The following is a 55,544-nucleotide window of genomic DNA, read 5'->3' as shown; positions in this document are numbered from 1 at the left end:
AAAATGGCTGGATGAGGAAGGTACTGATCAGCTGTTTGGCCACTTCTGAGCCAGCCTGTTTGGGTTTATTCCAGAAACCGGGGTGCTGTGGAGTTTGTGGTCAGACATCAGCTCCACGGCTGGGCCTGAGGGCCAGCGGCCAGCGGCGGCCATGGCCTGCAGGGTGGGCGGGGCCACCACCTGTCAGTCAGAAAAGGGCGGGAAAAGCCCTCAGGCGTCCAAAGCCGCAGGAGCGGCCCTTGGCCAGCCTGGAGAGGAGGGAAAAGGCCTTGGCAGGTCAGGGAGGGTGGGAAAAACCACTGGTAGGTTAAGGAGAGTGGGAAAATCTCTCAGTTGGTCATTCAGGATGGGAAAATCTCTCAGTTGGTCAGTCAGGATGGGAAAAATCTCTCAGTTGATCAATCAGGATCGGAAAAGCCCTCAGCTGGTCAGGAAGGGCGGGAAAAGCCTCAGCTGGTCAGAAAGGCCAGAAACGGCCCTTGGTCATTCTGGAATGGCAGGAAAAGTCCTTGGTCAATTGAGAAGAGTGGGAGAATCCCTTGGTTGGTCAGGAAGAGCAGGAAAAGCACTTGGTTGGTCTAGAAGAGTGGGAGAAGCTCCAAGTTGGTCAGGAAAAGGCCTCAGTCAGACATGGTGGGTGTAAAAAGCCCTCAGATGGCCAGGATGGGGTGTGCTAGCTCCTGCTCTTTATAAAGGGAGGCAGGAGCCCTGAGCTGGTCAGTCAGGAGGGGTGGGAAAACCTTGACTTTGGTTTCTACAGCAAATTTCTGCCTTTTCTCTGTCATCCTGTGGTTTGAGCTCTGGTCATGTGTTTTACGTCCAGCAAGCAGAAGAGCCATTTGCAATTTCTGTGATAACCTCTTTTTGTCTCTTTTTAACAGGGCTTCTTCCCTATCCAGAGAAGCTGAACTGACCTGCACTAGCCTTAATGGAGGAGCACAGTCTGTGTCCCACTGAAACTCCAGCTGGGAACAAGGCCAGGAAAACAAGTCTGGCTGCTCAGGAGAGCCACGTCCCCAGGTAAAAAAATGTAAAAAATAGCACCTCCACTCTCTTTCTGTGGAATGGCTTAAGTAGGTAGGACACTATTGCGCCAAACAGGCTCATGCTGAAGGAGAAACATAATCCAATACAAAAACAAATGGGGGCTTGGATTGCAAATAGCATCTTCATTCCTTCAGATCTCTCCAAAAAGTTCTGTGGCTACAGAAATACAGAAAACTGTGACAAAATGAGCTTACTGAATTACACCAACAAAAAACCCTTGTCAATTTTTAAAGAGCCTTTCTGCACACAGTACATCAGCCTCAGCAGCTAGAACAGTCTGGGAGTACCATGAAGGTATTTTAAGAAGAAAAGGATAATATTAACATTATTATTTGGAGATTTCTTGGTCTCTGGCTCATGACTTCAGCGATACACAGGTCTGAGTTTAGGAGTGTGTTAGTTTCTTACACTGCAGATTTTCATTTGTAACTGTTTCTTTTGTGTATCTTGTTAGCTTGCTAAAGGTGCTAATATTAATATTTTGTGCCATTTATGTCGAAGATCTGTCCTCCTTCTGTATAGAAACAAATATCCACTCTGCTGCAATGTATTAGAGATGATCAGGCAAACCCTGTGAGCTGTGCAGCACCTTCCTTTTCTCTGCTCAGATGTCATTGTTAACTAAACCACAGTGAATTTTAAGTAGGCATACTTGGCCAGTATCATGTGTTTGCTTATTAAAATTCAGATAATCTCTGCAAAAAGAGAGAATATCAGCAGGGGGTACATGGAGACTTCCTGTCCTTTTCCTCCTATTTTGCATTTTAGATATTACATTTCCAATTTCTGTTGGCTAGCATAAGAGAACTTGGGATTGGAACACAAACCTGGACTTGCAAATTCTGCAGCAAAGTCTGAAATACATCTGGAATATTAAGATAGTTACAGTGGACAGAATAAAATGAATAAGTAAAGTATTTATGAGTATCAAAGTAATGACATGATTTAGAATTCCTACCTATCTGTTCTTTCATCTGTCTGCCCATCCAGATTTTTATTGTCTTCAACACTAACTTTTGTTCTTCTGGAAATTTAAATTACTCTAAAAAATTATAATCTAGTTTCAGCAATGTGGAGAGAGTGTGGAAGCTGAGCTATAAAATGGAAGAAACATATTCAGCTGACAGAAGGGAGCTTTAAAGACAGCTCATTATTGTTTAAGGAGACTCTGCTTAATTTTAAAAATCATTCTTGCTGATTTGAGATAATTAATTTTGTGTGGCATTCACTGGTATTGACTCATCTTTTCTCTGTGTGTTACTTAATGACAGAATTAGACTTTGCTGATAAAACTTTGAGCTAAAATAAGTTCCATGAATTCTTTAATTCCTACCTAGACTTAGGATAGTGCAGAGTACACTTGTAATTTTAAGGACAGCTGAAACGCTGGAGTCAGATTGCTTATGAAAATAAAAAGCATCTGTCATAACACTCAAACCAGCCTGGAGTTTTACTGTAAGGGATCTGCTGCAAGGCTGCTTTGTCTTTTTAGGTGAAAGATACAGATTTGATTCTTTCCATGGTGTGTCTGTTGAGACTGAGCCTTCATGTAATTAAAACCCTTAGCAGTTAGTTCAGGGCAGCAGATCAAAAGGTTAATGTGCAATGGTACAACAGGAAGTATTTGTAGTCTTGAACACTTTTAAAATTTATAGCATTTAAAAACAACTTTGCCAAAATCATGGCCAAAGCCAATATTACCTCATTTATAGTAAAACATTAATCATTAGTCACAAACCAGCCAGTTGGTCTAGAAGTTCAGCTGGTGAAAAATTTGATGGTTACAGGATTGAACAGAAATATACTTTAAATTGTGCCCTCTATTCATGCATTTGCAATGGAAAGGCAAAGGTTTAGGGAAACTGAGCAAAACAAAATTAAAAAATTAAAGTGCTCCTCCACATTTTTGAACCTAAAGTATGCTGTAAGCAAATTTGGTTCACATGATTTTTGTAAGAGTGGTGATGGTTGATAAAACTCAAAGTAGAACGAGATTTTATCAAATGATCTGTGTTGTTAATTCTCTTTCTTTCAGTTCTGAGGTTCTTGAAGCAATAGAAAATGTTATCCAAGGTGTACTTCAAAGCCTGGCCCAAAAAAAAGCACCTGTTCTCACAGTGGCCAACAGAGCAGACTGGAGGAACATAGAGTAAGTAGGAAACATTTAAAAATCCTGCCTTATATTAATACAAATGCCATGAATATGAATTTGATTATGTAACTTCCAGAAAAGTTAACCATACATAATCATTCTATAAGCATTAGAACCAAGAAATAATTTGAAAAGGTAATGGACAAATAAAAAGTAACCACTCTGAACAGGCATCATCATGTATTAAGTAATAGCAGACCACAGCACAAAGGGAAATGTAAAACTACTGTAACAGGGGTTGGGAAGGAAAGGGAGGTCCTATAAACAATCCTTTTCTGGAAGCACTAGAAGTCAGAAATGATAGGTTGTGTTAGAGTGAAAAAACCTGGTTTAGGCTGGAAGAAATTACTGGCAATTCTGTTCTTCAAACCCTTTGAGTGCTTCCTACTTTCTTTTCCTCTGCTTTTCCTCATGGTATCATATTTCTTAAAATGATAGTGATAAACTTATCCTTTTATTCTTCAAAGAAGATGGATCTCACCTCTCCCTGCTGTGTTTCTTACCTGTGTGTTGGGCTAAGTTCACTACCAGCAAAATAAAGCAAACCAAGCTTCCAGTACATTATCTAAATTTCAGATCTTCTGCCAGATGACCTAGACAGGATCAGAGAAAAAGAAACCTGTCCTCCTTTATAGCACAGTCTGTGATTTGTAGGAGTTGCTTGTGCAACAGTATTCTTCCATCCAAGGAGTTAATTTAAACTGAAAATCATTAAACCTAAGAGATTAGCTGATTTCTACATTACATTAGCAAAAGAATAAAGGAAACACAAATCTGTCTCTGGCCTTGTAAGAGCTTTGGACATCAGTGGGTTAAAGGATATTCAGATTGATAAGATTGCAGAGGTGCTTGTAAATGGACACATTACAAACACTTAAGGTTGAGGAAGCACAGCAAACTTGGTGGAATACTCATTTCATGAGAACAATAAACTTCTGCCAATCAAAGAACCTGAGGGGCCTGAAGGTAATCAGTTAACTGAAAAGCTTGTAGGTTCCAGGGAATTTAATGGTTTGTGTCTTGATAGTTTGACAAAAATGTTTCACTCAGATGTCTGTAAAATTAAAATACTCTTACAAAGTTTTGCAATTTTTGGCAGTCTTTGGGGAAATGGCATTCCATGCTAGAAAAACAAATGTGAGCTGTTAGTTACCATCTGAACACATATGGGGGAAAATGTTCAAATTAAAACGAGTTAAGATCACAGTATGTTAAAAATAAGAGTCATCAATCACATCAAAAAGAGCAGAACCATTCTTTCTGGTGGAGAAGTGTAATCTCAGATGTGCCTTACAGAAACTACCCTGCTGGAGTAAGCACCGTCCTGGGAAGAACGGGAGAGATCCAGGTTTAACCTGAGAGTAATTCAGGGGACTCTTGATTACAGTGTTCCTCCTTTTCAGTTACAATGTCGGGAGCAGGCACGCGAAAAGCACAAATAACTTTAAAATGTTGCAACACAAAGGCAATAAAGTTACTTTCAAGCTGTCGGGCAGATGCCACACGGGCTGTCCCCGTAGGGTTGTGCAGCGTGCGCGCTCTGCCACCCAAAGGACGCACAGAGCAAAACCTCGCACAAACGAACTTGGAAACACGATGTGGTTTGGGATAAAATTATAGCCATTAAACCAGCAGCACTTTTAAATGTACCTACGAAACCCTGAAATGAAAAAAAAAATGCTTTAAAGGAAGAATCATAAGGCACTAAATTACTTTCAAGTAAAATAATGAAGTGTCCTTAAGGAAATAACTGAGTCTTTTGGTGAAATGTGCACCTTCAGATGTGGAATGGTGAAACATGAAATACTGGAGCTCATTTAGGTTAAACAACTGTTTAGAGAGCAGGATACACTCCCTTTTTGTTTCCAACACTTAGAATACAATTAAGTTATCCTGATAATAATGTAAGGGCATAATTTAGATAATATTATTGTATTTTGAAATAGTGACAGTTTTTCATACAGTCTACATCAGGAAGTCACTTGTGTCAGATGATTTTTATTTTAATTATGATTCAGATTTTTTCTTCTCATTTCTTCTTTGTTTTCATACTAAGTAATTACTGATGGTGATATATTAACAGTTCTAAACATGTATAAAATCCTTTTCTTCTGTTTTCTGTCCGGAAACTTCTCTACTTTATACTTTAATTCAGTCTTGGAGCATCTTCCTGAGAAAGTTTTTCCTGCCTTTTTCCTTTGGCTACCCCAAGCCCACCCAAGCTGATGATTTCTGTGCTGACTCTGAAAATAGCCCTGCTGCATTTGATCATAGGAAAGGGGTTTCTGAGTCTGGGTTACCTTGCAGAGGACAATTCACCTGTGCTCAGGGAGTTTGCAGTTTATTGTGTTTGTTTGCATTATGTCAGATTTAAAGATTCTGTAGGTCTACAGATGATACCACGTTGTACTACAAAACTAATAAGAAGTGACTGCCCTCAATCAGCAAGAAGATTTGGTAAGTGGGGTTCTTGGGTTTTTCTTCTTTTCCCCCTTTAGTTCTCAAGTTCTTAAATAACATAAAAAAAATAAAAAAATTATGCACTACAATTTGAAGTGTGTGGCTGATATAAGCTGATACTATGACCAGCCTTTCAGCTTTTCTCTTTTTTTCTCTATTAAATTATAATGAGTGACAGTGAAATTAATACAATATTCTTAGAGTTTCTCTCTTCCCTGAATGGATATCAACTAAAGGCAGATTTAATAAGTCTTAATGTAAAAACATCAAAAAACTTCACCCTTCTTCAAAAAGCTGGCCAGGAAAGGAATCTTGGAATACAGACAATAAGCTCATTTCTTTTTCTAACTCAGTCATTTCATTTCTTGGCCTGGACATTGGTGTGCATACATTCCCTCACTTAACCCCCTCATATTTTTTCTCATTATGCTAGAAGTTAATGAGTCTATTGAATAGTACAATCTCTCTGTATTTTCACAGTACATTTCAAACTTTTATTTATGGGACACAAATATGATCTTATATAAAGACTAATTATTGTATTCACATTTCTGAAAATAGAATATTTTGTAAAATGTATTTTTTTCAGCTCTGATGCTCAAAATATTATCAATGATCTATAAGATGGTGCAGAGCAACACTTATGCAACTAAAAGGTAATGGAGTCTATTTCTGCAATTTCAAATAAAGCTGTGTTTTAAGTATGTTTTTGTGAAAATCAACCTGCAGGATACAAACCTGCAGGATTCTTGTACACAGAATGCTTTAGGTTTATCTGATTAACCATGTTCTTTATAAAATTCTCATGGGCCTGCAGCTGTTTCAGTATTATAATTACAAACATGATATTTTGTCTTGATAGAGATATATATTATTCAGATACTCTCCTGTTTGGCAGCCAAAGTGTTGTGGACCAAATAATCAATGACATTTCTTGCATGCTTAAGATACCTCGGAGAAGTCTACACGTGGTAAGTGGCTTCTTTTCAATATTTTTGTCATTATTTCCAAATCTCATTAAACTGATTAAACTACAAGGGGAAATACCACAAAGAGTTGTCAGCTAGAATTAAAGAATTAAAATAAAAAGCCTCATTGGTGCTAATGAAACCTAGTTATGGTTTATTGCGGCATTCAAAAGGTTTTTTCTTCACAGAAAATTCAGAGTTTGCTTTTTCCAAATGGTTTGGGACAAACTGCCAGCTAAAATCACAGGGGCTTTTGTTATCATCTAGTGAAGGCAGTGCTTAAACTTCAGAGGGCAAGTCACCTGTTTACAAGCTTCTGCACAAATGAACTGATAATTTGGGGGTTAAATGAAAACTTTTAGTGCATCAGAACTGTAACTACCTGCAAATTGACTCATATCTCATATCTCACAAGGGTTCCTTCATACCTAAAATTATTTTTTGTAAGTCCTTATGTTTATGAGGGCAAAACATTGCTTAGTTAATTTGATGGCAGTGAATCATTGCTTAGTACCAGTGGGAATTCTTTTCAGAGATTTCTTGCTTTGTCTGTGCAATATAGTAACTTCCCATTTACTCTGTACAACTTTTATTTTTCCCAGCTGTCTACAACTAAAGGTTTTGTTGCTGGTAATTTAAGTTACACTGAGGAAGATGGTACAAAAGTGAATTGTACCTGCAGTGCAACAGTATGTATTATAAACCAGAAACACAATCCATAGCATCTGCCTGTACCAGATAACCTGCACTCCTTGTAGCTCAGGTTACAGTGTACATTTATTACACAAACCTCTGCTTGTGACAAATTGAGGCATTACAACCTGAGTGAATAAAAGAGATGAAAATATTGCTGAACTGGATTGTAATTCTGAAGCTCAGACTCTGGATTGTAATTCTGAGCCCACCAGGAATAAATCTTTGAATATGGTTTTCAGCACTACCTTCTGCCATGGGATCCTTGCAGAGGAAGGTGCATATATTACATATCTTAGGCTTTATATTACAGTGTTCTGTCAAATAAGTGCTCTTGAAGCAAAGAATGCTGGGCACTCTGAACATACAGCATTTACAGCATTTCTGTCACAGCAGATTGAATTCTGGCAGAGAGAGAAAACAAGTCAAAATTGGTTTAAGGGGATGAGATTCAACTGACCTAGTCCTGAAAGATTTTCTACAGCAGTGCAGAGAATGAAAGCAGGAATAAACCTCAGACTTGGTGACTACTGTCACAATTTTCTGAAAAATGTCTTCATTGTAAGCCTTACTTGGTCATTTCAAATTGGAAGGGTAACCTTAACTGCCCATTACACTTTGTTTGTAAGCATTCAATCCCCTGTTACTGTTCTCCATATTTTTATGTGCTGAGTTGCTCCACCCTGGCACTGGGTGATTTACAGTCAGGAGTTTAAACAGACCACACACTTCCATATATACATTCTCTTTGACCAAGTTCTTCCCCCAGTTCCTGTTTTCTCATCCATATGCTTGCCAGATTCAGCCAATCCTAACTGAAGATGTAAAGTAAACATCACCATGTCTTCAAGTTGTTGCCCCAAAATACTCATAAAATCAGGTTAGAGGCCAGCAAAAGTATTAATTTAATGGTCTTACAAAAAGAATGTTTAAATGTTTTAAGTCTGTATTAAATTTGCAATCTTCACACCAAGCAGACTTTTTTTCTGGCTAAGACAGATAAAACATTAATCAAGGTATTATCATCTCCATCATGCCCATAGGATGAACAATTTTCTGCAACAGTGGCACAAATACTTTTGAAAAGCATCTTGTTAAGACAGGGGGACTCCCAGACCACTACACAATAGTGCATATAAACAGTTGAACACACTTGTAAAGAGGTGAAAATGTCAGAACTGATCTTGCTTATAGAGGAGGAATGGTGGTTTCAGGATGAAATTGTGTCCTTCATTACCTAATGTTGTTATTTTAAAATATATAATTTTCTCAATTTAAAATGATTAATCTCATTTTTGTTGTTTTAGGCAGTCACCGTGCCATCTAATGTTCAAGGAATTAAAAGTATCCTTTGAGCAAGAACTCTAATCATAGACAAAAAAAGAAAGTAAAAACAAGAAATATTCCAAGTTAAACAACATTCTGGTAATTTTTGCTTTCCTTGTTGGCTCTGAAATTGAGTCATGATCACTGCTCTTGGCTCCAGAACAGGTATTTTAGAGCAGTTAATTTTAATTGATTAGTGTGATGGATCATTTTACACACAGCTGGCCTTAACACAAAAGATTTATCCTCACATGCCAAATTTATATTAATTGTAGAAAAAGATGCAACTTTCCAGAGACTCCTGGATGATGACTTCTTCAGTAAAGTGTCCCCATGTATCATGATCACGGTATGCACCTTGTGTTTCATATCCTCCACCTACACCTAATTTAAGGAGTACTTTAGCATTGTAGAGCTGCTCAAACTTGGGCAGAAGGCCATTATAAATTTAATATGAAACATATTTAACAATAATTGTTAAAATTGAATTATCCTCATAGAAATATGAAATACATGCTCCAAAGGCTTATTTCCTCCAAACATCTCCTTAGAGCTTGGTAGCTTATCAGCTTCCTGTGCTGCTGCAAAGCTGCTGCTCAGTCTCAGAAAGGCTCAGCTGTTGAGTGACCCTTTGTCCTTCAGGACCTGAGGTTTTGCAAACCCAAATGAAACAGAATTGGTTGATTTTGGACTGTACTGAAAGAGCTGTGGAGCCAGGGGAATTAACATGAATGTGCAAATGAAATATGCATACAAGAGGAAAAAACATTTCACCATTCCTAAGAGAGATAAGCACTTCCATTCTGCTATGCCACAAATGGCCCAGATTCAGTCAGCCATAGCAAGAACTTGTTTTATATTGTTCCATTAGTGCCATAAATATTAGTTTAAGATAAAAAAGTTGCCTTCTTACACCAGCCTATGCAGACACCAGGGTACATCTATGTATGAAGTCCCAGACTTTACAAATCAACTCCTTGAACAGAGGAATGTCTGGTGCTCCTGCAGTGCCCATAATCCAGAACACCTGCCCAGCTGCTCCCAGCCTGGCCCTCCCTCTGCACAAAGCCAAAATAGGAGCATAGAACTTTCCCTGCAAAACAGCAGCTGGAGAAATATTTCTGCCAGCATTTTGTTTGTTTGCTTGCTTTCAAATGGCAAATATAAACATATATGTAGCCAGATGTTGTTTCAGTTAATATAAAACCTTCTGCTTTTCTTTATTTCTTTAGGGAAGAGGCATACCAGATCTTAATACACGCCTTTTGGTCAGGAAGCTGTGGGATTCTTTTCAAATTCCTATTTTCACCCTTATGGATGCAGATCCACATGGTAAATCTGTAGAGGCTCAAAGGCATAAAAGGAAAGCAAAATTTGTTTAGAATGTCCTTTCTCAACTCTTAGGGGAAGGTTCTGAGGGTTCAGAAATCCAACACAATCAGAAGGTGATGTATCTACATTGATCCCACCTGAAATTAGGGAGATTACTGCAAAGTGAGAGGCAGCTGCTCAAAGAAATGGTATTAGGAGACATGAATTACACAGGATAAAGACACTTTTAATAAGAGATGCTGGACAATGTGTAAAAGAGCTGATTATTCTTGGGTTTGAGTTGACTGCACACAGATAGTGTGAAACATTTAACTACATGAAGGTGTCATGCTGAGATTCTGATTGTTTTGACATAATCTAAAAATATATGTAAACCATAAGAACCTCACTAATCATAAAGTCATAACTGTTGTGCCATAAAACTGATTTTTTAAACAGTATCTTTAAGCATGCCCACTGTGCAGACAGACAGACACTTGACTTTTGCTATTCTACAACCCAGGTGTAGAAATAATGTGCATCTACAAATATGGATCTGTGGTGAGTATATTTTCCCCCTTCAAATACCTTGTTTTATAGCCCAGCCTGGAAGCTGGAATGCATGAAATGCTACAGCTTTGTCAGAATGTCTGCTGCCTTTTACCATTTTGATTCAACACAAAGAGGTGATTTTTAGGCCTTGTGTGTCTGCAGAAACAGCTTCTTCCTGCAACAAAAAGAAACTGGATAATAAAGCCAGGTGTTTGATTTAACCACATTTCACAGTTTTTCTCTGCTGCACAGGCAGTTTTCAGACAGTCCCAATAGAAAAGTGTTCACCATTTAGATTTGTTTCTGCCTTAGAAGAGCAACAAAGGCTGGAGGGACCTTGGGAGCAGGAGAACCCAAATGTGAGATGGGTGATTTCCACAAAATAATGTTATATTGGTAGAGATTTGGTAAAGATTGTTAAATATAAAGATAAAGATTTGGTAAAGATTGTTAAATAATGTTATATTGGTAAAGATAATGTTATATTGGTAAAGATTTTATTCTGGCCTGAGAATTTGCTTAGGGATACTTGTGTAATGTGGAACATCATGGAAGAGGTAAAGAGGAACAAGGAAATATTATCCTGTGAGATGAGTGCAGACAAGGTATGGACACACTGCATGGATGGGAGGCAGATATAGGTGAAGGCAGAGGGCAGGATGGGTGAACTGTTCAGCAGAGAAATGGAAAAAGAGCATCCCAAGTTACACTGCAGATCACTGAATGTTACAGCGACCTTTCTTCTTTTAGTCAATGTCCTTTGAGGCCCACCATCTCACCGTTCCCTCTGTCAAGTGGCTTGGTCTCCTTCCATCTGATCTTGAGAGGTGAGTTATTTCCTCAGAAGAAACAGAACATCCTTCTGCTTCACAGACAGGAAATGCAGTTTTACTACACAAAAATCCATTTAAATCCATTACTCTTTCCATGCATTAGTTTGGCTTAATATAAGGAAATAAGATGGACAAATATATTTTTAAGTGTGTGAGAAAATGTAATAGTTTTATTTTCTTTGTAGATTAAACATATGCAAAGATGCCTTGATTCCATTTACAAAGCAAGATGAAAATAAATTAGCAAGTATTAAGAAGAGACCTTACATTGCTTGTCAGCCACTGTGGAAAAAAGAGGTTTGTATAAAGCTACTGTTTTCTATTTCTTACTCCCCACAGGACAGGTCCTATATCTGACAAGCTCTTAGGATAGCAGAACCAGCCAGGCTTTGTAGCCCTAAAAGAAGGCAAGACTGAGAAAACCTGGGATGTTTCTCTGAGCCACTTTACAGCTCTACATGTACATACAATGAGTGGATGGAATTTTCTTACTTAACTTCCTACACACATTAATTTTTCCTCTTTTTTTTTTTCCCCCTTTTAGCTGGAAATTATGGCAGCATCTAAACTGAAGGCTGAAATTCAAGTTTTAACTACTGTCTCAGCAGATTACCTGTCCAGAGTCTATTTACCAAACAAACTGCAGTTTGGTGGATGGCTGTGAATGCTGCTCTGCAAATGAAATGTTTTTCTAGATATTGATTTAATTTGACTGCACTTAAGGAAAAAAGAAGTGCAGAGACAAAGGAGTATCTGCCAGTTTCTCATTTAGTTTCTTTATCTCTGTACCTAGAGTATAATCTTTTCTCTTCCTCTGTTCAAACTATGAGTAATTATGATTTTTGCAGACTATTGCTACTTCCATTCTGTGGTTTCTGCTGTGAAAAATGCCATATGCAATAGTACACATAGAAAAGATAATGAAATATGTTCTTTCTGGCTAGAAAAATGTGAAGGTCAAAAACGTATCCAGGTATTGGTTTGCCTTCTGTTTTAAAGCACTGTATAATGTTGTACCAAGCTTTCTGTATTTGAAAGGAGTGAAAGACTTGCTTAAGAATTTATTATATGTTCCACTTTTTGGGAATTATTTTAGGTTTTGTGTTTACTGTAAATTCGGACTTAAAAGCCAGAAATAATTCCTGATCACTGCGTATCTCAAGCAGCTATAAAACTTCCAGCAAATTACTATTTGTTTTCAATGAACAAATAAGAGTGGATGTAACTGATTAAGAATTTAATAAACAATCCTGTGAATAATGCACATCATAACAGAATCCATTGTTCATTTAATTTATTTCATTGGCTGTAAAACAGTAAAGAGAAGCAGAAAACTGTGGTGATTAAAGTGTACATTCATTTTTATGTGAGACAGTCAAGCTGACTGCATAGAAAATGCCTCCAAAACTGATCTCACAGCCATCAGCATGGATCTTACAGACGATATTTTCAGTAGATTTATTTAGTTGGATTTTTTACAGCTGCCCCACCCGTGTTAAACTTGAATGAAACGCCCGGCCGGCCCCGCCCCCGGCTCTGCCCCGCCCCGCCCCCGGCTCGGCCCGGCCCCGCCCCCGGCTCTGCCCCGCCCCGCCCCCGGCTCGGCCCCGCCCCGCCCGCTCAGGGCGCAGCCGCGGCCCCGCCCCGCGGCGCCTGCGCAGGAGGCGCGGCCCGTCCCGCGCTCGCCGCCGCTCGCGTCGCAGGTCCCGGCCCGGAGCGGGCCCGCAGCGGTGCGTGAGGGGAGCCCCGGCCCGAGCCCCTGCCCGGCCCCGCGGCAGCGGCCGGGGCCGTACCGGGTGCCGCCGCACGGGCGGAGGGAGCCCCGCGGAGCGGCGGCCTGGGGGTGGGCGGAGAGCCCCGCTGGGGTGTGCGCCAGAGCGGCAGAACCCCCGGCCGGGCTCGGCTTTGGGCTCCCCGGGTGCAGCGAGGGGCACGGCGGGGTTGGCTCTGCCAGGGCCGGCCCGAGAGGGATCCGCGGCAGGGTGGGCAGCGGAGCTGTGGGGGTCCAACAGCAACGAGAAGTGTCTTGTTATTTATTGATTATATTTTACTGTATTTAGTCTGGTATATTTGTATATCCCTGGGTGCCTCGCAGGGCTGTGCTGCTGTGGTGGCTGCGCTGAGACGCCCCGGGCACGCCCGAGGGCTTTGCAGGGCTCAACCTTTAACTCGTTCGCAGGGCAAGGATGAGTCTGTTCGGATCCACGTCGGGGTTCGGTACCGGCGGTACCAGCATGTTCGGCAGCACGACAGCCGATAACCACAACCCCATGAAGGTGCGTGTGCCAGCCCCCTGTGCTGCTGCTGCGTGTGTTACTTTGTCACAGCAGGACCTCCTGACTCATTCTGTAGAAGTTATAAGGGCTCGGTTCACAGTTCTCAAAAGTTGTTCTGTCTCCTGTTCTTCGTAGGATATTGAAGTAACATCTCCACCTGATGACAGCATATCTTGTTTAGCGTTTAGTCCACCAACTCTGCCGGGTAATTTCCTCATTGCAGGATCATGGGCAAATGATGTAAGTATTCTCTGTTCAAAATGGGATCCTAAAAGCTTGTACAGGGCACCTGAAAACCTAACTTGCTGAAGAATTGCAAAATTTATGTCTGGTATCAAACGCACTAAGTTTAACATAGTTGATAAATCATCACAAACCCAAAAAGATTAAATTATTAAGTTATCATAACACATTCTTTTTTGTTTAAAAGATGAGATCCCAGCTAGCTCAGGCAGGGAGGGAAGACAAATGTGGGCATGTTTGTTGTGTTCTGCCCAGCTGAGGGTTCAGGGTTTGCAAAGCACTCTTGAGGTGGAATTGGAGTTGTGGGGCTGCGTTTTGGCTCTACAGGTGAAAAGAATATAAGCAAAAAACCTAAGGTTTCATTAGTTCTGAAAAAACCCCAGACTTTGTTATTTATAACCATACTTTTTGTTGGATAAACTAGGGCTGGAGCATCCAGGACGAGTCTTTTCAAGCTCCTGTTAATTTGGTTTATCTATATTTGCTTCTCCTGTTGCAGGTTCGCTGCTGGGAGGTTCAGGATAACGGACAGACAATTCCAAAGGCTCAGCAGATGCACACAGGGCCTGTACTTGATGCCTGCTGGAGTGATGTAAGTTGTTATTTAAAAAGAAATGCACATTTTTTACCTAAAGTCCACATAAATTGGTGTGTGGTTTGCAGGCAGATGAGTGCCACAGGTAGCTGCAGCCCATGGGTGTTGCACAGACTGAAATTGCTGTAAATGTGTGCTGAGTGTGTCCTAGTGGGATGGGCTGGCATGGGTGTAAGAAGGCTAAAAGTCAGTTTTAAAGTTAGGAGTGTGTTAAAAGCTGGATAAAAATAGCACTGTTTGTTCTTTTATGACGTAGTAATACATAAATTTGAATTTATGTTTCTTCTTTGTCTTGCAATCCCTGTACATGTTACATTGATGTTACACTGTTTCTAGAAGAGAATAACACTTGACAGTTTTCCCATTCACTAATCCCTTGATTTTATTCTTATTTTTTAGGATGGGAGTAAAGTATTTACTGCTTCATGTGATAAAACTGCCAAGATGTGGGATCTCAACAGTAATCAAGCAATTCAGATTGCACAAGTAAGTAAAGCCCAAAGTACTAAATGTTTTTTTTTGTTTCTGTTTTTATTAAAAAATACCTTTCTAATTTTTATACTTTTGTGATAGTGAAGTGCACCTGAACAGGTGATCAAAGTGATTTAAAAACCCTGTGCATCTGTTTCCTGTGTTTTACTTAAGGGAGCTCTTTCCACTGCTGCAGTGATCTCACTAAGTCACCCTGATGCATTAAATTCACTTCAGAAATATCAGCTTTTTACTGCAAGAATAACAGAATTACAACTTACATTTTCACATGAGAAGTTCATGTCTGTTTGTAGAATATGTAATTATGGTGACTAAAATTGGTTACCAGTTGTAATTTAAGCAGAGTTGTTCTCTTCAATGATTGCTTCTTGCACACCTGTTTGTCCTTTCTTCAGCATGATGCTCCTGTGAAGACCATCCATTGGATTAAAGCCCCAAATTACAGCTGTGTGATGACAGGAAGCTGGGATAAAACTTTGAAGGTATGATTTTTACCTGAACAAATGGACACAAAGCGTGCTAATAATTTGTGTATAAAAATATTTACATGAAGTGAAAATATTTTATTAAGCTCCAATCATTATTGGAATAACTTCACAGAGAGTTGCACTATTCTGACTGTAACAAGAATGAAACAGTTACACTTAAAATGACTACAGGGGATGTATCCTGAGCTCCAGGTGTAAGTTTGTTTGTTTGTTTCTCTGCTCCCATCAGTTCTGGGATACCCGTTCACCAACCCCTATGATGACTCTGCAGCTCCCTGAAAGGTGTTACTGTGCAGATGTGGTAAGTCAGGAGATGTGGCAAATGGATGCTGCCAGAGGATAACTGGGAGGAGGAAGCAGTTTTGGAGGCTTCTGTAGGACAGGATTTGAATCCTGTTAGTGTTGGATGTCTGTGTGATTGTAGTGCTGGAACATAATCTGATCTTCTTGGTCAGGCCCTGGAAAACAGGGATTTTCATCATACAAAACACACTTGGTGTCCTTTTAACAATACAAAAATCAGCATGAGGACTCACCTACCTTTAGTTCTGGCCAAGTTTGTAAACCACCATTGCACTTTGCACTGGAGCAATCAGCACAGAATTAGAAGATTTTTGGTGTTTTAAATTTCTCAGTGGCAGGGAAAAAAGTGACTGGTTGTGTTTGAAGAGATGTGAATACATGAACTTTCTTCTTTATCTGCTTCCTATTTCCCTCCCTGTCATTCCTTTGAGTTGTTCAGAGTGTTCTGCCATGCAATTAACACAAGTGTCTGTGTTCCAACCTGTTTTACAACCTTATCCAGGTTCATCCTATGGCAGCTGTGGCCACTGCAGAAAGGGGTTTGATAGTTTATCAGTTAGAGAACCAACCTTCTGAATTTAGAAGAATAGAATCTCCTCTGAAACACCAGGTAAATAATAATATTTGTATTTATACAGATCATTGACATTGTGGCCTTGACATTTTTTGTAAAAACATGCAGTGTTCCAAAACCAAGTTCTCTTAGCATGGTAATGACCTGGTTTGCCAGTGACCTGTTGCTGATCTTCACAAGGATTTAGAAATTTAAACTGTTGCCCAAATTCCTGACAAAATTTGAGCTATCTCTTGACCTTGCTAGTGGTTTTGCTTTACCTTGCATGGATGACTTTGAAGTTTTGTGTCCATGTGGAAAAGATGTCTCAGTCTAAAACTCCTTTGCCTCTTTCTCAAATTCAGCATCGCTGTGTTGCTATTTTCAAAGACAAAGTGAACAAACCAACTGGATTTGCCCTTGGGAGCATTGAAGGCAGAGTAGCCATTCATTATATCAACCCCCCAAACCCGTAAGTATTCACTAAAACATCCTCTCTCTATTGCTCAGGTCACAGTGATGAAAAGAAAAAGCTTTTTTTTAAAATATTTTAAACTTTTTAATTTCCTTTCCAGTGCAAAAGATAATTTCACTTTTAAATGCCATCGCTCCAATGGAACAAACACATCAGCACCTCAGGACATCTATGCTGTGAGTATCCAACATGTATCATGTATCATATATACATATATCATATGTGTCATATATACACTGTATACTCCTAACATGAAGTTGGCTCTGAATTGTTTTCCTTCACCTTTTATCTTGCCTAAGGCTCTTAAGACACATTTCAAGACCTGTCACAGTCATTCTTTAAGAGGAAAGGCAAATTTTTATACTCCCATAAAACAAGCACTAGATCAGCCTTTCATTGAATCTGCTTGTAAACAAGTGGAGTTGACACTTGTTGATTTTGCAGATATTGAAACAATAGTTGTGTAATGGCATTGTGCATTGGATTATTAGGTACTGAGCCAAAAAGATGGTGTTTTTCTTGTTGCTTTGGTGGTTTTTCTTTGGTTGTTTTAGGTTGTTTTTTTTTTTTCTCCAAAGAAATTTTAAAGATTTAAGAGCTGTATTTAGTTGAAATTTAATGTATTTACTCTTGTAGACTTCAGCACACCTTTGAGAGTGTGCCCATCACCTGTTGCCATGTGTGGTGTTTTTCATGGTGTTCTGTGTGGCTCTGCAGGTCAATGGCATTGCATTCCACCCTGTCCATGGTACTCTGGCCACAGTGGGGTCTGATGGGAGATTCAGCTTCTGGGATAAAGATGCACGGACAAAGCTAAAAACCTCAGAGCAGCTGGACCAGCCAATATCTGCTTGTTGTTTCAACCACAATGGCAATATATTTGCTTATGCTTCCAGCTATGATTGGTCAAAGGTAAGAAGGATTTAGACTTATGTTCATACTTTCAGTTGACAGCTAAGACTCTTCTTCTTGTGAGGCTTTTGGTGTTTTTTATAAGTAGTAGGTGAACCTTTCTGATTTCTAAGAGATCTTAAAATGGCCATTTTGGCCACCTGATGAAATGTAACATTGAAGCTGTGAATTTGTTTCAGCTGCAGCAGGACAGGATTGCTAAATGCTGCTGCTTTACAAATGTGGATGAGCAAACTGCAAATTCCCAGATTCAGAGGTTGCTATGGTTGCTCACACACGTTGTGCCGTGGGCAGTGTCACAGGGCAGTGTGGCACCCTGACAGCTTCCCACAGAGCTGGTGAAATGCACATCTCTGCTGCTGCTGCTGCAGGGGAAAAAGCTGTCACTGTGATTATAAACACTTAGCCCAGTGTTTGAATGCTCTCTATTAAATCTTCACTGCCACTTCGTGAGGCTTTTGATAGTGCTTATTTATTTATTTATTTATTTCTCTTCCACACTTAACAATACAGATGCAGCAGAACCACAGCAAACCATGATCTGTAGAAAATAAATACTTCCTAATAGTTTAAGGAGGGAGGGCAGCAAGCTTGGAATGTAACTAATTTTTAGGGTGCTTGTAGGATAATGTTCTTGTGGTTTTGAGTGAAATGAATGCAGAAATCTCAAAGATTAACTCAGTTACATGCCACGGAGAGCTAAATTTTAATTCACTGCATTGTATTTAGTCCTCTGCCCACATTAAAATATTTGTTGGTTCCAAGACAGATGAATTCTTCAGTTCTGCTGCTTGGGTAGACTTTCAGATCTGTAAACCAGTATTAAATAGTAAAATCAGCTGGTGCTAAGTACTAACCTTCCTTCCTTCCTTCCCAGAGCCATTTCTTGTCCATGGCGTTGGTAATTTCCAGCTTGCATGTTGGACCTCAGTAGCTTTATTAGTGTTTACTCTCCCTGATTTGGATACTTGGGCATTAATTTGGTAATGTGTATGAAAATTATATGCAAAACAGGACATTTGCATCTGCAGCTGGGGAACAGAAAACTCTGCAGTTGCCTGTAGAACTTGGGCTTCACATGGAAAAAATGTGACCTTATGTCATTTAAAAGATAAAAAATCTAAAGTGAAGCTGGGTGGCCATTAAAGGTTTAGTTTTTTCTCTGCCTCAAATGACATTTAAAAGAAATTATACTGAGTTCCCAGGCTGCATCTGTAAAGTAGAACTTAGAGATATGTGGTTATTTTTTTAATCAAAAATATTTTATACTTTCAAAATGAATGAAAGTCTCTTAAATTTTACTTTATATGTATAATTCTTGTAATTGCTTGTTCAAGTAAGCTGTTCCTAATCCACCAGTGTAGTCCAATATCTGGCCTTAAAGGCTTTAAGATTAAATCTTAATAAACCAAACTAATGGAATATTCATATTCTTACATTTTAAGTAATGCTGATATTTTTTCTTTGAAGAGAGTAAATGTAGATTATTTTTGTCTTTAGGGTCATGAATTCTATAATCCACAGAAGAAAAACTACATTTTTCTGCGAAATGCAGCAGAAGAGCTGAAGCCCAGGAATAAGAAGTAGTGAGTCTGACTTGAACTCCTCTACTTGTTCTGCCCTTCCTGCCTCTGCTCTTTGGCCATTTGTGCCCTGTTGCACCATGGTTCAGTCAACTTTGGATCACAAACATTTAGCAGGAACTGTAAAAATGACAGTAAATGTATTTTGACTTGCTGGAGAACGTTTCCAAATTAAATACTCTGATGTGTGTAAGAAAGAGAGGCTCGTATTGACATGACTTAACCACTCTCTGTTCCACAGCAATAATGAAATTGCAGCAAAATCAACATCTGGGGTGGATATTCCTGCTTTGAAGTGCAACCATTTGTATCTCTGGATTTATTTTGTTAGTATTACATTAAAATATGTTAATTATAATCGTTCTGGAGAAGTTGTATAAATACTGTATTTTTTGTAAGTACTTGGAGAATCACCAGTAATTCTTCTCAAAGGAGGCTTGTTTTTTTTTTCTTATTAATAATTCAGGGGTTCTTTCATTGCTTTCTGGTTTTTGAAATGGAAGCATTGTCTGCTGTATGCCAGGAAGAAATGCCTTGCAAATAGTTTTCCCTCCTTTTTCAGATGACTGGGAAGGTAAGTAGGGGGCCAAGAGCAGTGACAGAAACTCAAGGCAGAAGATGGGCCCAGTGCAAACTTTAGGTTTTTCTGGCACTCCTGCAGTGGACATGACTTCTGAGCAAACTGCTTTTTCTAGTTCAAAGGAGAAGTTGCAGTGGTGCCAAGTGGTGAAATAGCTCAGAGTTCAGGAACATGAGCAAACCTATAAAGGTTTTATTCATGACCAAATCAATGTGTGCAAAATCCCTTTAACCTAAGCTTCTTTGAAGCTGACACCTTTTAGAGTTGTAAGTTGAGCATTTTAACATGGTTTTGTCCTGTAAGAGGGTGTTCAGGACTGAAAAAAATACTCATTTTTGTATTAACTAGAAAGTAGTGCTGGGAAGCTTCATCCTGATCAAAAATGCTGTGAAACAAAATGAGTGGGTCTCTTTCTGACTTGAATCTACCACTGTTTACTTTTAACTAGCCAGTTGTATACATGCCAAAGTTTTCTTTTTGGAAGTGAATGCTTATTATTCCTGTCTAACTATTGTTTGTTTGATAATGACTGAATAAAAAGGGGATGGGGGGAGCATGTATAGAGTTACATGGCATATTGTACAAATTCTCTGTAAAACTGTTATGGTTTAATGCTGGTGGTTACGGATTCATGCTGAGTTTCAAATAAAATTTTTACTAAATGCTTTTTTATATTCAGAAGTTCTGTTCCAATAATGTGGGCAAGGCAATGTGCTTCCTGTTTCAAAGCAGCTTCTTGGCCTTTCAGTGTAATTCAGGGGCATTTGCTGAAAGTCAGCTCCTTTTCCTCCAGCTGCTTAAGAGAACCCAATGCATTTTCCAACTTCTGTTCCACTACAAATGATTCCTGTGGGTTTGCCTCAAAGAATTGGGAGAAGTGGTGTGAAAGGCCTTTTGTTCTGAGATGAATCAAGTTCATTGCTGTTTCAGCAGCCAAACACCTGACATGGTGAGTACAGATGAATCACAGACTCTTCAGGCTCCCTCCAGCCCACTGTCTTTTCACTCCAGACTCTTCCCTGAGTTCATCAGTTTTTGCTGGATGGGTATTTCTTGTTTGGTATAGAGGAAAATCCTTTAAATACACCCAACTCTGCTTTGTTAAGGGATTAACTTTTTCTGGTTTATTTCTCAAGATAGTTTGTTTTTTTTCGCTGCTACTTCTACGTTTTACATATTTTAGATTTTGCATTCATGAACAATTTGTTTTCTTTAAGGTAGGAAAGAGTTCCCAGCACTTAAATCAGTAGCTGATCATTTGCTCAAACATTTCTTTGGTTTCTGTTGATTTTTTTTCCCTAAGGTTGTGATTGTTATGCAGCAATCTTTGGTTGTTAGCACATTTTTCCAGACTCCCAGTCAACTGAATGCCACCAAGCAACTGCAGGCTGGAGATCAGGTGTAAGTGATCACTGAAGTGTGCAGAACTCCCACTGGAGCAAACAGGGAGGAATGGAATGTGTCATTGTTTCCTGCTTTAAAAAAATCTCATTTTGTTTAAATACCCAACAATGTGAATGAGTGAGAGAAAATAGATGAGTTGAGCAGGTACATTTCTCTGGGACCCAGTGGAGCTGCACCTGCTTCAGTGGCCACTGAGGCCAGCACTGGTGAGTCTGGTTTCATAACACATTGTGTGTCACTATGTTGAGTACTTACTCTGCTGGGCTGAACTTCTTTGTCAGTGAGGCTTCAGAATTATTTAATCATCACTTGCTACTTGTTCAGACTAATTTTAGAAGGACATAGTTTCCATTATGTTGCTGTGCACATTAGATGTGTTCAGCTGGGAGGAGAGTCAGGCTTTGAACTGAATTGTTTTCCATTACCCAAGTTAAGAGAGCACATTGGCAATTTGCTCTTCCCTGGAACTATTGTGAGGTTCTGTTGTAAAGTACACACAGCTGTATCCCTTCAAGCATCAAAAATGAGAGTTTATTCACACCCCTTAAAGTGTTAGTGCATTTCTGGAAATGTATTTAACTTGCTATTCTATGGCAGTTACCTGTCCAAAAAAAATGAGTGAAGAATGTAAGATGCTAACGTGTACCCAAAGCTAACATAGGAATGCTTGATTTATAAAGTAACTTCTTTAATTTTCTGAAAGTTTGCTGTCAATGTGTTTTATTGCAGGCAAATAATCTTTGGCATAAGGAGCAGCCCAGTTAAACCCCTCAAAAGGGGAACATTTTACATTTTCAGATGAGTTTCCTGCTGCTGCTCTCACGTGTCAGCGGTTTTGCACATTGGTTTAATGAAATCTATTTCAGAAAATGAAATAATTGGCCAAGTTTGTCTGCTAGAGCCTTTCACAGATGAAACAAGACATGTTTGCACAATGGCAGGCAGGCAGAGTATTGATTTACCATCTGCCACAGGAAATGCAATCCTGAATTGGTGAGTGCTCCAGTTCAGCTCCTAGGCCAGAAAAATTGGTCACTGAGTTGTTCTGCAGAGGGGAGTGGATCTGAGATTGAGGTGGGATTGGTGTACATGGGATATTTCAATAAAACTGTTGCTTTGGCCTGGCTCAGTTTAGTGGTGAGCAAGTGCTGTTTGCAGATGAGGTGTCTGGGCAGCTGCCCACGATTAGGAATTGTGTCAGATCACTGTCATGAGGTTTTACACTCTCCAGCCTTTGAAATGATGGAAACCACTGATTTCCAATTTGCTTTCTGCAGAGATGAACCTGAGCAAAATGAAATGGCTGTTAATTAGCCAATCTGGAGACTTAATTTTTAAGTGCTATTTGCAGTCATTTGGGTAAGACTGATTTATTTCACAAAGCTCTGGTGCAGATTCACCGTGTAAAGCATTTCCCCTGCGTTATTGAGCTTTCCAGCCAGGTGATGATCATCACCTGGAGCTGCAGCACAAAATAATGACTGGAACAAATTCAGGACAGGAACAATTCCCCAGTAACCTTCTCCAGCCCGGCAGCTGCAGGATGCACGGAATGCACAGTGTGAAGCTGTAACTCTGCCGTGGTGCCAGGCGATGGCAGTGCTGATGGCTCCTGAGCACAGCTCTGCTTGCAGCCCGGGCTGCAGCGTGCCTGGGGCTCTGCACGGAGCTGGAGTGCTGCTGGAATACAAGGTACAGTTGTTTGTAAAAGCAGCTTCTCCCAAAATACTCAGGGAACAGAAGAATGAAAATAGAATCATTTCCATTCCAGGAGTGTACCTGGTATCCATGCACATAAACCAAGTCTTTAGAGCTATGCAATGCTCTTTCAGCTGCTCAGTGAGACATCTGACCAAGCAGGTCATGTATTTGTTCCTCTTCTCTCCCTATCAGGCCCTGAAGGTCCCCTGAACCAAGTCACCCAAACCAGTTTCTTCTTCCCCTGGCTGCTGGCCTCACAATTCCTGGGCTCCAGGCCCATTCCTCCCTTCCTTGAAGGTCCCAGGCTCCTGGGCAGCCCAGTGCTGCTGCTGAGCACCCAGGGCTCTGTCTGTAAAGTTATGGAGTTGGAATTGTTCAGGGGAGGGCTGGGACCCCTCATGGCCAGGGGTGCCTCCACTGTCCTCTGCTTCCTCAGGACTGAGTGGCTCATTCTGTGACATGATTTCCAAGTCTATGTGATTGTTACATTGATTTACTAAACCATGTGTTAGGAGCCTCAGACTTGCAGAAGGTCCAGGCTATAGAGAAAATATTCTGTATTGTGCTATTTACAGATTGTACCATATTGATGCTACTTGTAGAAATCCTGTGCCATACTAATCATAAATTCTGTGCTATGCTAATCAGAATATCCTGCTGAGAAAGCCTTGATTGTAGGTACATTTTAGTGCTGTCTTTATTCTGCCAAAGATCCCTAAAAGAACCCATCTGTCCCCTTGGTGTCAGGTGTAACAGGTGGAATTCAAAGGGAAAAACCCAGGAATATTTCCACTGACAGAATGTTGTCTTTGCACACCTCGGGCTGTGGGTTGGAGTTGGTAGAACTGCATTTCATCCTGCAGCTGGTGTTCAAACAGCTGGAAGCCATCTCTTTGCATTTCCAGGTAAGCTTAGGTTTATATACAGCACTGCAGGCCCATCCTGCTCTCAGCAGCAGCACAGCTGAGAGGGAGCTGCTGCTGCTCTTGCCTTGCCAGGTCAGAATAACAGAGCAACACCAGCTGGCTGTGGTGCTTCCAGCACTGCTGGGACTGCCACTGGAGCAGCTGTGCTGCCAGGAATCAGCAGCAGGGACAAGCCCATGAGAGCAGAGCCTCTGGAGTGGCATCAGCTGCAAGCAGTGTGAGCTGAGAGTGGCACTGATGCACAGCCCCAGGGAGGTCCCACTTGATGCAGAATGGACCCTGAATGGCCAAACTGATCTCACTCCTTCCTCAGGGGCAAAGCAAACTTCCAGGTGTTTGCACCATTTACCTGCTTCTGGAATGGGGATGGTGCTACAGCTGGGAAAAGTAATTCACATTTTTAGGTCTTGGTTGCAAGGTAACATGAGACTGAGGCAGCACCACAAAGGGGAGCATGTGCCTTGGGAACACTCGTGCATGGACAGAGTCATTCCAAATGTTTGTGTTGCATCAGTTCTGCAAATGCTTTTTGTTACAGTGCATAAAAGATACAATAGCTGCCAGCATTAGCTTTGTAAAGAGAGACTGTTTTCTTCTGATGACTAATTATGCAGTGAATATATTCAGTTTGAAGGGACACTTCAATAATTTAGCAGCATGTGCCAGGTAATACAGGAGCTTTTGTCTTACTGGTGGCACAGATCTCCAGTCGTGTGTAACCCAATCCCTGGCTTTATGTTTTCAAGGAAGTGTTTGGTATAGCTCCTGTATCAAGTGCCACTGAAAAGCAGCCTAGATAAGAGATTAAGGTAATGCTCTTCCCTGGGTGTGGGGAAAGTTTACCCTTTGCTGCCCAGGGTGTCTTTTGCAGGCAGTAACTGCTTTATAGTGTGAGGTGTGGATGTGCTGACGTCCAGCAATGAGTTTGCTGCAGGAATGGGAAAATGCTGCAAACTGCATGTTAAACACCCAGGTCAGCTAAGCCTGTCCTCAGGGGTGCATTAACAAATGTAGTTTGACGGAGAATGCTTTCTGTCATTCATGTTTCTTAAATGCAGATTGTTGATTTGCTGGACAGACAAGGAGAGGGGCAATGTTCAGTTCCTGGGAACACTGTGAAATAAAACTCAGGTAATGGATTTTCTTCAACCCTTCCCAAGGTACTTCCTCACAGTTGTGCCATCTCCCAGAAAGGTGTAAGCTCAAATGTCCTTTTCTGACCCACTGCCAACTGGTTCAATCACCTTCCTTCCCTTGCCTATCAAATGCAGCTCAGTACTGATCTACAGCAAAGGGAGATGCATCTGGTCTGGAATATACCATGATTATTGCAGTCAGTAAAGGGCAGAGATAATGCAGTGGTTCAAACTATTCTCAAATGACTAAACTGGAGCTCAAATACAATTTTTACAACTGGTTTTCTTTGGAAGGACAGCTGTCTGCCCTGCTCCTGCTGTAACAGTGGGATTTATATGGAGTCAGGTATCACTTACTGACAGGTAATTGCTTTCTGCAGATACCTGACTCTTTTCCTTGGAGGTCTCCCTTTCCTAAGTAATGCTCATTCTTGATCTGTAGCAGCAGGGTTGCAGACAGCAGTTGGTTGTTTAGGCATTAATGTTTAATTTACAGAGCAGGATCTATATAATTGTAAAGAAGAACATCTACATTTGTGGAACATTGTCAGGCTTCAAACACCAGTATGTAGCATTTCAGAAACACTTTAACTGGGCTGAAACAGCTTTTTTTAAAAACCACAGAAAGATGGTCTAGTTAAAGAGAATAGCTTAGCAAAACCTTGTCATTGAACCCTTCCAGCTTTTGTTCAGCCAGTGGCTGTGTGATGCAGCTGGGGCCATTCTGCAGTGCTGACCTGTGTCTGCCACAATGGCTGAGCTCATCCAGTTCATCATCTGGGCACCTTTCTTTGGTGGTCCTGCAGACAGCAGCAGGGAGATGAGAGAGGATGATTTAACTCTCCAAACTGTTCTGAATGTGGCTTGGCCCAGGGTAGCATTTCCCAGTAGTGACCTTGCTGCTTAACAGGCCTGGTGCTGTCACAGCCACACTGTCAGGAAACAGAAGAGTGGTTTTTTCTCCCTGTAGGCTGATGAAATGTCCTTTGAGGTAACACTGGTCCTGGCACCCCAGGGCTGGCAAAAGGAAAACCACACTTCAAGCAGCAGAATGGATTTCCTCATTCAGTACTGATCCACACACTTCATTCACAAGCTTGACTTCAAAATACAATCACCCATCAGCCATCCTTTTTGTCCTCCTGAGGATGCAAAACCTGCCCTCTTTCTTGTCTTGCACCTTTCTCTATGTGCTTCCCCACTAACTAAAGGCATGATGGGCACTAACTGGGCTGTGTGATTTAGCAGGACTTGGTTCCACTTGTCATGTTCAGCTGATGTCATGGTCCTGCTGCAGTGTTGGGGACATCGTGTGGCTGCCTGTTGAGCTGTTGGTGGCTTTTCCCCCTCAGGAATCACTGCTCCAGCAGACTGGATGTGGGTGTTGGACTGTCAGGAGCCAGTGGCACTGCCCAGGTGAGCTTTGACCCCTCCAGGCAGTGATTGTGCTGCCCTGCTGTAGCTGATTCTTTTTCTTTTGTCAAAGGCCCATTTTGGACTTTTTGAGATCATGCAGAAGCTGGAATCATCCTGCCCAGATTTCAGTGCAGGTACCTCTGTTTTTCTTTTTCAATACCTTTCCAGGCTCCATGGAAAAAGCTTCTGTATCCAGTGCTGATATGTTGGTTTGTTGTCTTGACATTCCAATTGTGTTTATATCCTGTTCAGAGCCACTGCAACGAACCTTTGCTGCCTTGTGTTTAAATAGAGTAGACATGGTAACTAGAAGGCTCTAAGAGTTTCAAACAAAACCTTTAAGGAAGGTTAATTGCCATGCCAATATTTTTTGTGTATGTTCTTCTGGCCAGGTTCATTGTGGGCAATAAATAATCACTTTTCCAGTTGTGATACTTCTAGAAATATCAGAGTAGATGGATTATTTATCTCATTGGGTGTGATGTGACAGAAGAGTCTGGATTAGTGAGGACTAAAATACAGCAACCTGGGGAAAAGGACCATGAGGTAAAGGAGGGGATCCATGGGTGAGACCTGGCTGTGCTCACCTGTGGGAAGGGGGATAGAAATTGGGTCTGCCCCATGCTATGGATGTGCTCCAGCTCTGGAGTCACTTGCATTTTGCTGTTAAGAATATCTGCTGTGTCCATACAGCTGTGCTCTACATCCCAGAGCTGAGACATCTTGTTTAATGTTCTTCTGTGTCCTGGCTGTTCCCTGGTTGGAGTGGGTGGACAGTTCCTGCTCAGTTTGTGCTACCAGTGTCACATGCACTCCCATGAAAAGGTCATGAGATGCGGCCCTGGCAGCTTTGGCAGAGATTGTTAGAAGCCCTCTGGCATTTTCTTTTTTTAAATCAGAAAATACCACTTAGTTTTAACATAACTCCACAAATATTTGCAAAAAATATAATTATTAATGCTGTTTCAAAAGGCCCTACTTTTTCTGCTTCCTTCCTTTAAAGAATATTAAATGATCTCTTGTTCATTTTAAAATGTAGTTTTATGGTTTTCAAACTTCAGAAGTATGAAGTTACAATTAACATTTTCCCAAAGTACAACATAAAATTGAAATAGCAAAAATATTTGTTTAACTATTTTGAGATGCAGTTTGCATGTTTGACTCAAATGGAATGTTTTTTTCTAAAAAACTTTTTGTGGGAGGAAAACCCTTCTGATGATTAAATCCCAGCCTGAGAGAGATGGGACGATATTTCCACTAAAGAGAGACAGAGTTTCTGTGCAGGGGTTCAGGGAAGGAACAGAATCTTTAGTGGAGGTTGTGTTTAGCAGGTCATAACCAGTGGTTTCATCTTCTTACTCTTCTCCCAGTGCCCTGCCTTGCAGATTTGGGAATGCAGAGACTCTTCCTCCGAGACATCACCAAACCATGGAGAAATAGGCAGTATTTTAGCCTACATATATCATGTTCTGCTGAGATCTAGATGCTGTCATAGCAGGAAAACGTTTCCTGCATCTGTCTCACAGCTCCTGCTCCCCAGTGCTTACTGCCAGTGGAGGAGATGTGGTAGAAAATCTGGAGAGAAACTTCTGTCCCAGAAACCACCATGAGCTGTTTGCTTTGCCCTGTTCCTTTTCTGTTCTAACCCTTTGTCATCCCTTTCCTGCCTTCTATGAAGCAAAGAAGAAATTAAGATCAGCTAGTGAAGGGTTTCCTGGATTTGTTGCATAATTTAGCTGCAATATGAACATCTGCACTTTCCATTAGTCATTTTCTAAGAGGTTAAAGAGAGATCATCCCCAAGTCACAGGAAAGGCAAGGGTTACCATTGCTCTAGGCCAAGACATTACAATACTGATGATGACAAAACTATTTGGCAGAGATGCCAGCAATGCCAGAAAACAAGCCACCATCCTAATCAAGGGCAGTATTTTGATTGCTCAGAAAGCCAGCCCAGCTCCCTGCTGTCACACTGTGACAATCCCCAGCCCAGTGTCATTCCAGCTCCCCAGAGTGTTTTGCCAGGGCTGGGGAGAGTCTGTACACACAGCTCCCAGGAGCTGGACCTGCATAAACAGACAGCTGGAGATGGTGGAGGAGAAATTCCCCAAGGGCAGAGTAAAAAGCACCAAGAAATGTAGGGGTGCCCACTCAGAGTGGCTGCAGCACATCTTCCCCACTGAAGGGCACCACCACAGGCTCCACTGAAGCGCCTTTCCTTGCTGACCTGGTCCTTCCTGCTCCAAACAGGTGCTTCATCCTCCCCTGGCACACATGGCTGGCACAAGGGCATGTGGAAGGACAAGGGCCAAGCTGTGCTCTGAGAAACTCCTGGGAAATGGTGATGGTGGCACAAAGAGCAAAGCACAAGATTCCTGAATATCAGACATTCTCCCTGCTGGCAGCTGCAGAGGTATGAGCAATGTGATGGCACAGACTCTCAGTTTCCTTGGCCATATTTTATGCCTTTATTTTCATCTAGACTGATATCCAAGGCTTGCACTTCCTGTGGCAAGATCCTCCAAGCAGTTATGAGCTCTGCAATGTTCCTCCAAGCCTTTTCTTTTTCAGGAATCTTGTTTGCAATTACCATGATTCTGTTTGTCCTTTGTCATGGCACAGATATGCAATTTTCATTTTCTGAAGGAACATCAAATGGGAGGGCAGGAAAGTTTGGGGAAGTAGAATTAGATTTTTAATGATATTTTCTTTAGCCACACTCTAACATATGCTTGTGGTCCAGCACAATTGAATAAGGTGTCCCATTTGTTGTTCTCTCAGTCCCAGAGTTACCAATGCCCATATCCATATTTTTTTTTAAATGCAGGTTACTGGAATAATAAATCAGATCATTCTAGATGCCCACTAGAGCTGATGATCTGCTTCTGTGTAACCAGTGTAGCCAGCAAAAGGAAACAGAGTTCACTCAGCATGCCCAGTTCTGGAATATTCAGAAGAGGAAACAGTCCTATTGGAGGATTCCTACAGAAACCAAAGCCAGAAAGCAGCCCTGATTGGGAACCTCCTCTGCTCAACTATTTTGTTACAAGTGGCCCAAAGAAGAATGATTTTCATTTTTCAATTCTTGTTGCAGCAGCAGCTCTGGGTTAAGCAATTGTTATGGTGTCCTCAGGGCACCAAACCAAAAAATCTCAGACAGAGGGCCCAGATGCAGAATTCCCCGTGATAACCTAAACCAAATGCTACTGGATGCAGCTCCCTCAAGATCTCCCTGCTCACAGCCTTGCTGGTGGCCAGCATCCAGACTGAGCATTAGTAAAACCAACAAACCAAACAGTTCCCACAGTAAGTGCCTTGCTCTCCAGTTAACTTATTTAACTGTGGAGCTTCTAAGGGGGGTGTTTCATCTGCTGTTATTGCAATAAGTGAGTATCCATGGCAAACCCAAGGGCACTGCCCTACAGCAATGAAGTCTTGGCTAAGCAGCAGCAGGAACTGAAAAAGGTCAGAGCTCCACAGCAGCCCTGCTCCATTTTAAAAATAAAGCCCATCAGTTTGCTAAGAAATGAGGCAGGTTCTTCAAAGGCTTGCAGATCAAACCTGGGGTGTCTCATATCAATTTTCCCAAAGTCACTGGGGGAAGAAAGGAAAATGCTCAGACAAGTTTACAGGAGAGCAGCACAGAGCTTCAGTGCCAAGGGAGGGACAAGAACAGAAGGGACTTTGGGGCTTTGCAGAGGCCAAGGAACAGGGAACATTTTCCCTGCTGCTCTTTCCCCACCTCTGTCCCGTTCTTGTGCTCCCAAAGGTATAACTTCCTGCTATAATCTATTTTTCATCCTTTAGGCAGGGACCATTTCTGTATGGTTCTGTACCTGGATAGTCTTGCAGTGCCACCTTCTCTAGGATTGTCAGTACATTGCTGTGGTGATCTGCAGCTCTTCCATTCCACCTCTTGGATAACACTGCTGAAGTCCACTCCTGAAGGAGCCTTTGTGTATCAATTTTGCTTAAGCTTCAAGGAATGTATCAACATGTAAGTAAAAACCCAGTGAGTCCTCTTAACTGTGTTGAATTATTGTAAAATTATTCTTCCCAATCTGAATGAGAATAGGATGCTCTGGATTTGTAATACAAATCCTGTACATTAAGGACATGGATGGTTGTACACCCACTGCAAAAGATATTTTTCTGTCAGCCTCCTCATTGACTGACCTGTGTGGTTTTATTTCTTAATAACAGCAAAGGACTAAATGCACTCCTAAAAGAGCTTATATCAGGTCTGTGTTCTTCTTCTTGCTTGCAGTCTGCTCTTAGATTTGTGCTAAGCAATGTCCTGCCTTCCCCAAGGCAGCTTCATACTTCAATATATGCTTGCCTTTACAGGAGTTATCTTTGAGACAACTCAAAGAAAGTTGAAATATATCCTTCTCTTCTCAGGTACTCCTATTGTTGCAGTAAAAGCATGGGAGATGTCAGCAAACTGGCTCTGCCAAGCTCCTGCAGCTTTGATCTGATGGCTGGATTTTATCTGTAGGTGTTTTGAGGAGGATGAGTGCTTTTCACAAGAATGATGCGGAAAAAATAAAAGCAAACTAATTAACTTCCATAAAGTTATCCTTACTCATTTTCTCTTCCCTTTCCTGCTGTGTTTGTGGTAACAGCTCATTAGAGCCTGTGTTTGCAATAGCTGCAGCATGAGACAGGAGATTTCATTTCCCCTCCTGCTTTCCAGGATGTGGCAGAACCGAGGCCGCCTCCCCAGCGCTACCGGGGGGTTTGTGCTGCTCACTGAGCACAGCTTTAACCTGAGCTCCTTTCTTGTAGGAAACTCCTGTTCCTGCCTCGAGGGAGGAAGAGGAGCTGGGATTTCTCCTTTGAGAGATGTGGGGCTCATGTTTGAAGAAGAAAAACGCCTGTGCTGTTTTCCCCCCTGACAAGCATAAGCATGGAGAACAGAGATGCTGCTGGTGTCTCTGGAGAGCTCTGGCAGCCCTGCCTGCCCTGCAGAGGAGCCGGAGTCTGGTTGGATGGTTTGAATCTCTGCCATCATTTGGAGCAGAATGAAGCTCTGTGAAAGGACAGAGACTGAATGCCAATGGGGCTGTCATTAGCTCGGGCAGCCCAGGCAGCAGCTGATGTGCAGTTTGTGGTGGAAGTCATGCAGACAGAAGGGGTGCCTGGGGGTGGAGAGGCCCCAGCCCCTGGCTGCAGCCCGGCCCCAAAGGTGTGCTCCAGCCTTGCTGCTGGGATGCACCAGGCACAGCTGGTGGCTTCACAAGACACAAAGGCTCCATGGACCATCCATTTGCTGTCAATTTTTCAGTGATGTTGGGTGCTGCTGGCCCAGCTCCATCTTTCTTCCACAGTAATCAAAGGAAATGCACCCTAGTCTTGAAGTCTGGTGGTTCAGGACTGAAAGCTTAATGGCTTTCCTTGGCTTTTTTTTCCCCTCTCTCTTTTATGAAGCATAGGGTGTTTAGAACTATGGAAGCAGTGCAAGAAAAATATTAATGAATAACTATGGAGTGCAGACATTAATGCATTCCTTTCTCTTGAAATAACTGGCTTTTCTCTGTGGGGTCTGTAACAAAAAAAAGTGTCTGCAGAGTCTGAACCTGCTGTATAGAAGCCAAAGTAGATGATGATGATTTAGAACTTCACTGTTTTTTTTTTTTTCCCTAAAATGTTATCTCTGCATTTATCATGTTGCAAAAAATCTCTTTCTCTGAGAAATTATAAACCTAAGGCACAGGGTCAGCTCTTGAGATTCTGGGTGATGGAAAGTATGAACAAATAATGATTTTTGGGATTCTCTCCCACACCCCAAACTCCAACTGATGCTGGAAAGGAGGAATTAAAGCATTGCAAGCATCCCACCATTGGGGTTCTCCAGTGCTGGGTTGGGTTTTCAGCTTTTGTTTTCCTGCAGTTATGGGCCAAGGGCTACATGCAACAAATATGGGGCTGTGCTATAGTAACAATTCTCCCAGGTTTGAATCGCAGGTCAGGGCAGAAACCTGCAGGTCAGGTCACAGGCAGTGGCACTTCACAGCAGGAGCTGCCTGTCCTTTCATGGAACAAAATGGAAAAGGAGGACGGTGGAGAGCCCCATTCCCGACTACCAGGGAAATGGGAACGGTGCATCCCTGTCCCCAGAGAGGCTGCACAGGTACATATCCAGGTGCGCAGTGGAGAAGCAGGAGGCTTAAGAACCTGCTTGAGAAAGGTAGTTCTGAACCTTTGTTCACCCCTCGACCTCTTCCCGTACTGTTTCTCCTTGGCGATTCCGTTCAACACCACCCCTTCCTCCTGCCCTGCTTCCACCGCGTGCCACAAAGGCTGGCAGCTGCCCCCGGCTTGGTCCCGTGCCCGAGCCTGCCGGGGACCGAGCCCTCGCCGTTGCGATGGTTGCGCAACAGCAGCGGGCAGGGCTGCGGGACCCCGCTGCCCCGGCGGGATCTTTGGCGGGCTCCGCCGGGGCTCTGCCCGCGCCCGCCCGGCGCCGCTCCCCGGGACCCGCAGAGTGCGCGGGGCCCGGCCCGAGGGTCCGGCCCTGGGGATTCCCGGTGTGCGCGGCGCTGCCGGGGCTCGGTGCGGGCCGGGGGCTCGGCGGGGCGGGGCGCGGGGACCCCCGGGCGGGGCCGGACTACGCGCCCCGATGGCCCCTGCGCGGCGGCGGGGCGGGGCCGCGCGGCCCTACAAAGGCGGCGGCCGCGGCGGGGCGGCCGCTACTCACCGGCACCGGCGGGCTCGGCGGGGCCGCGCTCCGGCTCCAGGCGCGGCCATGAGGCGGCTGTAGGGCCCGGGAGCCGCCGCCGCTCCGCTGCCTTCGGCCGCCGCGGGGGGCTCGGCGGGGCGCGGCTCTGCTCGGGGTGGATGCCGGCCGGGGCCGGCCGCTGCCGGCACCATGCACACCGTGCAGAAGGACACCACCTTCACCAAGATCTTCGTCGGGGGGCTGCCCTACCACACCACCGACTCCTCCCTCAGGAAGTACTTCGAGGTCTTCGGGGACATCGAGGAGGCGGTGGTGATCACGGACCGGCAGACCGGCAAATCCCGAGGATACGGCTTTGTAAGTGCCGCTCCGCTCTGCTCCGCTCCGCGGCGGGACGGGCGCTGCCCCGGGAACGGGCCGGCAGCGGAGCCCCGGGCTGCCGAGCCCGCCGGTGCTGTGACAAACTCCCGGTGCTGCCGGACAGACTCCCGGGCAAAGTCCCGGTGCGGCCGGGCGGACCCCCCGGTGCCGGGCGCTGCGGAGCCGCCGCCCGTCCCGTGCCCGCTGCGGGAGCGAGGGGCTGGGTCAGGACAAAGGCTGGGCTGGGGGCCCGGGAGGAGCACCCCGTGTTGGCCGAGGCCGTGCCGTTCGTTCAGCACCTGCTCCCCCCTCCCGATGTCCGTGCGGGTCCCCGCCTCCCGCCCGCAGCTGCCCTGAGCTTCTCTGAGCTGGGGCTTTTGGGAAGGGCTCCACCAGCTTCTTAAAAAAGGCGCAGGAGGAGGTGGAAGGGCAGGGGAAAACAGCTGGCACCGGCCCAGCGGGGAAACCGGGCGCAGGGGGAGCGCCCGCTTTTCCATCGAGTCCCAGCAGCCCTTCCCATCTCTCCGTGCAAGCGAGGCTGCACGAAGGGAGTTCAGCTCCCGATTCAAAATAGAACAATAAATAAACTCCACTTTAGTGCCTGTTGCCGGAGTGTTTACAAAGCGCTGTTGCTACAAACAAGGCTGTGCTCGATTCCAGGTGACCATGGCAGACAGAGCTGCTGCTGAAAGAGCTTGCAAAGACCCAAACCCCATCATTGACGGCAGGAAAGCAAATGTGAACCTGGCGTATTTGGGAGCAAAACCAAGGAGTATTCAAACTGGTGAGGCATCCAGGAGATCCCATCTCTCTGTATTAGAATAACTTGTAAGACAAGGAAACAAGTTCCTCGGGCTGGAATCGTCTGATCTGACGATGCACGTTTATCTGCCCACCATAGTTCTGATTGTTGGCTGAGGACACTGCATGGTCCAGTTACCTCTCTGCTATATCTTCCTACTCAGCCCTGCTGCACTGATGTTACTCACCAAAGTTCATCTAACTGTGTTAAAGCTGTTTCCTTCCACGGCAGATCTGTTTGCCCGTAAACCTCTTTGTTACGTGAGAATTAACAGTAAGATCCACTTTGTCATTTCTGCCTTTGGTCTAATGACCACAGTACCCAGTGTGTAAAATAAGGCTTTATACCCCATTGTCTGTTCCACAGCAGCACGTTCACAGTGGGCTTTCATCATGAATTCCCATCTGCTCCTCGTGCATATCACATATGCATGTTAAATTTAACTTGTTTCTAAATGGGGCTCTGAATTTGCTCACATGCATAGCAGATCAAATGCAAAGACGTGTGCTGTAATTTTGCCTGTGTGTTATGAGTTGAATGGTACAATGGATGCCATTCATTAATATTTCTTTTTTTCTGAACCTTTTTTTTTAGGTTTTACCATAGGTGTGCAGCAGCTACATCCAGCCTTCATTCAGAGACCCTTTGGGTAAGTGGAAATGTTTCCTAACAGTCTGTTTGAAATCAGATTCACAAATCAACTTCCTCACTATTTGAAATGTGTGAAAAAAGCCTTCACCATCAAGACTGGACAGTTTCAACAGCTGTTGTTAATGTTCAGAGTACTTTATTTCTGGTGGAGATTTCAGAAGTTTTGTGCATTTGTCAGCTTTAATGTAATTCCCAAAGATCCTTCTTTATCCTCAGTAAATCTTAGTCATAATAAACCCAGTGCATTGCTCGCTGTTTTGCCAACTTCAAGAATTCACAGGAATTCAAATAAATGGAAAATAGTTTCTCTATTATAGTACTTAAGGTGTCAAAACAATTAAGCAAATTCTGTTCTCATGTTTCTCAAATAAGATCCTCTGCTTCCTCTGTGCCATTTCCCACGTAATAACGCTTAGGATACAGTTTTATCCTAGAAAACAAATTGCATTGGAAACAAAGTCTGTTACTTAATGAAAGTAACATTAGGTCAAAAATTGATTTTGGACAGATGTTATACAAGGCTTGAATAGTCTGCAAAAGTGGGCTTTTGTCTGCTGTTTTCAATAGCTTATACCATCCCTACTCGGTTAGAAAAGTCCTCTTTTTATACATCTAATAGGATCTGGCAGCTGCTCGGCAAAAGACAAGTGTGCTTCACGAGAACAATAGTGACTGTCATACTGCCCTCATTTAACTGTTTAATGATTGATGCAGCTCTTTTTTTACACCATTTCAGAAAGTGAATATTGATAAGGTTTTTTATTATTATTTTCTAAGAGCATTAAGAAAGTAGGTGCATTTTTTAAAGCTTTTGAGCACTGCCCTGGTGTGGTTTTTGTGTGACTCTAATATAAATAGATGGGATTTTGGCCTTTGTCAACAGCAATACTTCATCCCTTCCCTGCTCTCTGCTCATTTTTTGGGGGGTGTTTAGTTTCTTTTTTTTTTTTCCTTTTTTTTTTTTTTTTTTAAGAAAAAAGAAATCTGCTAACAATAAAACTTTCATTCCTCTGCCCTTATGGCCGCAGTTGCCAACTGCCTGGGTAATCTCATTCCGATGAGTTTCTGGATGTGAGAGGCTGTGTTGCCACAAGAGTGCACAGCCCGTGTCCGTGTGCTGTGTGGGGCTCAAACACGCCGCTTCTCGCAAGCGCTTACAGCTCTGCTGGAAGGCCTTGAAAAACATCTGCCATGAAAGGAAGAGTCTCCCCCTCTTTGGGGCAACAGTCACATTAGTCTGCATAGACCAAATGCTGCTTTTTAATAGTTCTCCTTGCATGGGGGCTGCAAGGAGCTTTCATAGCCCCCAAAGCAGCCGCACCTTGAGATGCAAACCCAGAGGCTTTTGCATGGGAATGCAGCAGAGAAGTTGCCAATAAAAGCAGCCTCTGGCGAGTCCTGCCATGCATGGGAGCAGAGAAGAGCAAAATGGTGAAGCCCGTTAAAACTCCTCTTGTTGGCAGGAGCACCTTGCAGATTATCTGCAGTTTTCTGGGTGCCCTTCCTACCCTGCAGCCGCAGCTCTTGAAAACATTTTTTTTTTCCAACAGTTTGCTTTTGGTTTCACATCCAGAGGAGTGTGGGATCGACTGATTACATGTTCCTTGTGATCTAGACAGTTCCTGTTGCAGTTCTTAGGCATTGGTTTCATCATTAAACCAGCAGAGCTGCAGTTAGCACATACAGTGGAGAACGTTATAAATTATTTATCAGTTGCCAAGAGACAGGAACCAGGAGAATGGAGGGCTGGAGGCAGGGGATTATATATCATTATTTGCAAGCATCAGTAAACAAGAATTTAATTGAATTCAGTCATTGCTGCAGCAGAATCACTGGAAATGTGGGTTATGCAGAATGTGTTTACCTGAGCACCACCTTCACCTGAGCACCACAACTGGGGCTGCTCTGTGGCTTCTGAGCAAAGCCTCAGGTGCTCGGTCGAGCAGCAGAGCTTGGCTGCCAGTTCCCTCTTTGTCTCCTCAGTAGACCAACAAAATTAAGAGCCTGCCAAGCTCCACTCCTGCATTCCCTTGGACCCACAATTTCCTTGTCCCTCAGTGGGATATGAGGGTAGATGAGGAGTTTGTCAGGGTCTGTCACTGAATTGCTGTTGTCTGTTTGCACCACGCCGGGTGGATCCCGACCTTTCCCAAAGGAAGCTCGGCGGCTCGGCTGCTTTGCCCCTGGTGTGAGATGTTGCCTGGCTCTCCCTCCTGCAGTTCCTGTCTCTGCAAAGTGTTTGTGCCCAGGGGTTGGCATTGTGGTTTCCAAAAGATGATTGTCATGGGGCACAGGGTGCTTGGTGAGCGAGCTGGGCTTGTCAGGGCAGGAATGAATGAAGAACCGTTAACTCCTGGGCAGTTAACAAAGAGCAAGCAGCCACTCATGTCCCAGCTATCAAGCCACAAAACGCAGGTTTTGATGAAACCTGAAATGAATGGAAACTATGAAAATTACCCAAACACCAGAGAGGATTATTTATAAACTGAAGGCTTCCCCCCCCCAGCCCCAGACACCTCAATGCAGCTGTAAATATTGCCAGGGCTATGCGGAACAGAAAGAGAAACCACGAGGAGCCTCTCTCTTTCCTCCTGCTGTCCTGGCAGGGGAGGCACTTGCACAGCAGACAGCACGGAGTCAGTAGTAAATCCTGTTTGGAAAAGAAGTTTCTAGCCTGTTGTAACCAGAGATCTTAACAGTAATGCAAGGCAAAGGATATGTCTGTGACTTGGAGATCCGGCTGCTGAGTTTAGGGAAGCAGCATTGGGCCTGGGGCTCAGCCTGGGGCTTGCAGACTGTGCTTTGCTTGGAGGCACCTGGCATTGCCAGCATGTCCCTGCAGCTGCCGTGTTTCATGTGATCAGGTGATGTGGCAGAGGTACTTGGTCCCACCTCGTGGTTCCCTCCTCTGGGACTCTGGAGGTGGAGGCAAGTTTGAGTCTGTGCAGGGAGCGGGGATTCCCTGGTTCTCCTCTGTGCTTGCTGCTCTGGACACAGCATATGGCAGATGCATTTCTGTGGCTGTGCCTCAGCGAAGGAGCTATCTGTGTGGGAGATCTACCAGTGACTGAGTAAGTGACTGAGCTCCTGCAAACATAAAGCTGTCTCTTGTGGCAGGATCCAGCTCCTTCCATAGCTGCACATTGGATGTCATTGCTCCAGAGACCCCATCCATGTGTAGTTACTTGTTTTGGTGGCCCCTGCTTCTGGCCCACATTTGGTCTCCGGCAACGTCAGAAAGAGTTAAATCTCTTTGAGTTTAAAATTTCATGCATTGATGCTGCTGCAGTTAGGAAGTGAAGAAAGTCTCTCTTTGTGTCAGCCCAGACTCCCTTGCAGCTGTTTATCCTTAAAATTTCTCTATTGGGTTAAAAATAAAAGGCGACAAACTTTCATCTTTTCTGTGGTTATGCTTATAAAAGGGCACGTGCTGTGCCCAGCCTCTGTCAGCTGGCATCCCCCTGCTCCAGCTTCCCACTGCCCACTTACCCAGAGCTGCAGGCTGCAGGATCCCATCCCACTCTGCCAGGCTCATGTGCATGGAGCACCCAGCACCTGGTGTTAGCCTGTGCCAGGAACATGAAAGCTTGGGTTGGAAAGGGGGCATTTCCTAAGAAATGTCCAAATCCATTTTCCAAACGGCTTCAGCTGCTGGTTCTCATGCATGGTGACTGCTGTTCAGACCAAATGCTTGCCTGTCAGAAAGAAATCCCTTTCTTATTTTTTTATTATTTTATTTAGTTTTTTTTTTAACATAAACATGTATTTATAAGCAGCTCAGACAGCTTTGAGGATTTTCTTGAACATCTACTTCAAGATGGCAGATGCTGGTGTCAGGCCCAAGGGTTTGGTGCCTATTTCTTGGGGTTGGGGCAGAATTTGCTCACGTTCTGCCTGTGAAACAATACAAAAGCATGGTCTGATACAGTGACCTCACACTTGGCTATGGGAATGCTGTGAGCTCAGACCTGTTGCAAGGGACAGGCTCTGGGTGTAGGATCTGAGCTATTCCTGGGCAGTCAGGGCATGGGCTTGTGTGTGATGGAGAGACAGCTGAGCTGGCTCTAGCTTTGTCTCTACAGCACATGGCTTGAGTTGTGCCATCTTCTCTGTGTGATTCCATTGCCTCTGGTGGTTTTCCTCTTCATCCTCCTCAGCAGCAGAAACCTGAGTCCTTTCCTGTTGGTGCAGGAGCTGGGGAGTGGCAGATCCAAAATTCACCTGTGTTGCTCTGGCTGGTGCCACAGAGTCCCAATGTGGCAGATTGATGCACACGTCTGAATTTCCAGAGCAGCTCAGCTTGTGCTTGATCTCATGTTTCCTTTGAGCAGCTGCTGGCATATGGGCCCCAACTCGTAGTATTAAGCACATGCCCAGTAATTGGAATGATGAATGCAGCCCTGGGCATCCTGCCCTGGCGCTGAGGGCACCAGCCAGGGAACCAGACAGTTGTTGTGCTGATAATTTGGTAGCAAGGACACCGGGTCACTTCTAAATACGACTTTTATGAAGAACTTGTTCCCCACGGATGGGAGCAAGCTACATACCAGAGCTAAATATACTCCATGATCACAAAAGATGAAAAGTCCTGGACCTCGGAGTTAAAACTCAGTCTCCTGTTTCTCAGTCTCCAAGTGCTGTAAACAGAGTTGTGCTGTCCCCTGCAATTTCCCTGTCACCAGCTTTGAGCATTTTAGCTCTCCTCTGTCAGACTTGAGCTGCCCTGGCCAAAGCAGCAGAGGCTGGAAAAACCATGCTGGATCCAGGCATCTCCCATGATGCCAGCTTGCAGGAAGGTGTGGAGGGATTGGATTGACATTTCTTTAATGTTCTACTGCCACAAAGGCACAACTGGTAGCTGAAATCACAAACTCTTAAAATGGAATTTCTTTCTTGGCTGAGAAATTACTTAATTACTTGTTTTATTAAGTGTAGGCCTTCTTTTATCAAAAAGAGATATTTCATTGCTTTTTCTGTAGCTGAAGCATTCTACTTCAAAATACTTCAAGAGAGGGATTTAGATGAATCAAATGAGTGGATGGTTTTAATTAAAGGTCAGTGGAAGGGATCACGTGTAAAGAAAGAAAGTCTGTTAAAAATGGAACCAGTTGAAAGTAGTCACTAATGTGTATTATTCCAAAACTTGTCAGATACTTCAGAAGGCTTTAGAGATGTTTCTGCCATCGATTTTCTCTAAATTGCAGAAGAAAATTGGAGAGCTCAGTCAAAGGCAGAATTCTGGGGCTTCCTGAGTTGATCTGTTGGAGACCCTGGTTTTCCCTACCATCCTACACGAGGATGTTGAAGGACTCAGGTTCCTGTCATGCACTGGTGTGAAACAGTCCCTGTTTCTTCTGTCAGTTAATTTCTGGTTTGGCTGTGCTGATAACTGGAAAGGGGAGGGGTTTTTCCCTTCTCTGGAGAGCTGACTAGTTGTGGATAAACTTCCATGTGGCTTTTTCCTTGGTGCCAGATGGCTCTTGTTTCAGGCAGATGTTATCTCCTGCTACCTGAGTGTTTTTCAGCCTGCTTCTCTCCAAAACTATTTTTGGTCTGGCCAGCATGCCTTTGTGTGGGATCATGATTTTTTTTTTTTTTTTCCTTCTTCCTTTGGGTGTGGGGGAAGCAAGATGCAGAGGATAAAGCAGTTGAGCCTGGCTATAACTCGTGGTGGAGCTCAGCATGTTGATCTCAGACTCTTGGTTGAGCTGAGGAAAAGTGTTAGATCTTTGGGAGGTGTACTCCCCTCTTTGGTCTGCAGCCTTTTTTTTACTTCTTTCTGTTTTTTTCCCCCACTGACTGCAGTCTGGGACAGTCTGTGTGGCATGTCATGCCTTGGTGATTGCCACTGGTGTGGTGCCATCTGCTCCCAGCAGGGAAGCAGGAAACTCAGTCCTGTACCTGTCTGCACAGGCTGCTGTGTACATCTTCTCAGAGGGACAGAGGAGGATGAGGAGAAGGCAGACAGGCAAATCAGGTACAAGAGGAGCAGAAATTGTCTTGACTGCTTTGTTATTTTGTGTTTGTGTCGTATTGCAGCAGGTGATGATAAATCCCATGGAGCTGCAGAGTTCATCCCTGTGTGACTTTGAGCTGGCTGGGATAGCTGGCTGATGAGGCAGAAGCTGTTGACATTTCAGTGCATTTTTAAATCAGCTTTAGTAGGGACATTTCAGGAGTTGGAGCTTTGTCATGTTGTGGTTAGATCCCAGCCCTGTCAGGGAATGGTGAGGGATGGTGGAGTGATCAGGGCACAACCAATGTCCTTACCTGCACCCAGGTGTTAGTGGATAAACTGTGATCCCCTCCTGGAGTGGGAGTCCTGGTGGGCAGGCAGGGGCATCCTGCAGCCTCCTCCTCATGTCTGCACTGAGAACAGCACCTGAATTTCTCACATTTCCACAGCCTGTCACCGTGGCTGGGGCCCGGATGATACCTGTGGCCAGCCCTGCCTGCACTCCACACACGTTTACTGAGTGTCTCCTGGAGGTGAGTGCTTGCTGGCTTGGGAGTGTCCCTCAGGAACGATTCCTTGGAGTGTGAATCACACCAGGATGTGTGCCTGCATCTCCAGCTGTGCCCTGGTGCCCTGGCACTGCCAGTGCACGTGTGGGCTGTGCTTCCCAGAGCAGCTTTAAACTCAGGAGCCCACTTCAAAATACACCTTTGGGTGTGCCCTGGAGGTGTCACATCACCAGGGGCTGTGCTCAGCTGGTTCTGCAGCACCCCCAGCACCCCCTGCCATCACGTGCTGTGGCAGTGTGGGTGTCCCTGTGGCAGCCAATGGCTCAGCTCTAGTAGAAATGGAGGCCAAATTCCTGGGGTCAAATGCCAGAATTTGTGCCTTCACTGGCAGACACAAAGGGCTCTGTTTCTTTTATTCTTCAAGGAATAAAAGGCTGGTCGTGGTGGTGGCATTTGTGTGCTGGTCTCTGTGAGGCTGCCAAGAGCCCTGTGCCCCTCCTTGTTTCCCAAATGTTTGTGTGATGCCGTGTCCCTCCTGACAGAGGGGTGCAGCTGTCTCCACCTCTTCAGAGCTGACTAAACCAGCTCCCAGCAGGGCTGGCAGAGATCAAGGGGTCAGGAACTCCCACCTTGTTGCTCTCCCAAACTCATGCAGCGTGCAGGAGCAGCTTGCAGGAACAGCTCATGGCTCATGTGTAGGAAGTCCTGAGAAGGTGCGGCTAAAGCACATTTTAGGTGTAATTCTGATAGAAAATAGTCAAATATATAAAAAGTCTCTGAGATGAGCTCTGCTGATTGATGAGAGCTTGTTCCTCTCCCCAGTGTTTGGGAAGAGAAGTGGGACACGTTTCCTCCTGACTTGTCCCTTTTTTCTTGCTGCCCCCCAGCCAGCCCTGCCCTGCTGCTGTGGTGGGGAGACCTGGGTGGTGGCAGTTTTGAAAGGGACCTTTTCATCTGCCTGGAGCCACGGGTGCCTCCCCTGGCATGTTTGAACATCTCCACCCAGACCTGCACCTCAGTGGGGCCCCTTTTGTTCTGTCCCCCCACAAAAGCAGGACAGAGCCTGTGTCCCTCTGCCAGGGGCTCTGTAACCATCTCTGTTCTGCTTCAATTCTGGCTGCTGGGGCATGGTGCCACGTGGTCAGGAGTGTGGGCTGGCACCAGTCCCTGCTGTCCCCTCCTGCTGTCCCTCCCGTGCCACTGCTACCTCCAGGCTGAGGTTTGACCCTGCTCCTTGTGTTGGGTGGCCTTTGCCTGTGGCTCGTGGTGGTGCCAGCAGCATCCTGTCCATCTGCTGTTCACAGGGTGACTTTGGTGTGTGGTGGCCACAGCTGAGCACTTGGTTGGTGTTTTATAATCACACCGTGTGTGTTTTTGATGAAGTTCTCTCCTGGCTGGCAGGGCCCATCGTGGGGGATGGAGGAGAACTGCAGGGAGGGAGGAAGGGAAAGGCATCTTAAAACACAGATGTGACTCATCCTGTAGAAATTCAGATTAGAGTTTGCTGTTTTCTAGAAAGAGAACTCCAGAACAGCTTTCTTTAAAAAAAAAAATTATCTCCTGAAACATCATGTTCAGGAATAATGGAAGAGGGGGAAATACTTTAAGATTTTCTGTGGATGCTAAATGTTGCCAGCAGAGAACTTCGTCCTACTGCACTGGTTTGTTTTGTTTGTAGCTGCAAGTCATCAAAGTGACCTTACTTTGAGTTGTGTGTTTGTTTTGATTGATGAATTGCCATCTGTCCACCTAATTCAGAAGACCAAATTGCATTATACCTTGATTGAAATTTCTAGCTGAATTATTGAAATCCTACAGACCCAGAGAACCTTTCCTTTTACATTGACATTCCCTTTAGAAGCAGATCCTGGAGTTGCTGAGTGTGGTTTTTTAGTGCAGTACCAGCTATTGTGAGTGATGTGTGCTTGTGTATGCACTGGGCTAGTGGGATGGATTTCTGAGAGCAGGGTCCAGGAGTACATTCTGCCTTCCAAGCTAATGGTGCCTTTTATTCCAAACAGCACTGAAAAGCTGGAGTTTTTCCTTGCTGAAGGAAAAATGTAGTGCAGGATGTTGCAGATTTGCTGTCTCTGAGCCCACCGAGGAGCTCTGTGTGTGAAAGCAAAGCCAACAGTGCAGAGTTTCTTGGGAGGACCTGGAGTTGTCCACTCACCCCACTGGCACCACGTCCCCCACATGGGCTGTGCCAGCTCAGGAGAGCAGTTGGGTGGCAGCAAGGGACATGGAGGAGCTGCTCAAACAGGGTGATGCTCTGGCTGGGTTGCCAGGGTGTCCTGGTTGTTTGGTGAGCACAGCTGGAATTCCTGTGGGCAGGAAAAGTGCAGGCCCCTCCTCTGCTCCTGCCAGCGGGTGGTTTTTAGTGGGTGGTGCATTTTTTGTTGCTTTGTGGAGTGATTTTAACTTTGTTGAGCCCTGGAGTACCAGGAAGCCTGGTGGCAGGGAGAAGTGAGGAGCAGCCAGAGCATCCATCCCAGTCTGGGATGCAGGATGTTGGCTGATCTACCAGGGCTAGAGCAATAACCATGGGCAGAGCCTGCTCATGTCATGCCCAAGGGCCAGTGCCTGGGGGTGCCTCTGCAGAGCCTTTCCCCAGACCCTGGCAGGCCCAGAGAGCAGCATTGCACCTCTGAGTTATTTAAAACAAGATGAAAGAGAAAATCCCCCAGTGACAGACGTGAGGAACCTCTGTGTGGGACTGAGCCCTGCTCCTCCAAGAGGTGGCTGCCACTGCCTGGTGTGAGTGTGTGACATGGAGTGCCCTTGGGCTGAGCTGGTGCCTAAGCTCCAGCTCTGATTCAGCTGTGCTGGCCCCAGTTTAGATCAGAGCTGAACAAAAAGGGATTCTGTGCATTTCTGCTGCCTCATCTCATTCTTGTTACCCACAGGGTGATGCTGGGTATGGTGTGCTTATGGGCTGGAGGACGGTGAGGTCCCTCTTGCTGTCCAGGGGTGGCTGGTGGCCTCAGAAGAAGGTCTTGAACTGAATCAGAGGTTGAGATGCTGCTCACTACCATCCATCCTGCCTGGGCATATGGAAGGACCCTGATTTCAGAGGCAGTGTTGCTGTGTGGGGAGAGGAGAGCAGTCATTCTCTTGTCATGCAAATTGTCTCAAGCAAAAACAAACTGCATATGGGAGTGGGAAAAGGAGAGAAAACTCGGTTCAGATGAGCCCTTGTTTGTGAGAAGCCTTTCTCCTGTCTGAAGAGAGATCAAACTATCCAGTGCTGGTTGTAAAGCAAGTGGGAACAGCCCTGTAGGTGCTGGGTAGGAGGGACCAGCCCCAGGTGGACCCTGGCACACTGCAGGTGGTGGCTGAGATTTAGGATGCTCAGATAGAATGAGGGTAAGCACGTACAGCCCTGTGCCTTGTGAAAAGCATGTGGGAGGCTTTTAAAAGTGGTTGTGTTTGAAAATGTGCTGTCACACACATCCACACAAAAATCCCCAAAATATTTGAATCTGCATAATCTCTCTGCAGACTTTTGCCTTGGGGATTTTTTTATTGGCCAAAATGAGTTGGGTTTGGAGACAGGGTGGCACAAGTTTTTAGGGGATGGCTTTGCCTCACGTGGTTCAGCAAGCAGGACCTTCTCCCCAGGGTGGCTCTGATTTTCCACTGGCACTGTGCCATTTGCTGGTGATATCCTGCACCCCCTATTTCTTAAACAAACCCCAGATGTGTCACCCTGCCACACTCTTCAGGCCACATAAATTCCCCATTTTTGCCTGGCCCGTGGCAGTTTGTGTGGATGTACCTAAACCTTCAGGTTTGCACAGTTTTTGCCCAACTGTTTGAGACCTGACTTGACATGAGCCCTTTGGAAAATACAGCCCTTTCATTTCCATGCTTTCTTTCCCCCCTCCCTTTCCTCCTCATTAGCAGTTTCTAACAAATTAGTAGGCACTCCTGCATTAATCACGTCCAGGATCCCTCCATCTATGGACTTTAATTGACTGTGACATTGTTAAGTTGCTCTCAGCAGCACAGCTCCTCAGGGCAGGGGGAGCCTGGGAGAAGCTGCACTTTTGGGCCCTCATGGAAAGGGCAGCGGAGATGCCAGAGGCAGATGTGACAGCTCATGGACACAGGACTGTCACCGCCCTGCCAGCTACTGGGGGGAGGAAAGCAGCATTAATATCTCGTGTTTTACAACAAACACCCTGTAGCATTCCCTAAACATGCGGTGTTGTGGAAACATGGCGTAAGTGTGTAGTAACTGATAACACCTGGCAGGCTGGAGGGCCTGGGGTCAGCGGTCATTCCTGGTGGGACAGACACATGGAGGGTGACACGCTGTCCCTGCTGCCAGGAGATGCCCCACAGGGGCTGTGGGTCCTCAGGACCCTCACCCAAGTTTGGATGGACAGTACGGGAGGCAGAAAGGCTGGCAGGGACGGGCCGAGGAAATGAGGTGAGCCAGAAGCTGTGTCACGGCCTTCCAGGGAGCTTATTTTGGATTTCAGCAGCCTGGATTACAAGCTGTGGGGACCAGGGTGTGTGTATTAGTAGCAGCCAATGCTTCACCTTGCACTACGCCCTCAGGTCTAGGAGTGTTTGCTTCTTCTCCTCCCCTCGCTCGAGGGCCGCACTGCTGGGCAGCACCGTTTCCATGGCTGGCGCACACGAATCTGAGGGGAAGCGGGGCTGTGCAGGCCAGCCCGACCCCAGCCCCTCGCTGACTCTCTCCCTTTCCCTCCACAGACTCACGCCTCACTATGTTTACCCCCAAGCCATCATCCAGCCCAGCGTGGTGATCCCCACCCCCGTGCAGTCCATCACGTCTCCCTACATCGACTACACGGCCGCCAGCCAAGCCTACTCCCAGTACACCACAGCTGCCTACGACCAGTACCCCTACGCTGCCTCCCCCGCCGCCGGCTTCGTGGGCTACGGCTACACCACGGGCACGGTGCAGCCGCCCCTCAGCGCCGGCACCCCCGCGGCGCCCGCCGCCGCCTTCGTGCAGTACCAGCCGCAGCAGCTGCAGCCCGACCGCATGCAGTGAGGGCCCGCCCGGCCTCCCCGGACAATCTCTCGCCCTGCAAGGATACCACTAGGACAGCAAAACGACAAAAAAATTATAAAAGAGACAAAACCAACCCCCACCAAAAAAAAAAAAAAAAAAAAAAAATCACCCTGTCCCTTTTCCCCCCTTATGTAGGTGCATATTGATGCCTAAGCTATTTATAGTGTTGAGGGCAAACCCCCAAATCCTTGCAGTCTGATTGTGCTTATGAAAGTGGACTTCTGGTAAGTTTTTTTTTCCCCCCATTTTTTTTTTTCCTTCAATCTGGACAGATACTGTCTTGAAGATGTTTTAAAAGCGGCTGAAATGTTTCACAGGAAAACGACAGATTCTTGCACACATGGCAGTCTGCTTCCATCACCTGTGGTCTTCTTTCTGCCCCCTTCCTTCCTCATCCAGCCTACAATCCTCTTATTTACTGGTGAGGTACAGAGGTACTTGGAGAACATGGAAAAAAAGCAATCTTATTTTTTGGTTGTACAAAAACTTTGTAATACTCAGAGATGCCTTACAGAAAAAAAAAAAAAAGCAAAAGAAAAACTATTTTTTAATATTTATTGCGATTTTATTCGCATGAGCTGTGAATTGCAGACAGAAGAATAGTAGTAAGTATCTGCCTTGTTTAATTCTCATTTTACTAAATTATTGTATGTAGGTAAAAGTTCTTAAGTAATTGCTGAATCACTTCAACATGCAAAAGGGAATATTGGCTTGAAGGAGAGCAGAATATTCCTTTAGTCAACGCACTGTACTATTTTCTTATTGTAATTGTTACTCTGTTAAGATTATCTCAAATTTAGGTATATTTTTAAATGCAAAAAACCAACCAAGAATACTGAACATTTTGTCTACTTTGGTAGATCTTTTGTTACAATGCTGCAACCTATGAAGACATTTACAGTATTTATGTAAAAGAGATTTGGGGCTGTTGGCCAGCAAGGTTTAGGAGAATATCATGAGTGGAGCAATAGAGAAAAAGGTGTTATGTCACTGAACAAATGGGTAAATGTAACCTTTTTATGCCTGTAATCCAACAGCCAAATAAAGGAAGAGAACAGGCGATGTAAGTGCATTTCTACAAAGACAGCAATAAACTATTTTAACTTTTAAGATTATTCGATGATGTATGGTACCATGTTTGCTTGGCTGCTGTGCCTTAGGGGGTATTTCCCAGCCCACCTGGCTGTGACAGGAGCCCCTGCTGCCACCCTGGCAGGCATCAGGGGCTGCCACCATCCTGCAGCGTGTCCCACGCTGCCCTTGCTCTGCGTGTCCTGAGGCACCTCAGGGTTTCTGAGCTCACAGAACCCCGTGGGCTGGTGCCAGCTGCTTCCTCACACTGCCTGCAGCAGAGGGTGGGAGGTGCTGCCATCCTGGTGCAGCTCCAGAGGCAACAGGGGCAGATGGGATCTCATCCCAGAGTTTTCGGGCCATCACTTTCCTTCTGTTTTTTTGCTTAAAAAAAGTTGGGGGTTATTTTTCTAAAATGGAATTTCTCTGAAAGAGGGTAGTCTGCCGGAGCCCTGTCCTGGTTAAGGGGATCTGCTGAGGGTGTCTCAGATCCAGCAGAGCCAGGCAGGTGCCAGCAGCTGAGAGACTTTCACCCTTGAGCCTCATTCGCTGCTCTGGTGCTACATTTGACTTCCCCCAACCAACTTGCTTTAGAAGTTCAGTGTTCAGGTTTTGACAGTTACAAACTTCAAGAATTAATCTGGTAAAAGTAAATAAAATTACTCTGTTTGATCATGCCAGTTATCTGGTTCATCTCCATAAAGGTCATAGCAGGTCTGGTGCCAGGAAGGGCTGCGTTTTTGGCACCAACATTGCTGCTGGTTCAGGTGGTGATGCCTAAAGCCATCCTGGGGGAAGAAAATGCTGTGGGTTGAAAGCAGAGGCAGTTCAGCACTGTGGCTGCCCTGGGGAGCTTAAATGCCCACAGTGGGCATGACAAATGTCACCAGTAGCCCTCAGAGTAAAGAGCCCATCTCAATGAATGGAAACAACTCTCCTGCCTTGCTTGTGTTGCGTGAGAGTGCAGATCCTGGTGGGGCTCTGCTCATCCTGCCCGGGGTTCTGCTTACAACCATGTGGGTGACATTTATTTCCTTTTTAAGTAATTACTTTCTGGAACTGCTGTGGGGCTGCCAAAGGAGTAAGAGCCGAGTGCTGCATCCAGCCTGGCCCAGGCCCTGCCTTTGAAGTGCTATCAGGGCTGGAGATTATTCAGCAATTCTTCTTTCTCCCTGTCAGGAGTGCTCCTGAGGAGAAGGGAGGGCAGGATTTTTGGATGGGGGTGCTGGGAGCTGCTGGGGAGCAGCGTTGAGGTGCCCGTCCCCAGGCAGTGGTGCCTGGCACTGCTGAGCTGGGCTTTTGTCTTTGCTGGGGATATACATCTCCCCTGCTCCATGGGGACAACAAGGCTGCTGAACACGGATTTGTTGTTGAAAAAACCCATGTGTGCAGTGCACTCTGAAGTGAAAAGAGCGATGATTTTCCATTTCTCTGTCTGATTTCCTGAAAGGTGGCCAAAGTGCCAGGAAGCCGGGGCGCAGGCGGCGCTCCCAGCGCCCGCACCGCCGAGTGCCATTCCTGGATCCCGCTCAGTTTTGCTCCGGGCTCATTTCGAGAAACAGCCACATCAAAACAGCAGCAGGAGCAGCCCGACCTGCCTCCTTCCTGCTTGCGAAAACCCGGCTGTGAAATTGCAGAATCGTGGGCTCTGCCATCCTCCTTCCCGCTGGGAGCGGGGCTGTGCTGCCAGGTGGTGCTGGCAGCCTCCGCAAAGGAGCCCAGGCACTTCCCTGTCCTGTGCTAGGCTGGGAAAGTGGGAAGAGCTCAAAGGGTTGCTGTGTTTGAAGGACAAGAGCTAAACTGCAGAGTATGAGCAGTGGGGTGTGGGTGAGAGGCAGAGCCTGCCTGGCTCCCGACTGATCAGGGTGGCACAAGTGCTTAAATAATTTTGAAATTGCTTAAAAGGATAATTTGATTTTTTTTTAGTGCATTGCTTGATGGACCATCATCTTCCACCTCCTTATGTGGTCCCAGCACAAAGAAAGCTCATTCTGGGCAGCTCAGCTCTGCTGCAGCCAGCCAGAAGCCAAGGGAGGGGACGAGCAGGGGGGTCACAATGCTGGTTTTAAAAGCTTCAGTGAGCCACAGGCACCAGGAGGAGCAGCAAGGGCTGGGTGGTTTTGGCAGCACAGCCCTGGCAGCACCATCTGCTTGGCAGTTCCTGGGGTGGGACCAGCTTTGGGGGGCCAGGCCTTGTCCTGGGCACATCCCTGTGGCCATGCTGGCAGCTGACCCAGCCCAGGCCACCTCTCAGCAGCTGTGCCCACATGCCCAGTCATTTGCATGACAAATTCAAATCTTTTTTATAGGAAACCATCACACTGGGGCTGTCAGGAGGAGGTTTGGCTTGTGTGGGCCGGGGAATGTGCAGCCCCTCTGCTGTCATGGGGAAATGTCACCATAAATACCAGTGCTGGGTGCTGGTCATCATCTGGATGAGCACAGCCACAGTCTGGCATCATGCCCTGGCATCACCTCCCGTTCCACCTGGCAGCAGCGAGTGAGAGACAGCCCTGTACCCCAGGGTGGCTGCTGCCAGACCTTCCCCACTTGCCTGCCATGAAAGGGGATGTCTTGGGTGAGATTTCTGCCCTTTCCAGGCACTCTCTCTCCCTGGGGTGTCCCCTGTCACAGAGGCACAGCCAGGGCTCTGCTGCCAGCTGCCTGAATCTGCTTTTCACAAGGAGCAGGGGGTACCCAGCCCACACCTCTGCAGTGCTCCCCACGCTGTCCCACCTTGTTTTGGGGACACTTGGGCACCCCCACGGGCTCCTGTCAAGGTCCAGAGCTTTGCAGTGGCACCCCCAGCCAGTGGCTATCCCCAGGATGGGATGGGAGCACTGGGGACTGCCAGCCCCCACGGCCCAGCTCCCCTGGCTAACAAGCCCCAAAACTTTGCACTGAGAGGGAAAGGCTGAGCACACCATTTATTTGCATAGTAACTGGACTGCTGTTAGCACTTAGCCTTTAAAACAGAGTTGACAGCAAAATGTTTTTACCCCCTCAGATACAGGGAATGCTAACAGCATCCTTTTTTTTTTCTCTCTCTCTCTCTTCTGGCTGAAACTTGTTTTTCCCTCCTTTGTGCCTCTCTGAATCCTGCCAGCATAGAGATTCCCTTGTTCAGAGAGTAAAAAAAGGAGAGGGAGAAAAAAAAAATAGAAAAAGAAAAACTTAAGCCTGGGATTAAAAACCATCACTAAAATAGTTTGAATAACAAAGTCAACTGACCGGCCGGGAAGCCGGTGAATGCCTGTCACGTATCAGCCGGGCACGGTCACGTGTGGCACTAGATAGTTCCTGGAAAAGCTTCTGCTCAGCCTGATAGACCTGTGCCTGCTGATACTGCTGCACCCACTCCTGGAGGGCTGTGGGAAACTTCCTGACAGGCAGATAAATTGGGGGGAATAAATAAATCAATCTCCCTTGGGTACCAGAGGCAATGGGTGTTCTTGAAGTTTTTCCATCCTAGTGGTCCTGGCACCACTGGGCCAGCAGGACTCTCTGCCCTTACTAATGTCTTTAGCAAGGGAATTTGTGCTGGGTTTGTGGGTTTTTTTTCTCTACACAAATTTTTCACATTGTTTCAAGTGCGTAAAAAATCAAAAAATGGGACCTTGCATGAGATAAAAGCAGAGGGTTTGTACCTACCCCAGGCAGAGCCAACTCAGACACATCATGTGGGGCCATGCAGCCATGGAGTGTGTTACTGAGGGGATTTGTACCTAAACCCAAACCTAAATAACAGTTTTATCTTCTTGCTGACTCCAGCAGCACAAATCTGGAAGCAGAAGGATGCAACAAGGCACAGTGACAGCAATGATGGCTCAGATAAAGCCACACAGTGTGGGAGGGCAATTAAAGACTCAGATTTATTAGCTGTGTGCCCATGCTCAGGAGGATGATGAAGCAGTTGGAGATGGAAAAGTTGGTAATGGAAAGGTCAGAGATAGAGGCTTGTGAGAGGATGAATCAATGAGCACCCCAAATCCCAGGAGCCAATTTTTAAAAGCATTTGCCCACATAAAAGTGGAGACTGTGGCCTTTTATAAATCAGCCAGGAACATGTCTTGGTTTGAAAATAGCACTGAGCATCTTATTACATGTTTAACACTCAAAAGATCTTTTAAAATCAGACTCAGCTCATTGGAGTGGCTCCTGTTCATGGATAAATGGGGGCTCAGTGTGTGCAGATACTCACGGCCATTCCTGGTCTTCTGCAGCATCCACGAGCTGCTGACATGTGAGCACCTTAAACAAAACCTGAGCTCTGCAAAATGAAAGTGAAATGAAATAAATGAGTCATGCCATTAGTCTCCTGTGAGCTGGCTTTAAAATTAACAGGTTTTAGACATAAACATGGTAGAATGAGCCCTGGGGGAAAGAAAAGTCCTCCAAAAACCACATCCTACCTTCTTTTCAACAGTGCACACTGCTCTTTATTTCATGCCACTTTAGTAAGGTAAACTAATTTGGCTTCCTGTTTCCAATGAATTTTATATGTAGAAAAACATTTATATTATATACATTATAAATCTGATTAGAAACATGTATGTATGAAAAAAAATGTGGTTTTATCAGTAGCTGTGTGCATTCATGTGTGTATGTGAAAGAATACACATAAATCCCTTATTTCAAGTGGCATTTTAACTTTTACTTCACAAATCCTGGCTCCTGAAGATGCCAGGTGTGCACAGTTTAGAAGATGATTTAAAATGAGAAGCATAGCATAACAGCAATGCAACCAAATTTAATGGCTGGCAGCACAAGCTAATCTTGGGCAAAACCATGCCCTGGACTGAGCTGAGGCTTCAGCAGACTGGGAAAAACAGTAAAAATATCCCATGCTGGTGTGAGATCCATGCCTGGAGATGGGGCAGACCCCAGGGGCATCCCCCATCCTTTTGCCCACTGCTGCCATACGTGCTCAGGCCCTTTTCCTCTGTCTGTCTTTCTGTCTGTCTGTCTGTCTTTCTGCATTCCCCTATGTCCTCTTCAATCAGCCAACCCCGGGCACTTCAGCCTTAGTCTGCTCAGCCCAGAATACAGATATTTTGGGCATCTGCAATCTGGACGAAAGCTCCAGTCCTGCCAGGAATCCTGCACAGGCTTGAATGGAAAAAAAATAAAAATATCCCATGGAGTTGGGCAAAGGCTGCCAGGCTGCCCCGGGCCCTGTCCCGCAGGCAGGGAGCAGCCCCAGCCCCTCTGCAGCCGCCAGCCAAGACAGAGCCTGCAGGAGAGACAATAAATTAAATCCAAATGTTTATTCCATTGGCACTGGCTGGGTCATGTGCCTCGTGGGGCTGGAGAGTGCAGGAATATTTTCTTGTAGCTGTCGAATAAACTGCTGGAAATAGTGGCTGTGTGGAGATCCTGGGGGAGACAGGGGCTGAGACCTGCTTGGGTGGGTGGGTGGGTTGGGTGGGATGGATGGATGGATGGATGGATGGATGGATGGATGGATGGATGGATGGATGGATGGATGGTTGGGTGGATACACACACACGCAGGGGTTGGGACAAATTCAGAGGCTGGGCCAAGAGCTTTGTGCACAGGCAATGGTTTTGGGGGCAGGTGTGGGGGTCTGTGTGCAAGTGAGACACTGGAGATTGTGGGCATGTGAGGACCTTGGATTGCCCTCCCTCCTTTGCACACACACAGAATTAACCCTTGCCATCCTCACCAGACTCAGTGAGCCCTGGATGTGCAGGGCCCTGAGCTCCAGCACAGCCCCAGCTCTGGTGGGTGTCTGCAGAGTGTCCTGGCTGCTGCAGGTCACTGTGCAGAGATGCTTTACAAACCTCCACCCCATCAGCACAGCCCGCTGCCCCACAGGTCCCAGCACGGTGGTTACAACAGGCTTACTCATTTCTGCAGTGAGTAAGACTGAAAGAGGAGCCCCACAGGGGCAGGACTGGGGCTGATAAGGAGCAGCTCCCTAATCTCCAGCCCCAGCAGCCGAAAGGCTGAGGGTGATAACTCCCAGAGCCCCTGGGTGCCAGCAGTGCAGGGTGCTGCTGTCGGTTTGTGTTTGCAGAGCTGCACCTCCTCACCTCGCAGGGCTTGTCTGCAGTGCCCAGCCCAGCCCAGCACCCCTCTCCTTCCCCAGGGGAGACAGCAGGAGCTGCTGCTGGTGGTGGCAACCCCAGGGCTCACACCCTGGCCTGCTCAGCTCCTCTGCTCTTCATGCCTTGAGCACAGGCATAGGGAAATGGGGCTACAGGAGGCAGCATCATTCACCTGAACAATCAACTCTGTTTAGGAATATCCAAAGTTTAGAAACTGGAGGTAGGGAAGGTCCCAGCTTCATGCTTCATCCTCATGTTCTGAGTGACACCAAGAAGCCAGGAGCACAGCAAAGCTGGCACTCCCCTGATTCAGGCCAGGGCTGGATTTAGGCTCAGGTGCCTGGTTTTTGCTGGCTGGGTTGGACCCTGTCCGTGCCCATCCCCGGTGGCACACACACCTGCACCAGCAGCACCCACCACTGCTGCTCTGCAGGCTCTGTGTCACCTGCCCCAGCTCCAGGGACCAGCTCCACTGTCCCCTCACCAGCCCCATGTGCCAAATTGCACATGATAAGCTCTGCTCCATAGCACATTTTTGTCAGAGGCTAGAGAGATAAAGTCTGAAAATAGCTCACCATGACATCCATCAGGGTCTGTGCCACTGCATTTCCCACATGCTGCTGTCCTCCCTGCCTGGCTTCAGCCGGGACCATCCCTGCAGCAAGGCTGGGTCCTGAAATGCACACAGGACATGCACAGCTGCTCCTGTCCCAGAGCACCGTGGTCTCCAGGCAGCATGGCAGTGAGTGTGACATGGCTCTGAGCGTGACATGGCAGCGAGTGTGACATGGCAGTGAGTGTGACATGGCACTGTGACATGGCAGTGAGTGTGACATGGCAGTGAGTGTGACATGGCAGCGAGTGTGACATGGCTCTGAGCGTGACATGGCTCTGAGTGTGACATGGCTCTGAGTGTGACATGGCAGTGAGTGTGACATGGCTCTGAGTGTGCCATGGCATTGAGTGTGACATTGCACTGAGTGTGACATGGCAGTGAGTGTGACATGGCAGTGAGTGTGACGTGGCAGTGAGTGTGACATGGCAGTGAGCGTGACATGGCAGTGAGTGTGACGTGGCAGTGAGTGTGACGTGGCAGTGAGTGTGACATGGCACTGTAACGTGGCAGTGAGTGTGCCATGGCAGTGAGTGTGACATGGCACTGAGCGTGCCATAGCAGTGAGTGTGCCATGGCAGTGAGTGTGACATTGCACTGAGTGTGACATGGCAGTGAGTGTGACATGGCAGTGAGTGTGACATGGCTCTGAGTGTGCCATGGCAGTGAGTGTGACATGGCTCTGAGTGTGCCATGGCACTGCCAGCCCTGCAGGGCAGGCTCTGCCTTTTTGGGGTGCCCCTCTCGCACAGGCCCCGCTGCAGGGCCCCCATCCCATCCTTGGCTGACTGCAGGAGCTCTGTGCCCTCTCACAGCCTTTGGCTCCGGCCAAACACCACTTGGCCAAATCCCCAGCACGGGAACAAAAGCAGAGAGCCCCAGGATGGGAGCTGGGGAGGCTGCAGCTCCCTGCACAGCTCCTCTGCAGGGCATGGAAGGGAAGCATCCCCTCACTGCCTTTGCCACTCCTGGGGCTGTCCTGCGTCCTTCAGGGGTGCTCTGGTGGCTCTCAGGCTGGGTGCCAAGGGCAAGAGTGGGGTGCCAGCATCTCCTCCTGGAAAGGCCACTTCCAGCTCTTTCCTTGCAGGGTGAACCCGCTTCTTTAACCCCTCTGGTGCCAGCTGGCCAGCACCATGCCCTGGCTGTGCTTCCTGGGCTCTGCCCTCACAGTGCTGCCAAGTGAGTGGCATTCAAAGCTTTAGCCTTTCTCAGCTCTCAGGCACATGCTCCAGCTCTCCCTTATTCTGTGTTTAGTTTTGGGCAGCCAATATCACGTCATATTTAAAGGCGCAGTTTCAATTCATATCTATCTCGATTTATTTTTTTTTTTTTAATGAAAAACAAGATTAAAAAT

The 55,544-nt window shown here is 45.5% G+C and overlaps 3 protein-coding genes and 2 long non-coding RNA genes across 5 annotated transcripts; 4 read left to right on the top strand and 1 right to left on the bottom strand.

The window, feature by feature from the left end:
* The first annotated feature begins 906 nt into the window (after positions 1-906).
* Positions 907-12,006, top strand: SPO11 (SPO11 initiator of meiotic double strand breaks). Its single transcript, XM_054644632.2, has 13 exons — positions 907-1,020; positions 3,083-3,196; positions 5,568-5,656; positions 6,249-6,315; positions 6,522-6,630; positions 7,230-7,316; positions 8,628-8,664; positions 8,886-8,995; positions 9,879-9,978; positions 10,481-10,518; positions 11,260-11,336; positions 11,528-11,639; positions 11,887-12,006. The coding sequence occupies exons 1-13, from the start codon at positions 929-931 to the stop codon at positions 12,004-12,006; spliced, it is 1,152 nt and encodes a 383-aa protein (XP_054500607.2). The 5' UTR covers positions 907-928.
* Positions 12,007-12,967: 961 nt separating this feature from the next.
* RAE1 (ribonucleic acid export 1) lies at positions 12,968-20,514 on the top strand. The gene is made up of 12 exons (XM_054644203.2): positions 12,968-13,072; positions 13,522-13,618; positions 13,754-13,858; positions 14,361-14,453; positions 14,856-14,942; positions 15,344-15,430; positions 15,666-15,737; positions 16,242-16,349; positions 16,658-16,764; positions 16,868-16,943; positions 17,485-17,679; positions 19,180-20,514. The coding sequence occupies exons 2-12, from the start codon at positions 13,529-13,531 to the stop codon at positions 19,264-19,266; spliced, it is 1,107 nt and encodes a 368-aa protein (XP_054500178.1). The 5' UTR covers positions 12,968-13,072; positions 13,522-13,528; the 3' UTR covers positions 19,267-20,514.
* A 5,266-nt stretch (positions 20,515-25,780) lies between these two features.
* On the top strand, positions 25,781-32,265 carry LOC129127806 (uncharacterized). The gene is made up of 4 exons (XR_008535209.2): positions 25,781-26,559; positions 28,676-28,838; positions 30,233-30,422; positions 31,214-32,265. It is a non-coding gene; the product is annotated as an uncharacterized LOC129127806 (long non-coding RNA).
* An 835-nt stretch (positions 32,266-33,100) lies between these two features.
* RBM38 (RNA binding motif protein 38) lies at positions 33,101-47,550 on the top strand. The gene is made up of 4 exons (XM_054644662.2): positions 33,101-33,464; positions 34,128-34,251; positions 34,864-34,918; positions 46,111-47,550. Exons 1-4 carry the CDS (start codon positions 33,297-33,299, stop codon positions 46,412-46,414), a joined length of 651 nt encoding a protein of 216 aa, XP_054500637.2. The 5' UTR covers positions 33,101-33,296; the 3' UTR covers positions 46,415-47,550.
* On the bottom strand, positions 46,606-54,295 carry LOC143695406 (uncharacterized). Its single transcript, XR_013184553.1, has 2 exons — positions 53,193-54,295; positions 46,606-51,776 (listed from the first exon to the last, which is right to left on the bottom strand). It is a non-coding gene; the product is annotated as an uncharacterized LOC143695406 (long non-coding RNA).
* Positions 54,296-55,544: the final 1,249 nt, after the last annotated feature.

Source organism: Agelaius phoeniceus, chromosome 17 (genome assembly GCF_051311805.1).
Source record: "Agelaius phoeniceus isolate bAgePho1 chromosome 17, bAgePho1.hap1, whole genome shotgun sequence".
Taxonomy (NCBI): domain Eukaryota; kingdom Metazoa; phylum Chordata; class Aves; order Passeriformes; family Icteridae; genus Agelaius; species Agelaius phoeniceus.
The sequence above is the reverse complement of the archived record's forward strand: the minus strand, read 5'-3'. Positions and strand labels throughout refer to the sequence as shown.

Bases quoted from the DNA above. Each gene is read 5' to 3' on its own strand.
- SPO11 (XM_054644632.2), top strand. From the start codon at position 929: ATGGAGGAGCACAGTCTGTGTCCCACTGAAACTCCAGCTGGGAACAAG. The intron at 5,657-6,248 runs GTAAGTGGGGTT...TATTTTTTTCAG, and splicing joins TCAATCAGCAAGAAGATTTG to CTCTGATGCTCAAAATATTA. The intron at 10,519-11,259 runs GTGAGTATATTT...TTCTTCTTTTAG, and splicing joins TCTACAAATATGGATCTGTG to TCAATGTCCTTTGAGGCCCA.
- RAE1 (XM_054644203.2), top strand. From the start codon at position 13,529: ATGAGTCTGTTCGGATCCACGTCGGGGTTCGGTACCGGCGGTACCAGC. The intron at 15,738-16,241 runs GTAAGTCAGGAG...AACCTTATCCAG, and splicing joins GGTGTTACTGTGCAGATGTG to GTTCATCCTATGGCAGCTGT. The intron at 16,765-16,867 runs GTAAGTATTCAC...TTTCCTTTCCAG, and splicing joins TATATCAACCCCCCAAACCC to TGCAAAAGATAATTTCACTT.
- RBM38 (XM_054644662.2), top strand. From the start codon at position 33,297: ATGCACACCGTGCAGAAGGACACCACCTTCACCAAGATCTTCGTCGGG. The intron at 33,465-34,127 runs GTAAGTGCCGCT...GCTCGATTCCAG, and splicing joins AATCCCGAGGATACGGCTTT to GTGACCATGGCAGACAGAGC. The intron at 34,919-46,110 runs GTAAGTGGAAAT...TTCCCTCCACAG, and splicing joins TTCATTCAGAGACCCTTTGG to ACTCACGCCTCACTATGTTT.